The 59,800-nt window shown below is 41.3% G+C and overlaps 2 protein-coding genes across 6 annotated transcripts; one reads left to right on the forward strand and one right to left on the reverse strand.

The window, feature by feature from the left end:
- The first annotated feature begins 3,162 nt into the window (after positions 1–3,162).
- LOC310636826 (uncharacterized protein) lies at positions 3,163–23,568 on the forward strand. 4 transcript variants are annotated; one of them, XM_083356936.1, is made up of 6 exons: positions 3,753–3,921; positions 4,653–4,731; positions 18,283–18,378; positions 20,580–20,654; positions 21,748–21,867; positions 22,626–23,568. In XM_083356936.1, the coding sequence occupies exons 2-6, from the start codon at positions 4,726–4,728 to the stop codon at positions 22,716–22,718; spliced, it is 390 nt and encodes a 129-aa protein (XP_083213062.1). In that variant the 5' UTR covers positions 3,753–3,921; positions 4,653–4,725; the 3' UTR covers positions 22,719–23,568. The 4 variants fall into 4 exon arrangements, 1 of the variants encoding a protein (XP_083213062.1); XR_014491802.1 differs by lacking the exons at positions 3,753–3,921; positions 4,653–4,731 and adding an exon at positions 3,163–3,286; XR_014491803.1 differs by lacking the exon at positions 4,653–4,731.
- A 3,206-nt stretch (positions 23,569–26,774) lies between these two features.
- KIF3A (kinesin family member 3A) lies at positions 26,775–57,469 on the reverse strand. Of its 2 annotated transcripts, XM_083352319.1 has the most exons (18): positions 57,334–57,469; positions 55,357–55,639; positions 53,472–53,616; positions 48,300–48,384; positions 47,336–47,441; positions 46,754–46,893; positions 45,800–45,997; positions 43,569–43,743; positions 42,651–42,752; positions 40,892–40,963; positions 38,224–38,380; positions 37,456–37,636; positions 35,286–35,396; positions 34,240–34,365; positions 30,991–31,044; positions 30,534–30,602; positions 30,264–30,388; positions 26,775–29,516 (listed from the first exon to the last, which is right to left on the reverse strand). In XM_083352319.1, the coding sequence occupies exons 1-18, from the start codon at positions 57,337–57,339 to the stop codon at positions 29,468–29,470; spliced, it is 2,184 nt and encodes a 727-aa protein (XP_083208445.1). In that variant the 5' UTR covers positions 57,340–57,469; the 3' UTR covers positions 26,775–29,467. The 2 variants fall into 2 exon arrangements, with proteins under 2 accessions (XP_083208445.1, XP_083208444.1); XM_083352318.1 differs by lacking the exon at positions 40,892–40,963.
- Positions 57,470–59,800: the final 2,331 nt, after the last annotated feature.

Genomic DNA, 59,800 nt, shown 5'->3' on the forward strand with positions numbered 1-59,800 from the left:
CCAGAGTTTGACGTGTCACACCTAGAGAGGTGGAGCTTGTACGTTTCCCAAGTTGAGACCTTCCTAAGAGCGAACCAAGTTAGTGAACATGGCTTAAAGACTGCAACGCCTTTAAGCAGTGTGTGTGGCCAGGCAACATTCAATATAGCTGAAAACTTAGTCGCCCCAGCAACTCTAGAGTTGGTTGTCTACACTGAGCTCAAGAGAAAACTCAAAGAGCACTTTGAACCAAAGCTCTCTGTCATTGCATGTAGCCACGCATTCAAACTAAGGGAACAGTAAGCTGGAGAGTCAGCTGCCAAATTTGTGGCTGCACTATGACAGGCATCCAGGCTCTGTAACTTCCCAGACCTAGAAGATAGGCTCAGGGACCGACTGGTATGCGGTTTGAAGAACAGGGACCTTCAGCAGAAGCTGTTTGCGAAGGAGACCTTGACGTTCCAGGACGTGTTGAAAGAGGTAATGGCAGAAGAGGCTGCCAGAGGAGCCGTCAAAGCCTTACAGCCTTCCAAGAATGTTCCAAGCCCAATAACCATCCACCATGAAGACTCTGAAAGAGCCGACAACATAGACACAGACAATGAGATCGACCGGCAGCAGAAGCTACCAAAAAGAGGGCGGTGGTCACTTGACAAGGCAGTGCCCTTTCCTAGCTGTGCGATCTGTGGGGGCAAACATTGGCGGTCGGAGTGTAGATTCCATATGGCAGTGTGCCGAGCATGTGGCAAACAAGGCCACATCGCCACCATCTGTAAAGGTCACCAGAGGGACTCTACAAGAAGAATAAGGCAGCATTGGCAGACCCCTTACACAGGCTCTTGGACAAAAGGGCACCATGGCAGTGGACGAGCACCCATAAGAAAAGTTTCATGACAGTCAAATCACTGTTGTCATCACACTCTGTGTTGGCACATTTTAATGAAAAGCTGCCTAGCAGCATTGCATGTGATGCATCTCTGTATGGAATAGAAGCTGTGTTGAGCCATTTAATGGCTGACAGGAGGCAAGTTCCCATAGCTTATTATTCAAGGACACTGTCACCGGTGGAGCCCAACTACCTCCAGATAGATAAAGAGGCATTGGCCATCATGGCTGGCATCAAAAAATTTCATGATTTCCTTTATGGTCACCCATTCATGGTCTTTACTGACCATAAGCCACTTCTTGGTCTGTTCATGACAGACAAACAAACTCCTCAGATCCTATCTCCATGGATGCTGAGATGGTCCATCTTTCTTGCCACTTATAGTTACAGTCTAATTCACAAACCTGGGAGGTAAATGGGCTCAGCAGACTGCCTCTGCCAAACTCAGAGCCAGACCCTGCACCTGCTGCATGCATCCTGGCAATCCAGGACTTGCCAGAGTCTTCCCTTCACGCTGGGGATGTGGCTGCTGATACAGCCTCTGACAAAATGCTCAGTTGCGTTTTGCTCAAGGGGTGGCCAGAAGCTAGTCTGGGAGCAGACTTTCACAGCTTCAGTAGAAGGAAGGATGAGCTGTCAGCTCACAAAGGCTGCATTCTTTGGGGAAGTCGGGTCATAGTTCCAAACTCCTTGAGGACTAGGGTCTTAGAATCTCTGCATGAGGGACATCCTGGAATAGTCAGGATGAAGGCACTCACGAGAAGCTACCTATTGTGGCCAGGGTTGGATAAGAATATTGAGGTTCAACTACAAAGTTGCCATGTTTGCCAGCAATCTAGACCTGAAATGCCTCAAGCCCCAGTTTATCACTGGGAAACCACACAAACCCCATGGTCTAGAATCCACATAGACTTTGCGGGACCATTCCAGGGACAACTGTTCCTCATTGTCATGGACAGTCACTCTAAGTGGTTAGAGGTCGCACCTGTCCCTACTATGACTACTGTCAGGACCATCCAGGAACTGCGCAGAATCTTTGCTACACACGGGTTACCTGACGTAATAGTGTCAGACAATGGGGCTCAATTTACTTCTGCGGAATTTCAGTCCTTTTTGAGGGCTAACATGATCAGGCATGCCACATCAGCCCCCTTTCACCTGGCTTCAAACGGCCAAGCAGAATGCATGGTCTGAACGACCAAAGAGTCGTTAAACAGAATCGTGACCCATGATTGGCAGCATCGGCTGGAAGACTTTTTACTCTGCCAACATACGACACCCTGCACTTCTATGGGCAAAAGCCCAGCAGACCTCAGATGGGGATGGTGTTTAACCACCAAACAGGAACCATCTGCATCCAGACCAAGTTGCCTTGGACACAGCACAGCCAAAGCCCCCTCGGAACTTGCAAGTAGGCGACAGGGTTTGGGTGTGAAACTACAGTCTTATGAAGTGTTCCTGAAAGATGGTTGAGTGCTACGCCAGCATATTGACCAATTACACCGAAGGCTAGCGAACCAGTCGCTGGCTCATAACATAGTTGAGAGCCAGAATCAGGAATGGCACAAAAGCAGCCTTGCATCGGAGTCTCAAAGTGCTGGCGAGACTCCCAGAGGCATGGATGGTGTACTAGTGGAAAGCAAGTCACCCCTGCACATAGAGACTGTACCCACTGAGCAAAACTGGCAGACGGCCCCAACTTCCAGCTCAGCAGAAACTGTTCCACCAATGGACATTGGCTCAGGTCTACCCAGCCAGACCAGCCAAAGGGACACGGGTCTACCAGTAGCGAACAGATCCCAGAGTCCTGGTCCACCCAGCCAGGCAAGAGAGCTGGTATACCAGGAACCGCCAGCAGTTCTGAGACATTCGGAGTGGTGGCGGAAGCCACCAAAGTATTTGCAGGACTGTGTTCAATACTTGAAATTGTGAACTATCTAGGGCAGGGGTGTCAAACTGCCAGCCCGCGGGCCAGATGTGTCACGTGAAAGCCGTGCCCACCCCATTGCCGGCAATGGAGAAAAAGCTCCGATACATCGCGCAACATCATGTGATGTTGCGAGTTTGACATGTCTGATCTAGGGGGAAGAGGTGTTATGTATTGATGTGAATTACTTGAGAACAGTTATAAATAGGTAACTGCTGCATCTGTTTAAACTCCATACTGCCTGTCTGCAGAATTGTAAGTTTGTGTTTTGGGTAGGAATAACTGCTTTAATCCCATTGGTCGCCGCCTATTGGCAGTCCGTATAAATAGAAGTTAAGCAGCTGTTAGTGCTGCTTCTGTGTTAACCTAATAAACATTCTGTTACTTTCACCTTTGCCTCGTCAATGCCTCAAAGATCCCAGTACACAACAATTTGATTATTGCAGAATTGAAAAGCTCCTGACCCAGATGGCAATTCAGTAGAAGGATATAAGGTATTTGTAGATTTCTTGGCTCCTATGCTTTTGGAAATGTACCAAGAATCTTTTAAGGATGGTCAATTGCCATCATCATTCTATGAGAAATGTATCAGATGGATTTCAAAAACAGATAAGGATTCTAAATGTTGTGCTGTTATAGATCTAGTTCATTAATTAATGTGGATACTAAGATTTTAACTGCCAAACTGGCTAGATGTTTGCAAAAGATCTTACTAGGTATAACACATTTCTCCCAATCTGGGTTTATCAAGAATCTCAGGCATAAGATAATTGCTAATTGATACAATAGAAATAGCCCAGGATGGAATGGATTCTTCAATAATAATGACTTTAGATGCAAGAAAAGCCTTTGATTTAGTTTAGATTGCATTATTAAAGCAAGTGGGGATTGGATATGGCACTGCGAATGAGGATAAATACACGTGTCCCAGGATAATGTTGCAGGAGCCAATCTGAGTTGGACATCAAGACGAAAGGTTTACTCTTCCAAACTTTCGAGCAGGGAGCTCCTCTTGGATCCTACAAGATAGGGAGTTCCAAGATATCTTATCCAGTGGATCATTTGGGCCAGGGTTATAACAAATCGAATGATCTCAGATTCTTTTCTTGCACAGTGTGGTACATGACAGGTACACTTTATCCATTGCTATTTCTTTAATTTTTGGTCACCATGGTAAGGCAATCTTTACATATTAAGAGTATTATCTTGGAAGTATATGGCTATAAACTATTTCTGCATGGGGATGATATTTTGGCAGTTTTGGATCAATATTCTATTTTTTGCTCAATTTTAAAAAGGTTGTGAAGTAATTTGGAAAGTATTCTGTATATAAGATTAATTGAGATAAATCTTCTGTGCTTCTCCTGGGTGTCAATATACTTATGTAGGAGATGGGATTTGTAATTTCTACTGATTATATTAAATATTTGGAGATGTATATATGGAACATATACGTATGGATAAATAAATATTTTGTAACTTTTAGAATGGGTTGAAGTGGATGTTAATAGATGGTTTGAAATTCTCTTAGGCCTGTGGGTCAAAGTTAATGTTATGAAAATGAACATTATCCCTCATTTGATTTATGTCCCTAGAGCTATTAGTATATTAACACTGAATAAACATTGGGTTAATAAATTATTTAGAATATTTATTTCGGAAAATGGATCACTAAAGTTTTCCTTGGCTAAATTGAAATTACAGTTTAAGGGAGATGTTTTTAGTTTATCTGATCTATATACATATCCTCGAAGCAAAATTTAATTAGCCCTCTGATGGTAGAATGAAAACATAATGCAATACTATCTCTTATGGACTAAGATGGAAAGTTATTATTCATTTCCTTTACAATCATGACAGATGCTTGGAACAACATCAAACAGAAAAATGTCTTAATTCCAGAAGTACAAGTGGTGAGAAATTTTGGAGCCATATGGAGGTATAAATTGACTTTGATAATAAGGCTCATAAATATTTAACTCTTTGGATAAATTCTAGTTTGAAAATGACTGGTAAATCATTTGATTGGGAAACCTGGGCAGATAACTTTAAATCAGCTTCTACGTAATGACTATTTTAAGAATTTTTTCTCAACTTGAAATTAAATTAGTCTTTCCAGTTCAGATGAATGGAGGTATCTTCAGGTTAAGTCCATTCTAATGGATCAACATAGTTCAGATGCTTTGGCTGCTTCTGAGTTGAAAGCATCTGAGTTGCTTACTTGTCTGATGGAATCCATTACAGAAATAAAACCTATAATTTTTCTCTATCAAAAGCTTAATATATTTTTAAAGTGGACATTCCTGAGATACATATTTCAAACATGGACTAAAGAACTGGAATCTCCAATTCCATTAAAGCAGACATGTCAAACACAAGGCCCGGGGCCAGATCCGGCCCGCGAAGTGGTTTCATGCGGCCCGCGAAGCCATCCTGGAAACAGTGAGGGAACGGCCCCCACTGCCTTGGCCCTGGCCCAGAGACCCTCCTTCTGCCAGAGACCCTCAGATCTGTCCCACTCCTGCCCAGGCCCCCATAGGCACCCTTGATGCGAACGATGTAGAGCTGGCCACACCCACCCAGGCCACACCCACCCAGCCCCCTGAGGGCAACCGCAATGCTGATGAGGCCCTCAATGAAATTGAGTTTGACACCCCTGCATTAAAGCCTGTAAAATGGTATTTACAGAGTTGAGATTAAGGTTAATTCATTAAAAATGTATTTAGGGTATATTGGATTCATTGTATTAAATAATGTTTTTGAAAGGACATCAGATCTTTTTATGCTGGAGATGTAAGAAAGTGAAGTCTTGCAGACTCACATGAAATGGTTATGTGGTCTAGATTTTTAATGGACAAAGAACTTGAAAATAAAATCTGGGACCATGCTGTTATATATGTTGATAGCAGCAAGAATGCTTTATGCACAAAAGTGGAAAGATATTCTAATTCCCACAACGGATAAATGGGTGGAAAAACTGGTGGAACTAGCCTAGATGGCTAAATTAACTGCTCCAATCAAGGAAAACAACACATCCAACTTTGTTTCCATTTGGAAATTACTTTTGGATTTTGGCTTGAGGTGGGAAAAAAATAAAACTTTGACTTTAGGATTCGTTGATTAGATAAGTGTAGTTATAGAAATGGCTTGTACACGTTAAGCATATAAAACTAAAAGGTTGGGGATGTATTGTCATTATTTTGTTCTACTGTTTGGAAATCAATGCTTTTCTTTCTTTTTTCCCTTTTCCCTTACACTTCTTTCCCTTTTCCCTTTCCTTGCACCAACAAATTACAGGCAGCAGTTCTTACCTTACCTTACCTTTCAAAGCCCTCGCTAAGAGGATGTGTCTTTAAGACCACACTAAGAATGCATGTTTGCTTTCCTGAAAGTTATCATCTAAAAAAAAAGAAATTTAATGGAGAGAAAAGTATGGTTTTACACTTAGGCAAGAAAAACCCAATATACAGGTACAGATTAGGTGAAACGTGGTTCAATAGCAGTTACTGTGAGAGGGATCTTGGAGTCCTAGTGCAGTGGTCCCCAACCTTTCCACTTTCTGGACCAGCAGTAGTGATGGGCGGGGGAAGAGGGGAAGACTCCATGTGTGCAGTGGGTGAGCCAGCAGTGTGCAGCATCCACCAAAAAAGCCAACGCAATCCTAGGCTGCATTAACAGAGGGATAGAAACAAGATCAAGTGAAGTGTTAATACCACTTTATAATGCCAAAGTATGATCACGCTTGGAATACTGCATCCAGGTTTGATCACCGCAATATAAAAAAAAAGATGTTGAGACTCTAGAAAGAGTGCAGAGAAGAGCAACAAAGATGATTAAAGGTCTGGAGGCTAAAACATATTAAAGAACAGGAATTGGGTTGTAGGAATTGGGTACGTCAAGTCTAGTGAAAAGACCTATGGCTTTTGCTTTTACCCCTCTTTCTCAGAGTTCTTTAGAATTTATTTGGGCAAGGATTTTAAGTTTAGTTGTGTGGCAAAAAGGTCAGGGTTTTTTTGTTTGTTTTCCTTTCTTGTTACTGATGTATCTGTCATTGATGGGCAGCTTTCCTAGTCACCCACATGGAAGAAGTAACTTCATCATAAACCACATAATCTGTCTGCAAATCAGGCAGATTGCAGTCTATGTGGGAGGAGTGTGCATCATGAAAAATAGGACAGTCATTTGTAAAGAGAGGACGGCTCAGCCACTTCATAAGTAATAAAAGCACCACAACCCTCTTCTAGTTTTATCCAAATTTTCTTCCCTTTGAAAAAAAAGAAAAAGAAAACAATTTCTTTCTTGTCATCTTTGAAGAGAATAGAAACTACAAACTAACCAACCCACTCTAGGTGAAGATTTTTTTCAACATAACATTTTTTTAAAGAAAAAAAGCAGTTCTTCAGATCAGAAAGAATATGCCTGGGAAATAGTTTAATAGTGGAGCTTGGTTATTTTTAGAACTTTTTTAGAAGGCTCAACTTCACATCCCTCCAGTCGCAATATTAAGATGCCTTGCATACTGTTTCGAAAGGACATGCCCTGAGGGCATTGCCTTAATTTCATCCCCGGGCCATCTCTGAGGCAGTTTAGAACTATATTTAACTGGTCCAGTTTTAAAGCAGCACTTTTCTTCCTTTCCCAACAATGTGGCAACAGACTCATTCTATGACTTTCCTCAACCTGGTTGAGGATGCAGTCAACGGCTAGGCTCTGCTTAGTTCCCACTGGCCATTATAATCTCCTCAGACATGCTCTCACCCTCTGGTTGGTGGACATCATGCCCTCTGTGCTGTGCTGGAATTCAGCCAGTTTGTACCACTTCAGCAGAAGCGGTAGCTAATTTTTAGTTGCCCAGGCCCAGAATGGACTTCTGGAAGCGGCATCCACACAGAGAACCGGTTGTTCACATATTTGAATCCTACCACTCCCTCTGTGGCTGCTGTGGTCAGGGTGGCAAAAAAAGACCAGACACTTGCCTTTTCAAGCATTGGCCTGCAAAACGACTGAGAGGCATTTCAGAAAGCATCAGTCAAGCTTTACATTAGGCTTTACAGATCTTGTAATGTACTGGCCTTAAAAGCTGTAATTACTTGCTTTGTGTTTAAACTGTTTTGTTAATGGCTGACCTACTTGCATGTTTTGTAACAGTTGCGGGGCTGAACTAGATTGGCTGTCTCCAGCCAGTTAAATAGATTTTGGGTGGGAAATTGCTGCTTTAAATCTATTGGTCGCCGCCTAGAGGCCAACCATATAAATAGCTGTGCAGGAGCTATTAGTTTGCTTCTGTTATGTTCTCACTCTGAATAAAGCCTGTTGCTGTTGAACACCTCATCTCACTTAATGCCTGCAAGAACTGAATATATAACAGATCTGTCTCTATATCTTTATATCTCTGTAGAGGTAGCCCTCAATTGACAATGCTAATCAGGACAAGAATTTTTGTCATTAAGCACTGTGCTTTTAAAGTGTGATGTCACGTGATCATGCTACTTAGTCATGGAAATTCGTGCATTTTAGGATGCTGTCATTAAATGAATCTCTGTAGGTCAGTAAGCAAGGATGTCACATAGTTGCCATTTGCAACCTCCTGCCGGCTTCGCCTTTGACTTTGCTTTTAGGAAGTTGGCAAAGAAGACTCCAAATGGTGATCTCATGAGCGCAGGATGCTGTGATTGATGTACATTTGTGGACCAATCAATACTGTCATAAGTCTGAATGGTTGCTGGTCGTTAAACGAAGACTACCTGTATTTCTTTCTATATCTGAATTTAGCACTCTTTCGCAATAATGATAGATGTGGGCACAATGGTTCAGTGGTCAAAGACACTGAGCTTGTCAGCTGACAGCCTGGGTTTGAGACCCGAGTGCCACATGACAGGATGAGCTCCTGTTACTTGCCTCAGCTTCTGCCCACTTAGCAGTTCTAAAGCATGCAGATGCGAGTAGATAAATAGGTGGGAATGTAACAGTGTTCTGTGCACCTCGCTGTTTAGCTATGCTGGTCACATGACCACAGAAGTGTCTTCGGCTAAGAAATGGGGATGAGCACCACCCTCTAGACTCAGACACGATTAGACAGGGGAAACCTTTACCTTTAACTGGATTTAGCACTCTTTCACAATAACGATAGTTTTGAAAGAATGCTACATCTCTTCAGAGAATGCTAGACCTATGCTGTAGTGCAGAGTTCTCCAATCTTTCAGGGTTGGCGGCCAGGAGCAGGGGGAGGAGGGAAAGAAGGGATGGTTTTGTGTGTGTGAGGGGGGTGAACTCGCATGAATGGGGCCTGCTGCTCATCCATGGTGCCACAAACACCTGCAATACTCACAGTGACACTTGCACAAGCGGGCCACGAATGCCCACGATGTTCGTGGTGGCACTTGCATGAGTGGGGCCACAAACGCCCTCAACACTCACAGCAACACTCATGTGAGTGGGGCTGTGCGCAAACATGCACATGTGCATACTGGCCAGCCACTCACGTGGCCCAGTGACCAGCAGGCCACAGCCCACAGGTTGGGGACCTCTGCTGTAATGAACACAGATTTAAACCAGAAAAAACAGCCAGATTCTGCCAGCTGTATATTGCTGGTTTTGTTCCACATGTATAACATAAACCTTTATTGTCAAAGTACAACATGTGTACATTGAGATTAGCTGAGCCTCCCCCTGTGCTGTCTCCCCCCAACACACAGTGACAACAAACCCTCCATCCTACCACATCATGTGAACCAACTACACCACACACCAGTCTCCCAAGTCAATTCTGCATAAGTTCACAGAGATTATGTCCCATTTAAAACCCTAACAGCCCACGGATAAAAGCTATTTTTCAGCCCGTTGGTATGGCTGGCTATATTCCTATATCTCCTACCGGATGGTAGGAGAGTAAAGAGATACCGTCCAGGGTGTGAGTCATCCCTGAGAATCTTCCTCACTCTTCCAAGGCAACGAGCCCTGGCGATGTCATCCAGTGGTGTCAGGGAACAGCCCACAATGTCTTGTGCTGTGCTCACTACCCTCTGTAATACTTTTCTGTCCGCGGCTGTCAGACCAGCATACCAAACCACAATACCATACGAGAGGACGCTCTCTATAGTAGACCGGTAAAAGAGGGTCATTAGCTGTTGTTCTACCCTGTTCTTCCGCAAGACCCTAAGAAAGTGAAGCCTCTGTTGGGCCTTTCTAGCCACCTGGGTTGTGTTAACTTTCCAGGTCAGATCTTCACAGAGGTAGGCTTCCAGAAATTTAAAGGAGGAAACTCTCTCTACACAGTCCTCCCGGATGTAAAGTGGGGCAGGTTCCTCCTTTTTTCTCCAGAAGTCTAACACCATCTCTTTTGTCTTGCCAATGTTTAGGTGCAAGTTGGTGTTACTACACCATATGGATAGTTTTTGTACCTCTGCCCTATATGCTGTCTCATCCCCACCTGTAATAAGACCCACCACAGTTGTATCATCTGCGAACTTGATTATCGCAGTGGATGGGTCAGATGATACACAATCATAAGTGTATAAAGAGTACAGGTAGGGGCTAAGCACACAGCCCTGTGGTGTGCCGGTGCAAAGCTTCAGGTGGGTGGACAAAGCAGACCTGACCCTCACTGTTTGTAACCGATCCCTAAGAAAGTCTTGAATCCAATAGCAGATGGTGGGGGAGAATTTCAAGTCAGTCAGCTTCTTGATGAGAATGCTCGGCAAAATGGTGTTGAAAGCTGAGCTGTAGTCAACAAAAAGCATCCTGACATCTTCCAGGTCTCTCGAGATGACTTGCTACAGAGTGTAAAGCAGTAGCTATGGCATCATCTGTCGACCTATTTCCCCTGTAGGCAAATTGATGTTTATCAAAGTCCAGTGGGAGGCATGTCCTAAGATGTTGGAGAACCAATCTTTCGAAGCATTTCATGACTACAGACGTTAATGCAATAGGTCTGTAGTCATTCAGGCACTCAACTGCAGTTTTCTTGGGGACTGGGACAATGGTAGCTGCTTTCAAGCATGATGGTACACATGCCGTTTGCAAGGAGATGTTAAAAATCCTTGTCATGACCCCTGCTAATTGATCGGCACAATTCCTGACCTCTATCCCCAGTACCCCACCTGGGCCTGTGTCTTTGCTGGGATTCACAGCCTTCAATACAGCTCTCACTTGGTGTTCACACAGGGTGAGTGGCTGAGAGTCAGAAGGCCGGCCAGCAAAGGCTACGGGGTCTGGTCTTTTAACCTCATAGCAGGCAAAGAAAATATTCAGCTCCTCAGCCAACGAGGCATCGGTGTTTGCCATGCTCCTCCTGCTGCCCTTATAGTTGCCTCGGATCGTTATTCGCTAAGTGGTTCTCCACCTTTTGTTTACATTGTTGTTTTGCCATCCCAATGCCTCTTCTGAGTTTTGCCCTGGCCTCTCTGTATGCATCCCTGTCCCCTGCCTTAAAGACAGAATCCCGGGCTCTCAGGAGTGTTTGTATCTCTGCAGTCATCCAGGGTTTACAGTTCCCGTAAACTCTAATGCACATCCGTTGTTACACTATCAGTGCATGTTCTAATATAAGAGAGTATGGCATCTGTATATGAATTTAGATCTTGTTCTTCAAATACACTCCAGTCAGTGGTTTCAAACAGTCCTGCAACTGACTGAGAGCACCCACTGGCCGGGTTCTGACCCTTTTTGTGACTGCCTGAGTCCTTTTCCTGAGAGGAACATACTTTGGGCACAACAGGAGTGAAAGATGGTCAGATGTACCCAGGTGGGGAAGAGGAAAAGCTCTGTATGTCTGCTTAAGATTGGAATACACATGGTCCAAAGTGTTCTTCCCTCTGGTGGAAACTTGCACATACTGTACAAACTTAGGGAGAACTGTCTTCAGACAAGCTTGATTGAAGTCCCCAGCCACGACAAGAGCACCCGCTGGGTGAGTTTGCTGCTGCCTGGTGATGACGTCATACAGCTTAGAAAGTGCCATGTTGACATTGGCATCAGGTGGAACATAAACAGCTATAATAATTACCACAGTAATTTCTCTAGGCAGATAGAAAGGCCTACATATAACAGTCATCAGTTCCACATCTGGGGAGCAATACGTGTATACCAATCTGCTGTTAACACATCATTCACAGTGTATATACACACACAGTCCTCCTCCTTTACCCTTCCCGGAACATTTATCTCTGTCAGAGCGGTGAAAAACTCGGCCTATCAACTCCACAGCTTCATTCGGTATCTCTGAATGTAGCCAGGTCTCCAGTGACGACTATCACACAACATTCATGGAGAAGCCTGCTTTCTGCTAACTGCAGCTGTAATTCGTCAATTTTACGGACGAGGGATCTGGCATTGCTCAGAAAAAGACTCAGTAAAAAAAGTACAGTACAGAAAGTACAGAAAAAGTACAGTAAAAAGACTTTTACTGTACTATTATGCGAGGGAGGGGGGATTTTCCTAACATGATATCATTTTCTTTGTTCCCTCTTCATAATTGCCCTTCATGATCACTCACTGCCCACGAAGCCACTCACTGGTAGCAAACCATAGAGTAGAGATGTTCTGTTCAACATAGAGAATTTCAACTCTGCGTTTGGTTACCCATAAATAACCCTGTCAATGCTGATAACTATCAAATTACGGTGACTCTGTCCTTCTTTCCTGTCAGTGGGACAATCTTTTTTTAATGCAGATTCTCTCATTCATGTCTGTAAGTAGCCTGCAAGGTCAGATGTCTAGTCATTTCTGCAGCCCAAGCCAAAATGGTCATGGAGAACAGCACCTGGTGATTGCCCCCTCCCCTTCCTGCCCATTAATTTAATTTAATTTAATTTATTAATATTTCTATACCGCCCTTCTCCCGAAGGACTCAGGGCGGTGAACAGGGCAAGAATAAAAAACAGAATTACAAAAGTTAAAAAAATAATTAAATAAATGCCCACTAAAAAACAATTAATAAAAAGACCCCAATGAAATACAATAAAAACCCCACCAATCCCCCATTAGGCCAGGCCAGCTTGTTCGAACAAATATGTTTTTAGATCACGGCGAAAGGAGCGAAGATCGGGCGCCATCTGGAGCTCAACCGGTAACTGATTCCATAGCACCGGGGCGCCCACAGAGAAGGATCTCCCCCTGGGGGCCACCAATCGGCATTCTCTGACTGGTGGCACCCTGAGGAGGCCCTCTCTGTGGGAACGCACAGGGCGGAGGGAAGTTGATGCCGGCAGCAGGTGTTCCCTAAGGTACTCCGGACCCCTGCCATGTAGGGCTTTGAACACCATTACTAGTACCTTGAATATCACCCGGAAGACAACTGGTAACCAATGCAGCTCACGGAGCAGAGGTGTAACATGGGAGTATCGGGAGACTCCCAACACAACTCTCGCAGCTGCATTCTGTACCAGTTGGAGCCTCCGGGTGGTCCTCAAGGGAAGCCCCATGTAGAGAGCGTTGCAGTAGTCTAGACGAGAGGTCACGAGCGCGTGAGTGACTGTGCATAAATCATCCCGGCTTAGATAGGGCTGCAACTGGCGCACCAGGCGAACCTGGGCGAAAGCCCCCCTAGTCACAGCCACTATGTGATCTTCCAAGGTGAGCTGTGAATCTAGGAGGACTCCCAAGTTGCGAGCCCTATCTACGGGGGGTAATAGTTCACCCCCCATAGAAAGAGATGGAATATCCGAGTAAACCTGGGATGAAGGTATGCAGAGCCACTCAGTCTTGTCGGGGTTGAGTTGAAGTCTGTTCCTCCCCATCCAGACCCGAACTGCCTCCAGGCAACGGGACATCACGTTGAGGGCATCACTGGGGTGGTTTGGGGTCGAAAGAAAAAGAAGAATTAAGAAGAGCTACAGAGAAGAATTAAGAGAGGATGTTCTTGTTGCTGGGAAGGATGTTCTTGTTGCTGGCTAGTGATAGTTGCTGGGAGAGGACACATAGACAGGGGATTCCACTACTCCTGCTTCTTAATTTGTTGCACATTAAAACAGCACCACTTGCTGGATTTCTTCATGAAGTGGGGTGGGGGGGGAGGAAAGGTCAGCTATCATGGCAGCCCAATTTATTCTGGCATACTTTTCTTATGACTCAGGGTCTGAAGGCATGCATGCTAAGAGGGCCACACAGAAGCGGGACGATGAAGGGCAGTTGTTTTTCCTCTTATTTTTCCGTGTTTCTCTTATTCACCAGCTAAGCCCTATTTCAGATGTTATTGTTTTGGCATGCTGCCCACTTGAAACTGGCAGGAAACAAGGCAGCCAATACTTTGCAACCTTTTAAAGTTGCTTGTGGGATCCGGGAGCCACAAAACAAGAATCTGAGCAAAATTTGTGCTCCAGATACTTCAGTTTGCCCATTCCTGCTCTAAGGATATTGAAGGATACTAGTTTTGTAAAGGTAAGCAGGATTTGCTGGGTATTAGTGCTTGAAGGAACATGTCTTGGGAATCACATTGATGTGAGAAGCATGTCAACCCAGTGACAAAACCTAAATTCTTCCACTGTTCATTTAAGCATAGTTGCAGAATCTATAGGGCAGATTCTCAGAATACCACCCTAAGAGCTTTGACAACTTCTTCCATTCACATCACTGTAACCATTTCCTGACATAGGTCGTAGCAAATTTTTGTGTGATTTTTTTTTGTCAGCATTCTATTAGTGATAAAATCTCTTATCTTGCTTTGCCTGAAGCAACATATTTTCCCCCTAATCCTCTTCTTTGATAATATCAAAACCTATATTCACATTATAAGAAAATTACGACACGCTACTTCCCCCACTAGAATTTTTTAACTGCTATATTTTATCCTTGACCACTTTGATTTTGCTAATCTCTGCAAGCATTTAAAATATGATTCCACGTCGTTCATGCAAATAATTCTGTCCTTTCTTTTTAAGAGCTGAAGGTTAATGTAGATTATTTTTCCTCAAATTGTATTGACTGAAACATATGCATAAAATTATAAATTATTCTATGCCATGATTTCTCAACAAATAGTCCCTCTAAATGATTTGTAATTTAAATATTTAAAATGCCCACAATACAAGTAATCCTCTTTTAACAACGGTAATTGGGACCAGAAACTCCGTCACTTTTTTTTAAAAAAAATTATTAGTTTTTATAGGGTTAAGGAGAGGGGTAAGTGCATGGGAATTTGGGTTAGGGTACAGGAAGGGTTGGTGGTGAGGGCTGGGGTTTTGCCCAGTAACATTCAATATTTGGCAAAACAGCATATTGTCTGGGTAAATATATATAAATAAAGGTAATAAAGCTAATAATTGATAACAATGATAGGTATTAATACGTAGATTATCATAAACAATACTAAGTTTTCAATATATAGTATTTTTCTTACTCAAATACATTCAAAATTGCATATCACATTCCTTTCTCTCTAACTTGCTTATCTAGCCATTGATAGAATTTATTCCAAGTAAACTGAATGCTCTTTCTCTTTAATCTCTGAAGTTAATCTATCCATTTCTGCACAATCCAATATTTTCTTGATTAACACTTCTTCAGTTGGTAACTTTTCATTTTTCCAATATTGGGCATAGATAATTCTCGATGCTGCTGTCAGTACATGTAACATTAAGTATCCGCTCTCCTTGTCATAGTTGGGGCCTATCATTCCTAACAGAAACAATTCTGGTTTAAATTCTATTTGTTTGCAGTTGTAAATGACAATGTCACATGATTTTGCTGATTTACGACAGTAATTCCAGCATTTCCAGTTGCTGTCCTTAGGCGAATCCCATATATATATATATATATATTAATCCCATTTATATCCCGCCCTTCTCTGAAGACTCAGGGCGGCTTACAATCTTAGAAGCACAAAGCAATGTGCTTAGCAATAGCCTTCATTTTATGTATATGCCTGCTTATTAGGGCTTTTGCCCCCCCCCCCAGCGGCATTTTTACAAAGTCAGCTTATTGCCCCCAACAATCTGGGTCCTCATTTTACCTACCTCGGAAGGATGGAAGGCTGAGTCAACCTTTAGCCTGGTGGGACTCGAACCTGCACTAATTGCAGGCAGCTGGTGTTACTTAAGGAGGCATTAGCCCACTGCGCCACCGAGGCTCTTTGTTATGACCGTTAAGTGCAACGTCACATTGTCTCCATTTGTGATCTGCTGGTGTTCCCACTGATTTTGCTTGCCAGAAGCTGGCAGTGAAGATTGCAAAACATGACCACAAAATACTGCAATGTTATAATTGCAAGCTGGTTACCAACCACCCGAATCACGATTTATTTTCATTTGATTGATTTAAAAAATTCATATAGCCACCCATCCTTCAGACAACTCCAGGTCTCTCCCAATGAAATCATTTTTTAAAACTCAAAAACACATTCAATTAAAACATAAAACAGTAAAAACAAAATCCTAGCACCAGGAAAACATATCATTGTTTAATCTCCCAATGCTTGGAGAAAAATCTGTGACTTGAAGGCTTTACGGAAGGCTAAAAGGGTGGGGGCCAGTGAACTTCAAGGGGGCAAGATGTTCCATAGGGCAGGAGTTGCCACAGAAAAGGAGTTGTCATCCTTCCTAGCTCCCATTAGATGACAATATTTAATGAGGGAACCAGGAGTGTGTCACCCTATCTGACCTGGTAGGACAGGTAGATATCCTTAGGGAAAGGCAGTCCCACGGGTAGCCTGGCCTACAGGATCAAGATTTGACAATAGTAATGCTGTGACAGCTGCAGTTATCAGGATACATTGTAAATTACCAGGTTCAGCACATTGCTGAGCTGGTGGCTGCTGAACAAGGACTTACCTGTGTAATAAGAAACATGAAGCACTGGTACATTATAAGAACCAGGTTGATGTAGTGGTTAAAGCACTGGATTACAAACCGGGAGACTGTAAATTCTAATCCTGAGGCACAAAACCAGCAGGGTGACCTTGGGACTACCACTCTTTCTCAGCTTATCCTTCCTCACAGAGTTGTGTGAATAAAAGGCAGGGGCTATTTTATAGTCTAGCTTGTGTTCCTAGAGGTAAGTGAGTATATTTATGCACATGGATTGCTATGATGCAGGTGAATTTGTGAATGTTTAATGGTAATGTTGTGTAGTGGGTTCTGAAGAGTAGGAATGATGCCAGGCAGATGAGTACAGTCAGACAGCTCTTTATTTGGTGACCACATCTGTACTGAGGGGTTAGGGGGTACTTGCACTCTTTATATACCTTTCTGAGTACACAGCCAACCAATCAGATTGAACCTAAATCTCCCGCCATAATTGACTCCCGCCAAAACGGTCACAGTTCAAATGCATACTGGTAGTGACTGTTATACAAGTGCTTAGGTGTTTCTTTAAACCTTAATACACAACAGGTAAGATGGGAGATATTGAAATCCAGTTGGTTTGGAAGGACAGAAAAATCAGCCTAGAGAAACTGACGCAGGATTGCAAAGTGTAGTCACCTGAATTCCTACTAAACTGTCCTGATTGGTTAATGTTTTCTCTGTTGGTTGGTGAGGTGCTAAAAGGGGAAGGCAGCAAAGCTAGGGAAGAAAACCCATCATCTTGCCTAGAATGACAGGCACCCCAACCAATCAGGATCATATCATTTGCCAGCGACTTGGAATATATATACTAGAGGCAAGATGGGAAGAAGAAATGGGGTGTGATGACTTTCTGCCAGCACTGTGTTTGAAGTTCCAAAGATGGCTGGATAGTGCTTTAACTTAATCACGGAGAGAAATCTGTTGCTGGAAATACAGGGTTCAATGCTTCTATTTGATGCCTCCAAAAAGAAAAAAAAAGAAAAGAAGACCCAGATCTTGATTGGCACAATTGGTATCAAAGGAAACTTGAGGATGGCAGCAGAGACAGTGAAAGTTAATTAAGAGTGATTCATTGGTGGAGGACAATGGAGGTAGGGTTAGAGTTAATCCAATGCACTGGGACGAAATCTTAGCCAAGTGAGGCAGCAGAGAACTTGCCTTCAGATAGGATGAGGAAAGAAAGGAAAGAGGTTAAAAACGCTGGAAGAATGAACAAGGAGAAAAAAAGAAAGAGGTTGAGGAGACGGTGCATATTTATGTATTTTTAAAAAATGTCATTTGTAACATCTTTATACTTAGGTTTATACTTGCCTAGGTGCCTAAATGCTTATACTGTATGTCAGGCATGGTAGAAACGTAAACTTCCAGTGAAGTTTCTTGGATGCTGTGATTGCTGCTGAATCAATGCAACATCTACAGTTGTACTTTCCCATCTTATAAAGAGACCCAAAGAATTCTCAACACTCTTCATTGGAAATTATTTTAAATGGACATTTTTATGAAATTTCAGGTTACGCGTTTTTATCTTATCATTAGGAGATGTGGTTTCCATTTTCACAGTATGAAACTACATTGCATACGTCACATTATTTTTTTTCCTATATAAATAATTGGCTTTCGAATGCACTACATACAGAAGGGATCCTATCTATCTTTCAAAAATCACAGTCATGATTTTAAAAGCGATCTTTGCTGTCTGCTTCCTGATTCAGAGCACTTTGATGACTCCATTGGAACCAATGAATGTAATTAGAAGAGAGGCAGAATATTTGATGAGGACTTTGAATGAAACATGTAGCATGTTGAAGGTACATATTTATTTTGCCCATGTTGATATTACAAAGTACAGTTAATACATTCCTTGCTTAACAGATGTAGAAATTGGTTGTGTAACTGTGTAACTTTATTTAAGATGTGTTTTTGTCTTGTTTGAAAAGTTCTCATGTCTCTAAAATCTATAATATTGCATATAATAATATACATGTATTCACAAAAGTGGATATTATTTTTAATTTTGAATAAATTAAAAAAAGCTTTTAAAAATCATTGCAATGATTGTCAATAGGAAAAAAATGAATTGTTTACAAACTTGATTCTCTTTCAGGACGCTGCTATTTTTAATTCAAAGGTTAATTTTAAAGATTGTAGAATGAAAACAGTTTTTCCTCTCTGTTTTCTTGACCCTATAGCTACAGATTTAATTCTAGCAAAGTAGTAGAAGATTATAGTATTACTGGCAGACCAAGAGGCAACTTTTCAAGAAGGTTGCTTAACATATATGAAAAAGCAATTGATTTCTTGTTCTATAACTTAAGTAATCTTGGTAAAAGGAAAGAAAAGGAAGTGCAAAGAATGATAAATGATTAAATGATATCAGTTAAAGTTATCATTCTTAACAATATTTAATTTTCCCCAATACCTATTAGCCACAGAGAAATGAAACATGTTTTTTTAAATAGAACCATTTGAGGGAACATCTAAAGAAATTATAGGTATTATAATTAATTAATTGTGATTAATTTTTTAAAAAATGGATTTTGTTCCTGAGTACCTTTTGATTTCCCCTTTAAAAAGAAGTCTTTTTGTTTGTGGTATTGGGAAGAAATAGATGTCCAGAACTGATTTTGCTTTTCCCCTGTTCTATTTAATAGAATTCAAAATTGTCTTATTAATTTTGAATAGCCCTTCTAATGTCTTTCTCACTGCCATAGGTCCAGCCAAATGTTCTTCTTTACCATCTGCCTCAATCTTATCTTTCTGCAAATGGAGCAGAAGATTCCCCAAAATCTCTTGGTCCGTGAGAGGTCTCCCCAGAGGCTTTCAGTCATACATGGCTTTGTGGATAGCTAATTTGTGCAGAAATAAAGAAAATGATCATGAATAGTATTTTAAAAAGATGTAAATTGATAAGAATAGCTCCATTAAAATATTTTTTTAAAAAATTGTGAACACACTACAATCTGTTACATATAGAGTTATCATTTGGATTCAATTTTTTGTTTTCTTTCTGCTTCAAACAACAATCCCTGAATGGATAACTGATTTCTAATTTCATCAAATTGTTAAAACAGTTGAATCAAAAAGCATGAAACAGTCTTCTTATTACTGAAATCAGTGAGACTAATGTGAAGAGAAGTTGAATGCTAATGTGAAGAGAAAGTCAAATACTAATTTAAAAATAGTTAAAGAATCAAGTAATAAAAGGGAAGAGTTGATCTATGATTTTTAAAAAAAAATACAGAAGACTTTTTCTTATCCTCTCATCTACCATATGAATAATTTTTACAGAAATAGTTTTGACAGATTTGAAGCTATGGCTATTTACCATGAACACCTGGAGACTCTTGCACATCTGAACCCGAACAAGGATTATCACAATTACTGGCCAGAACAAGACTAAATGTTCCCCCTTAGTGCAGGAAAGACCACATTGTTCTGAATATGAGCCAAATCAAAATTTTAGCAATGTAAAGAATATTTAAATTTGATTAATTAGTGTTTATTCATGATTAAATTTTAATATGTAATTCTTGTAAAATTGTGTATTACTGAAAGCATTTTAACTAGCATAAAAATATTAAATATAGTAGAATGAAGGGTTTTTAAAATGTAATTCAGAAATTAGTTTCTTTTATAAAAAAATAATTAGAGATAGCATTATTACCTAAATTTATGGCTTATCAAGAAGTATTGAATCTAAATTCTTTTATGGCATTATATCTAGAATAATATATTAACCAACATTATATATATATATATATATATATATATATATATATATATATATATATATATATATATATATATATATATATATATATATATGTGTTCAATAAAAGAATCCCACAGATATAGAAGAATGAAAAGCAGTTATCCAAATCTTTGCTGTAATTATTCCAAGTAAAATAAATTATTTTAAAGATCTGAAAACTGTTTGATCAGATAGAGATATTTCATTGGGCTTCTCTCTTCTTCTTTCTTAATGATGTAACAATTTCTTTCTCCATAGAATACAACCTGCAAAAATCAAAAAGTTAGGGCGATCAAATTGGATTTCACTGTAGACCTGGACAAAAAAAAACTGGTGAGTGTATTACCTATTAGCAAAATACAGGGACAGCATGTATATAATGTCTACAATGCTCTATATAATTGATCTGAGAAACAAAATTGTTTTGATTTTGCCTTGAAGCTGGAGCTTTGAAATTGGAGATTTGAAAAAGCATTCAGTATTTACAACAATTGTTGGACCCTGTTTAGAGCTTTGTTGTTACTGTTATTGTTCAGTTGATAAGTTATGTCCAACACTTCATGTCCCCATGGACTATAGCATGCCAGGTCCCCCTGTCCTCCACTGTCTCCCAAAGTTTGCACGAAGTCATGTTCATTGCATCGATGACACTATTTAACCATCTCATCCTCTGCCATCCCCTTCTCCTTTTGCCTTCAATCTTTTCCCAACATCAAGGTCTTTTCCAAGGAGTCCCCTCTTCTCATTTGTTAGCCAAAGTATTTGAACTTCAGCTTCAGTATCTGTCCTATCAAAGAAGAGTCAGAGTTGAATTCCTTTAGCATTGACTGATTTGATCTCCTTATAGTCTGAGAGACTCTCAAGTCTTTTTCAAAAAGCATTTAGAGTATAGAACATTTTAAAAATGTTGGCATCAATGCTTCAACATTCAGTTTCTTGAAATCTAGTATTTCAACTCCCCAAATCAGAAGAGTTTAGATATTGCTGCAAATTATTGTTCAACAAGATGTACGTCTATGGAGTAGAGAATAAAGAGGGCCCATGTTTTCTAATCTAGGGAGTTCTGTGAGGATCCATCATGATTTGTCCCTTTTTCTACCCAGAGGACTTATTTGTGCTGTTGCTTTATCACTATATAGAACACGGGTGTCAAACTCACGTCGTCACGTGACATGTTGCGATGTAACACAACTTTTTTTCCATTGCTGGCAATGGGGTGGGCGCAACTTTGGCAGGATGCATCTGGCCCACGGGCCAGCAGTTTGACACCCCTGATCTAGAAAAACTGTGAGGTAGCACTGACTAAGAAAGAAAAACAAGGCTATTCATGCTTTAGTACAACTACGCCAGAATTAGAAGAAGTTGTGAAACTAAAAATAGTATGAATTTTACATTCAATATTCTTCTTAATTTCCATTTTTACCAGTGTGCCACTGTCCAAAATGTGTTCTGCCAAGTAGACAAATCTCTGGAGATGCTTGATCACGATATATGCAGAAATAACACGTTAGCACGTATTCAAGAATCACAATTCCTGAAACAGACTGTGAGTATTCCATTTAAAAGCTTGTATTTCCCATCTGTGAAAGTTTAGAAAACTACTATTCTTAGATGAACAGAGAATTATACTCTCTAACTACTATTGGATATTAGTCATACCTTATCTGCTTCTATTTTAAGAGAAATGTTTACTGATAATTGTACCATCTTAGCAGATTGATCTTGTCTGGGCTTGGAAACTAAAGGGCATTGGATCTACGTAGTTGTTGGGTGGGAAAGTTTCAAAGAACTCCACAATTGTAGAATGGATTGAGAAACTGAAAAAACGCAGGGCTTTTGCCAAGTCAAAAGACAGATCAGAAACTCCTTAAAGCAGTTGCGTCTTTTCTCACAATTGTACGGTTACCCTGGCCAGTTGCAGTAAGATCCTTGAAAAAGATGCAATTAGTTAAAGAAGGTGCTAGCAGGTAGTACATGTATATTCATGCTTACTGTGAATCCAAAATGCAGGGGTCCCCAACCCCCGGTCCGTGGACGGGATGCAGGCAGCACACAAAACCATGCCCCCTCCGGTCTGCGGAAAAATCTCTCTCCACATAACTGGTCCCTAGTGCCAAAAGATTGAGGACCTCTGCTGTACAGCCTTAGCACAATCTGGAAGAAGGCAATGACAAGCCATTTTTATATTATTTTTTTTAAAAAACCAGTGAGGGTGTGGCTATGAAATCATTAGGAGCCAAGTATACTTGGAAAAAAAATTAGAGGCATACAGTATAACTTCTTGTGTTTTTTTCTTTTCTATAGGGTAAATGTACTCTGCCAGTTAATCGCACTACTATGAAGGAATTCTGTCGCAAGCTTAAGGATTATGTTCAAAGATTATATAACAGATGTTAGAACAATAAAGATTTGGAAAGATACCAATCAAAGAAAATATAGCAACTAATCTACTTCTAAAACACCGAGACTTCTCATATTTGTTATTCATAAATAATGTGATTAAGAGGAAACATAGAAACTAATTTATTTAGAAATATATTCCGGTATAGTTTTTTCTATTTTAAAAACTTAATACCTAAATGCATATGAGTATGTGCCCATCTTCTCTATATACACTTTTGGATATTTGGAAAAATACAAAAAATACACACCCAGAAACCCATTATTTGCCCATTCAACTGTCATGATATGAATGCAATTTATTCAGCACTAATAATTTTAGTTCTGTGCAAATCTAATCTAAGATAGTCCTCAGAATTTTCCTTTGAATCACTTGTCTGCAGAGACTAAATGTAGAAGGTCCGTTATGAACAGGAAATGTATATAGTGATGGTGCGTGTGTATTTGCATATACACTACACTATCCAGATTGCACTGTATACTTTTTTTTAAAAAAAGTCATCTGTGTAAAATGATTTACAAATACATTTATAAGGGTGGAGAGATGTTGGAGATATATACTGTTTTATTACCCACTGACAACTCTTTGTTACTATGTAGCTGAAGTTTATTTCTGTAAGGTTTAAATGAAAATCAGTTTTGAAATTTCTGTTTTCTTGACATCAAGAGCCGTAAAATCCATACGGTTCATATTTAATATTTATAGGTTTAATGTATTCCATTTATATAGAAATTTATATAAATATTTAAAATGCATACAGCTGATATTTCTAATTATTGGCTTTTTATTAACTTTGATTTTGCTTCTTCACCTTGAAATGGGTTGTAAACCTCCATGGGGAAAGAGTGTGCCATTTTTAAAAATAAAATAAATTTTAAAAAATAAAACATTGAAGGTTTTTACAATGATGTTTTGCCTTATCACAGATGCACATCAGAGCGAGCTTTCTGTTCCAATATATGTCTAAGGTTCTGAAAATGTGACCAAAAGCAAAACAGAATTCCAGGGGTTTCCCCCTATTTTATTCAAAACATACAACAGTAAAAACAATTTCACCTCTTCATGTTTTGCAAATATAACTTAATAGTTTCTAATTGCTCTGCATGTGAATGCAAAGTTTCTTTTCCCACTTCCAGTTAAAATACATTTCAAAATATAAGTGTGATTTTTTTTCTGAACTTCAGCATTCCGTTCTAGTCAACTCTAAGCATGCAAATGTGCACAAATTATAATAAAAACTTAGCACAGACATGTCAAACACAAGGCCCAGGAGCCGGAGCCGGCCTGAGAAGTGGTTTCATGCGGCCCATGAAGCCATCCTGGAAACAGTGAGGGAACGGCCCCCACTGCCTTGGCCCTGGCCCAGAGACCCTCCTCCTGCCAGAGACCCTCAGATCTGTCCCACTCCTGCCCAGGCCCCCATAGGCACCCTCGATGCGAATGATGTAGAGCTGGCCACGCCCACCCAGTAGGCCATACACACTCTAACCATGCCCACCCAGTAGGCCACGCCCACCCAGCCCCCTGAGGGCAACCGCAATGCTGATGCGGCCCTCAATGAAATTGAGTTTGACACCCCTGCCTTAGCACATATGTGCGCTTTTCTTATTCTCTCCCTAACTATTCTTTCCAATTCTAGAGTTCAGAGAAGTGGCACTTTTCCTTTCTTTCGCTTCCAGTCAGACCAAGCGTCAAATACTTTCAATCTAGCCTGGTAATCTTTGACAAGTGAAACTTCTGATTTTCTTCTCATTCACTATCCTTGTTCCACTGAGATCTTCAGTAATGAAATGATCCCATAGCGATATTATCTTCAGTATGTTTTCCCCACGTTGTTGCCTAAAGCACTTTGGGGACTTCAGGCCATTCATGAACCGCTGAGCATATTGCTCAGTTTATATTTTAAAAGAATCACTAGTAACCTTTCTCCGATTCTTTGTTACAACTGCTTAAGCAGGACTTTTTGGTGTGTTTTAGTGTGTGTTTACATTTTTAAATAGACCTATTACGGTAACTCATAAATTTTGCAGACTCAGCAATCTCAGTTTTGCTCTTTTACAGATGCTGGATGCAATTACAACTTGATATGAAATAAACAAAACAGCATTTTAAAAACATGAAAAAAAATGAAACACACACACACACACACACACACACACACACACACACACACACACACAAATCTTGCTGTCTAATTCAAGTAGTTTGGCAAAACACTTGTAAGGTGATGAACATTTCCAGAACAAAACAATAAAACTTAAAATGCTTATAACTATGAACATTTAAAATAGATGTTATGCTTATGGACTTGATGCTTTAAGATGGCAAATATAGTGCTCTTCCTGTTTCCATTCAACAACCCTGTTTGGTAGATAAGATTGAGAAAGTAACTGGCATGAAGTCAACTGCGAGCTTCTATGACTAGACTAGCAGCTGGGTGCACCAGGCCCATTCTAACACCTTAAGCACAACATCCCACTAAGTTTTTTTCTGAAAAGAGAAGGTGGCATGGATGAAAGCGATGACATGGATCGGGATCTGGACAGCAAATATCTGAAAAATATTTTCAGAAATTAAACTGTTTACAGAATTTTTATGGGGTTCTTTACAGAAAACACAATTACCAATTAATGACAGAGGATTTGGCTTTCTGAATCTGGAGCTATATCATCAAGCTTACATAGTTAAATATTATATACTGGAAGCTAACAAGGGATGTTAATTTTCCAATTTGGACAACTTTCAATATCTATCTATCTATCTATCTATCTATCTATCTATCTATCTGTCTGTCTGTCTGTCTGTCTGTCTGTCTGTCTGTCTGTCTGTCTGTCTATCTATCTATCTATCTATCTATCTATCTATCTATCTATCTATCTATCTATCCATCCATCCATCCATCCATCCATCCATCCATCCATCTCCTTTGGTTGGATGAACAGTATAAGTATCTAAATACAATGGAACTCTACTATCTCCAGAAACAATTATATCAGTTAGAAAGCTATGGGATGAAATATCTAATAAAAATCCTTTTTCAACCCTTTTCCCCATGCTGAATTGACTTTATGGGGAAATCTGCTTTATTAAAGCACTTAAAACTTACGTAAGTCGTGTGGACCGCAAACCTAACTTTTTGCAGACCATATTTGGTAGCTGTAAAAACTATATACAACATTTTTTCTATATTCTCTGCATAGTCATCCGTCTCTTCAATATTACTACCTGTCTCTAATTGTCTTCCTGTGGGCAGTGTTTGTATCAGAGGACTGCTGTATACCCCTCGTTTCGGTGCTAATACTTTCAAGCTTGAGTTAAAGAAACAAATCTTAACAGAGCGGTTTGTCGTAAAGGACCTGTTAGAGTGGGTCCCTGACTTACGCCCACAATTGAGCCAAAAATTTATGTTGTTAAGTGAGAATTTGTCAAGTGAGTTTTACCCCATTTTATGACCTTTCTAGCTACAGTTGTTACATTAATCCCTGCGGTTGTTAAGGTAGTAACACAGCTGTCAAGTGAATCTGGCTTCCGCATTGATTTTTTTTTAAATCCCATTTATATCCCACCCTTCTCCGAAGACTCAGGGCGGCTTACAATTTAAAGCACAAATCAATGTGCTTAGCAATAGATTTTGCTTGTCAGAAGGTTGTAAAAAGGGATCAGATGACCTGGAGATACTGCAACTGTCATAAATATGAACCGGTTGCCAAGTGTCTGAATTCTGATCACATGACCACAAGGCTGCTGCAACGGTTGTGTGAAAAATGGTCACTTTTTTCAATGCTGTAATTTTGAACGGTCACTAAACGAACTGCTGCAAGTCGAGGACAACCTGTATTGTGTGCTCCTCTAAAAGAGGATCAACAAATCTGGCAAAATGATCTTTACTGACCCTAATGGAACAAAACCTACTGCCAAAGAGAGACCCCTCTCTTCAACATGCCTTCTGGATGCTCCAGAAATTTAGGGTGCAGGGAAAAGGAGAAATTGACACATGGGGTAGTTCGCTCATGTGGATAAGAAGAGATGAAAGAGATGGAAACAAGTTTAGGGGGATCCAAGACATTTATTTCTTGGCACCAATATGTTTAATTGTCAATATATTTTACTAGTATATACATTAACAAGAACACACCTTGCAAACAAGAAAACTACAACCGTGAAAAGTTAAAGAAGTTAGCAAAACAATAAATAGGGACAAATTGTACATCTTCCCCCCCCCCCAATATATGCAGTACTAGTTGCAAGAAACAGTAATCAATTGGTATTAATTTAAACTGGAAAGGTAACTAACTGCAATGAGACTCTGCCGTTTTTCTTGCTCAACTTGGAATGCAAGAACTAGATAAGAATTTAAAAAACAAAGGGAAACACTATACATACAAATGACTTTAAATGTTGCAGCAAAAAAAACACAACAGGACGAATAAAAGCTTTAGCCCAACTTGACTAATTAAATACGAGTCTCTTGAATTCTGATTTTTTACAGGGCTGTGCAAAGCCTTTGAAAGTGGCGATCCACAACACAGAGCATCTCTTTTTGAATTGTGAAGGCAAGAGGAGACATTTCGAAAGTTTTGGGATGCCTTGAAAGCCACTTTCAGCTAACTCCATCCTGCATCCCATGAAGCTGCTTCAGTGTGCTATGAAGAAAAGGAAGTAAAGAAGCAGAAGAGGAGCTTCATCAGTAGCCTGGCTCTAGAACAAAGGCTGTGTTAACAATCCAGACTCACCTCTTGCAAAGGCTTTTGCACAGACCTCATCTGCAAACAAGTGAGGGCAGATGCTGCACCTGGAAAGCTGCAAGATATTTACCTGTGATGCCATGCTCTTCTTTTGCCAAGAAAAGCCAGAGCCCCTTCCGTGCTCACTGATAGTCCCCATAATCCAGGGTCACTGGATATTTTAGGAACAGGTGTTCAACATCATCCAGCAGGTCACTAGTTCCCTGCATCAATGGAAGCAGCACTATATATTCTTTCCCCTTGCCACGGTAAACACCACTCCTAACTCTGTGCCAAATCTAGAATGTTGCTTTTGAAAAGAACTAGGATATTTTGGTTTTAAATCTAGTAAGCTACCAGCTATGTACTTATATCGCCTAAGTTAACTTTGTTTTGTAGTGTTCAAAAGTGAATAGCTTTTCTTTCAGAAGGTTCTTATTTTTCCCTCGTGTGTTCATTCTTTTTCCTGTACCCTACCCTTTGCTCCATGTGCCTCATCAATTGTGCCTTTGTTGACACTGAGGTAAGTTCAACTGAGATTAAAAAAGCAGAGGTCATCTATTGCAATCAGGTGCAATCTATGAGAATCCATAACAGCTACTGAAAATCCCGTTACCAAAGTATGATCTAAATTATTTTTGTTTAGAGCATTTACTATCATAGCTTTTAAAATGCAAATCACAATGTCAGATTAAAATTAAGACTTTTCAAATATACACAATTAACAGGTATCTCCAGGACTCTCAATGTGACATATAAATGTAAATAAAATACATTTGTGGATAGCAGCAGCATATCTTCATAAATAAAATATTGAATTGAAACTAGCTGGAATCAACCAAATATGATGAATGATGAAAAAGTATGATGCTTCAGTTCTTTAAAACCCCTGTTGAATTGTAATGACATTAGCATCAACATCATTAAAATAGCTCCTGAGTAACAGCCTGCAAGTGTGAACCAAATTCCCAAGATTTTCACCACAATTTAAGGCTGTTGTGTTTAATTTGGGAATTCTGTGGGTGCCACTTAATAGCGTCACGGGAGTAGGGCTCCTATGAACTTTATGTTATTGAGGTCTGATCTAGGAAGAGCAGATAAAAACACATTAAATTCCCAACACTACTGCATGCCAGTTTCTCAGTGCTCAGTTACTACAGCATCCCTTGGTTTGGCTGTTGTCGTTCTGAATCTGCACTATTCCTCCACAGAAATGTTTGTGCAACACCAAAGTTATTTCCTAAACTCTCTTACTCTCTTCAAATGTTAGTGTTGTAAATGGAAAAAGCATGTTCCTTTAGAGCCACACTGCCTTTAAAATTATCTCTGTGAGCTTCTTATAAATCAAACATTTATATTTGAAGTAGACTCTGTTACTTGCCACAGTGGAAATCTCAAGGATTCCTTTATTTCCGCCATCCACCCAAGAGAAATCCAACACCATTATTTTATAACAGTCCATCTTTTCATATCACCAAATATATGCATATATGCTAGAGAAAAGTGGAAATGCTCCCACAGATATGGTAGAAGATGCCTAAGAGGCATGAAGAATTTCCAGATTTTGTAACAATGGTTAACTACTATTTGTATGTAAGAAAACAGAAATCTGTAGCTGTGCAAACAGGGAGTAATGTCTATAGCAAATGGCAACAGACAAAGAAAAGATATATGTCAGGCTTTAGAAATCTGTTTTGTTTACTTATAATATGGCTAATATGTTTAAATTTTAGACACATATACCATCTTTTCCACTGAATACATACCAATCTAAAACACAAAGATATCCCCAACAGCTGTTTTTGCACAATGCCTAGTGGAATTCATAACAATGATAAGTTTCCCCACACTATTGAATCTGAATTAATACATTAGCATAACAGAAGATGTAAAAGTAACCCAACAGTAAGCAGAATTGTTTTCTTATGGTCTTGGGAAACAACAACCGCAGGCTGATAATATTGGGCCAGGTGTTAAACCTCACAAGCATTTTCTTTACTAAAATCTAAAACTGTTTTGGCCTATTGAAGCAGCGAATCAATCACAGCTCCCGATTTTGCAGAGCGTTTCCTGTTTGAAAAGAAGATGGTGCACATTAGTCAAATCAAGAAATATACAATGCATTCATTTATAGAAAAGAAACGGCCAAGGACAAAAAGCAATATGATCATGACAAAGCATTAAAAATGAATCTACATTCACAGAAGAGTCAACGATACCAATTTTACATATTATACAAAAGGAAAGTCATGACCAATGGCATGAGTGGACTTTGGGCAGCAGCGGTTGTGTGTGTGTGTGTGTGTGTGTGTGTGTGTGTGTGTGTGTGTGTGTGTGAAGTAGCGGAATGGGAGATATAAATCACTTTAATTGGAGGCCATAATAGGCAATAAATGAGTTGCAGGAGGGAGTCTCTGACCTAACTCTAGGCAAGACACCCATCACATACTCCTGATAGAAACTTCATGGGATCCTCTAGAAGCTTTATTTTTTTACTAATGACTTGTGCAAAGAGTAATAGGTTTGATTGTTAGGCACTGTTCTGCCCCCCAGTACTGATAGAAGTGTAGATCAATAAGTGCAAAATATCCCATTAAACTGATAAGTGATTCAGGGTTATTATGTAAGGATTTTGGCTCTACTGTGCAAAAAAATAGGACCACCCATATACATGTGTCCAGGGAGATATAGGTTTCTTAATATACCAATTAATTGGAGGGGGGAGGAAGTTCCTTTTGTTTGCATACAGCCTTAAATATCTCAACTCCTTTTAAATTTGAAGCTGGGCACAAAACAGTATTTCACAGCAGTTCTAACCTTCTGCCAGTTTTGGGCCTTGATCTTCCTTTTGATGTTCTTGGTCTTTCTAGTTTCATCAAAGACTGTCTCAAGCTCTCTTCAGTGTAAGCTAGATATACATGGGAAAGATCCACCTCGAAGGGCTGAGGGGAGGAAAAAGGGAACACGATGAGTAAACGTTCATGGGTCATGCCAGAGTATTCTTATCAAAATCAAAACATTTGTAAAAGATAGCTGCAAAGCTGAAAACCGGACTTCAACAACACACATCTGCAAAGGCGTACTTACATCTTTTTCTTTCTTATCTGCCACTGGAGTCTGTTTTCTCATGTTATTTCCGGTATATGCCACACATTTCTTAAAGACAAAAAAAAAAAGAAAAGTATTAGACATTTCAAAAGTAATTGAATTCTATTGTTGGCTTTTATCACAGTGAGGTGTGATCTCACCAATGTAAGGTGAGGGCATTTTGGTCTTTGCTTCAACCCATATTATGTTAGTAAAGTAAAGATGCAATGTAGCTCCAACAAATTTCAAAATAAACATGTAGATGATAATTGTATAAAAGAGAAAGACATTCCTTTTTAAAAAAATAGAGATAATATTTAAAATATATAATGAAACATCAACATTGGCAGTTGTACCAGCAACACACTAAGGGGAGGCTTGGTAAATTAATACAAGGAGCATAAGAGTCAGATTCTGCAGAATGTATTATTATGGTATCAAAAGTCAGCTCACATACCAGCTGCCATTCTCCAATGTCTTCATTCCAGTGAACATAGTTCTCAATCATTTCCTGGAGAGGAATTACGAAAAACAAAAAAAGAGAGGTCATTTTACCATCAAAGTAGATTCAGAAGCAAATAGGTACAGTATTGTCCCAGCAATGTTCTTCTAAATCACGGGTCGGCAACCCGCGGCTCCGGAGCCGCATGTGGCTCTTTAAGCCGTCTCATGCGGCTCCCAGGCCTCCTCTGCCGTTCTGCAAAAAAGTCCCATTGAGAGAATGGGGCGGCGGAGGTTTGGAGAGCTGATGCCTTTCGGGGCCAAAAGAAATGCAAACAAAGGCAGCAGCTCTCCAAACGGGGCGCGCGCAGCTCTCCTAACCTCCTCCGCCCCATTTCCAAGCCTGCCGGCTTCGTCCATGTTTGAGGAAGCCAGCAGATCTCCAAACGGCTGGCGGAGGTTTGGAGAGTTGCACGCACAGCTCTCCAAACCTCCTCCTCCCTGTTTGCAGGGCTGCTGGCTTCCTCAAACATGGACGAAGCCGGCAGATCTCCAAACGGGCGTAGCAGCTCCAAACCACGTTTCTTTCAAATGCGGACGAAGGCAGCAACTCTCCAAACGGGGCGCCGGAGGTTTGGAGAACTGCGCAGGTCTCCAAACCTCCGGCGCCCCGTTTGGAGAGCTGCTGCCTTCTTCCGCATTTCTTTCAAATGCGGACGAAGGCAGCAACTCTCCAAACGGGGTGCCGGAGGTTTGGAGACCTGCGCAGCTCTCCAACTCCGGCGCCCCGTTTGGAGAGCTGCTGCCTTCTTCCGCGTTTCTTTCAAATGTGGATGAAGGCAGCAACTCTCCAAACGGGGCGCCGGAGGTTTGGAGAGCTGCGCAGCTCTCTAAACCGCCACCGTCCCGTTTGCAGAGCTTCCGCCTTCGTCCATGTTTGACTGTGGCAGCAGATCTCCAAACAAGCAGCAGCGGTTTGGAGAGCTGCACGCGCAGCTCTCCAAACCTCAACCGTCCTGTTTGCAGAGTTTCCGCCTTCGTCAAACATGATCTCCAAACCGGCGGCAGCGGTTTGGAGGCCCTGGGGGGAGGGGCAGGGCGCTCTGGCGGCTCTGGCGGTGCCTGGGCTGAAAATGGCACCGCGACCCAGCACCCGTTGCCAGGGAGACTTGCCGCCGCTGCCGCGCAGGTGCCTCCCAAGGCTGCAAGCTTCGCATGGGAAGCCCAGCGTTTGGGGAAGCAGCAGCGAAAGGGCCGCCTCCCTTTCCCCCCACCCGGCTTCAGTTGGGAGTTCTGTGCTCTTGAAGTTGACAAGGACTTTTCGGGCTAGCTAGCAGAAGACAAGCCGGGCCCTTCCTCCTCGGGAGCCATGAGCAGGTGTGGGAAGTGGTGCAAGCGCGGCCTCGTGAAATTTGCCCACACCCTCTTCAAACTCGTCACGGGCAGGCTTAGCAAAGGTAAAGGCGAGGAGTAAAGATGACGTGGGAATGGCAGGCGGCAGAGGGAGGGAGGGAGGGAAAGGAGCGAGAAAACCAGCCGATGCCATTCGCCAATCGTTGGGTTTAGGGAGTGGAAGGGTTCCCGGTTCCCTTCGGAGAGGGCGTTTGCTGCGCTTGTGGCGTTTTGCAGGCCGAGAAAGGTGTGCTGTTTGTTGGGTCACTTCTGGGTGATCACGGGGGCCCTGGACGATGTGGGGTTTTGCAGCAAAGCCTGGTAGGAAAAGGCTTCATCGGGACATGCTTTCCTGCTTAGGGGGCTTCCGAAGCTACGAATCGCCCTTTCCAGTTTGCAGCAGTAGTGGCAGCAGCTGGAAGGTGGTGTGAAAACTGGTCTGCGAACCTCGTTTCCTGGGGGGAAGAGTTGGAGTCTGTTGTTTTGCGCATGTGCGCGCATGCGCACCCTTCTTTGCGGCTCCCAGTTTTTTCTTTTCTGAGGGAACCGGTTCCGAGTGGCTCTTTCACTGTTTCGGGTTGCCGGCCCTTGTTCTAAATGGACTGAGCTCTGATTTATATACTCCCGTTCCTGATAAATTATACCCAACTTCTCACTGCTAAAATATCATGCATCTGCCTTTTCCAGTCTGAACACCCATCAAATGTGCAGAGTTCAGTTCTCAGAATTCTCCAACTAGCATGATCCTCTGGAGGGATTCCAGGTTGAGAAGCTGTCTAATGTAATATAAATAAAGGAATTAAGAACATTAAAGGGCTTATTTAGCCCTGTATTTAGAATTTTATTGTGGAAGCTTACAAATGTGATAGCTTTAGACCTCGGTACCCATCTTCTGACCTTGGACAGCCAATTTGGTACAGTGGTTAAAAAAGTGGGAGATTATATGCCCCATCTTAGGCATGAGGTCATTAGGGTGATTTTGGGCCAGTCATTCTCTCAGCCAAGAAGAAGGCAAACACCTCTAGAAAATGTTGCCAGGAAAAATGCTGGGATTTGTCCAGGCCACACCAGGAGTCAAGAGTGACTTGAAGTCACATGCACTTTTTGGCCTCCAGCTACTGATATTCAGTGCAGTTTAAATTTGGATACTCAATATTGCCATCATAACGATCAGCCTAGGACTCGGTTTCATGCAATCAAAGTGTCAATTTACACTGGAGAAAATATGTGGGAAGTATCACACTGTCTGTGTTCCTTTATAAAATGTCTGGTCTTCAAATATGATAAGGGCAGCAAAGGAGTTGTTCCAGCTAACAGCTTTTTTAAAATAAGCATTTGTTCTGGCTCACCATTGAGAAGCAGATCCTAACTTACTAGCTATGATAGATGTCTCACGTTAGAGCTACTGTCAGGCACAGGAAATCAGGAATAGACAAGTGTTCTAAAGCACTACAAGTTTATTTCATGCTGCCTATTCATAAGAATCTTTTCCCCCCAGAAATTTTAGTTTATTCAAACTAAAATACAAATCACCAAATTATTTTTTAAAATCTGATCTACTAATGGTTAAGACAAATTGGCACCAGACAAGAATCAACAAACTTCAAAGGCTGGACTTAGCTCCCTTATGGGGGGGTGTATTGACTCCAAATTGATGATGCGCTTGATCCCACCCTCAAGCTCAGCTAGATCATTGCCAGATCTCTTTTTCCCCGTGTGTAAAGTCACACTGACTTCATGCTAGCATAAACAGCTGGAGGAAGAGATGTTTTTTTTTCTTTTGCCTGCCTCTATTCCAAAAATAAATTAAATTAACCATTGGACTTAAAAACTGCCACTGCTTAATCTCTCAAAACCATCAGAAATGTTTCACCTGGTAATCCTGAGGTATAAAGTTGTCGATTATAAGCATTTGAAGACGAAGCTCTCTGCTGAGCTGTCGAATGTTTTCCAGTAAACCTTCAATTTCTCTTTGATGCTCTTGTTGCAGATCTGCCATCTATAAATATAAACCAAACCATACCATCGTGAAGATTATGGAATATTTTTTTAAAATATTTAACAATATTTAAAAATTATATTCTTATATCACATTTTTAAACTATCAACATTACCCTGTTTTCATCTTTTTTGTTGTTCTTAAATTTGCTGTTTCTATAAAAAAAAAGCTACTTAAAGATAATCCATCAGGAAATATTTTTATTCTTGAACAATGGTTAATAAAACCAAACAAACCACTTGGTTGGGAAAATATGTGAATGACTTAAATTATCTTTATAGGGAAAATTAAGTTGTTATGAGCTGTCTAGAAGTATCAGCAATAAAGGGAAAGGGTGAATGAGATTTTAAAAAACACTGTTTCCTCCAAGATTTTTCCCCCAAAATACTTATTTTCAACCTTAGGCTACTAAAAATGCATGTAAGTAAACAGTCAGATGGGAATTCAAAGAACAATGTTCAAATCTATGTATCTTACAAGAAAATGTTTAGCAAATAAGTCATAAAGACGTATTCTGTTCTCTCTTTTTCCCCATGTGTAAGGCCATATTGACTTCATGCTAGCATAAATGGCTGGAGGAAGAGGTAATTTTTTCCCCTTTTGTTGCCTCTAATCCAAAAATAAATTAAATGAAAGATTGGACTTTAAATGGTCTTTTTACGTTCATGCTACCAAAAGTATAAATAATTCAAGCATACTTTGTTCCTGTATACAAATATATGCAACAGGTATGCTTGCTTCAGTAAGTAATCTTAAGTCTCCTGAAAAACCTCAGGGAACATTTACAATATCAACTAGCATTTTCCTCTTTAGCTTCTTCTTACTAAGCCACTGAGCCATGTTCAATTTCCCTTTACAAGAATAATTTCTGTATTACTACAAGCAGCACCTTTAGACCTTTCACTATTTATAATACTGACCTCTGACTTGGCTGCCATTAGCATGGTCCACACTTTTTTCAGCTTCTTAGTCTTCCCTTGAGCTTCCTCTTGGAGGCTGGTATATTTTTCTTCAATATCCAAACGCTCTTGCTATTTTTCAAATTAAAAAAAAAGCCACAGATTGGCCACCATTATCCAATTGATGGGCAAGTGCAAGAACATTATTTTACGTAAGAAGGATTCATAAAATAAGAGTACGGTCATATTTTGTCACCCATTTTTGCCATTTGGCATCTATTTCAGACACTCACCAAAGCTCACCAAAGGTTTTTTAAATCTGATTTGAATGCTTTAATTAGCAAAGTCTTAACAAATTAGGACATCAGGTATTTTCCATCTTCTAGTTATGCTGAAGCAGAAAGAGACTATCTGGGTTTTTATATGGTTGAGGTTTCCTATCAATTACATCATAAATATTTGGAGCTTCCATATGATGCTTTCCAATGAATATCAAGATATATTTCCTTAGAGTGTAAACATCTAGTTCTTTGAAAGAAGCTTACGATAAAGATGGACATATCTGTGAGAGGAAAAAGTCTATTTTTCCTTCCTTCTAGTCGCCATTTTATTTTTTTTCATCAGTTTGGTTTTCCTGAAGCTGAACCTGAAGCCTTGATTGGTTGGTTAGTTCAAGTGCATAACTCCTAGGACTATGGGACTACAACTCAAATGCAGACAAAATGAACTTTTGCCATAATCAATATATGGCTATTTCCCCTGCTTTCCTTTGAATTTACTTAAGATACTGAGGACAAGCTTTCTTCCTTTTCCTTTCGCTTCCTGGTATTCAGGATGCTGCTTATAAGCGCTATGTGCTTAGAGCTCAGAGCATTGTTTAGAGGCCCCACACGTCCACTTTACGGTCTGTTTATATTGCTCCTCTCTGGGAGGAGGTTTTGAAATATTTCTAGCAGGACCACTAGATTCTGTAACAGCTTTGTTCCCTATGCCATCCATCTGGTAAACTCGCAAGATTCTTTTTTCTCACCATGCACATGCATACATGATCAAAACTAGACTGTTCTTTTTCTGCGTCATATAATATATGTGGATATATGCATAATTCTGTATTTATTTATTTATGTCATATTTATGTAGTGTACATCAAAGGTGCTGACCCTTTGAGAGCTGTATGCAATGAAATTTTATTTTAATCTATGCTGATTAGTGTACATTCAAAGTGACAATAAAGTTCTATTCTATTCTATTCTATTCTATTCTATTCTATTCTATTCTATTCTATTCTATTCTATTCTAATTCTAATTCTAATTCTAATTCTAATTCTAATTCTATTTTTGGACAGAGTCTCCTGTTCAAAAAGGTATTACCCATTTACCGGTAATCCCCTTCACTGCTTCCTTGAGTTCTGAATTCAGAAGCATCGTTTGTCATGTCTGGGCTACAAAACTCTGGATGACCATTAGAGTAAGTATTATTGTTTCTCTTTGCTGTCTTCTAGTACTTGCCCAAATATATGCAGCTCAGACATGGCATCCTTGATCACCGCACATTTACATTTTGACTAGATGCTTCCTTCTCTGTTTCCTTTAGTACAGGGGGTCCCAACCGGGGTTGTTCGCACCCCCTGGGGATGTGAGATGATATTCCAGGGGGTGCGGAAACTTGGCTTTTCAAAATTGTAGTGTACATGCATAATTCATTGCTGTTATTTTGAACTTTCGTAAGGGGTGCAAGAATATATCAGAAACGTTCGAGGGATGTGCGGTATAGAAAAGGTAGGGAGCCACTGCTTTAGTGGATAAACCATACATTTCTTTTTATTATATTTTCTTCAGTTACATCTCATTGTCTAGAAAAGCTTCAATATTGGTTTCATTTCAAGGGTGCCATAAAGGAACTCTGCTTCTTTTTCAATTTATGCTGGTAAGTATGCTAGTTGATTACCCTGCTCTATTTTTAAAAAAATAGGGTTGTAGAAAGTAAAAGGGTTTCCCTGGACTATATTTCCCTCTTTCCGGTACTAAAGGACGTATCTCTAAACTTAGGGATACCATCATGTTCTATGTAGATATAGCTATTACTCCTTAATTATCCCTTAGCCTTGCCTGAACATATGGACACATAGATGAAGAATGGAGGCTGTTTAGAATAAAAGAAATCAATAGTTCAGCAAGAGAATAAATGGACCTCTTTCTCCTCCAGCTCTTTTCGGAGTTTCTCTGCTCTTCTCCTTCGTTCCTCCAACTCCATGTTAGATTCTTCCAGAAGTTTCTCTTGCTCCTCAGCTTTAGCCAACAAATCCACACCTCCCACAATCACTTTTTTTTCCAAAGCTGACAACTTCTCTAATAGTGATTGATGTTCTTGCCTAGAGAAACAGAAGAAAAAAAACCTCTGCATTCCTACAGCTAAAAATCCCAAGTATAATGGAGCAACTCATATTGCATATGCCAGAAGTCCTAAACAATTCCTTACATTCACTAAGTAAATTAAGACTATAGTAGAGGTATTTAGGATGATTTTAAGATTGGCATAATGTTTTCTCAACATCTACTTTTCAGCAATTAATCGGACGTATCAGGAACCCTAGTGCAGCTGTATTTACAACAAAGGAAACCTGGTTTTTTTTCCTCTCAGGATGTTCTAATGTAATGCTCTTGTGTCACCGGAATTGTAACAAATATTGTTACTTCTCTAATGTCTCTATAAGGATTTCACTAAACCTCAATAAATAGGGATGAAAGAAATAGTAATGCCAACTTTCCTTCTGAGTTGTTATAAGAGCTTCACAGCTTAGATAATGCATGTGAAGTGATTTGAATCTTTTTATTCAACCACTTTTATCCTCCTTCCAAGATATGTTGTGCTGATCAAAGCTGTACGCAAACAAATCAATAGGATCAGCCTGGAGAATACTCTGTTAGATGAATATTCTATGAATTTCAGAATGCTTACTGTGCTTTAAGCAAATCTTTCTCCCTTTTTTCAAGTTCTGCCCGGGCTTTGTTCCTTTCTTCCTCTTCCATATCAAGCTTTGTCTCAAGCGCTTTCCTTTCTTCATCAATTTTGGCCTGCATTTCTAACATCTTGTCAGGAGAAACTTTCTTTTTTCCTTTCACAGGATTTAAAAGCAAGGTTAATTAAGCAGATGCATTTTCTCATATTGTCATACCAATAAAATTTTGCATTGGATTTGTTCTTGTAACAAGCTTGTAATCGACATTGCAACGTAGAGATTTCTAAAAAGTATATCTATCATCCAAGAATCAAAGAAATAACCATTCTGTGGTCATGCCATTGTCTTGCATCAAATATATTTTTATTCGTTCCTATTGGGGATAAGTGCTTGATTTATAATGATCAGCTGGGTAAGATGTCCCAATATTATCACACCAAAAATATTTTCATTAATTTAGAATGACATAGATTTTGATTTTAAAAAACATAACACACCCTAGTGATGTTAACTTTTAAAACTAAAAGTGAGATACACGGTGTTGGAATAATATAATGCTGGAAGAAAAAAAAGAGCAAAATTATTAAGCTAAAGCAGAATTTGTCATTTGTTCATAGGGTAGAAACAGAAGCAGGAGGAAAAGAAGAATCTTTTTGTTGTTGTTGTTGTTTACTCTTTGCCCCTTCCTCCCCACAATGTGAAATAGTCAGAAGGACAATTTGAGCAAAGTAAAAACAAACAATAGTTGAGCTATTGCTATAGAAGGACAATCTCTGACTTGTCTCCCGTATCTTTATTTGGACAATATTACTCAAATTCTGTCGACCTGGTGAAACCTCCTCCCCTGATTTCAGTTTTAGCTGCACTGGATCCATTCACAAAACAGAATGAACAGAATTGCAGGCCCATTGTACCCACCAAGATTTTACTAGAGCACAAGAGCTAGGTTAAGTTTTGAAAAGTTATTTTAAATTCTATTAGATGCAGGGCAAATCAAACACACCAACCTGCTTGATCTTGCATTTAAGAGGAAGAGGCAAACAAATCGCAGAGAGGCAGCACAGGCGCAAAGAGGAAAGGGGTGGAGAGGGGAAAAAAAAAAGAAACATATTATTGCTTGATTTCTTTTTTAAAAAAAATACAAAAAATTAATTAAGGCATTCCAAAATTTGCATCCATCTACAGAAAAGGCAAACACCAAAATGCAAGATTAAAGGTCAACCCTATTGTTCCATTTTAAAACTGAAGTGGAGTAAGAATCTGAAGAATATAGTTACTCCTCAGTTTTCTTATTACAATATAACATGGCTTGTCTGAGCAGTAGTATGCTAATTCTGCTGTTCAAGCTCTAACCTTATCTCAGAGAACGTGCCCAGAGAAACATCCAGGAAAATAAGATGCCATCGAGACTAAGGCCGGGGAATTTGAAGTAGCCAATTGTCAGACATGCCCAGTCAAGCTTGCTTTGTGTTTGATCACAATTTCCAATCAACTCTCTGCATCGTTCATAGATTCTAATATGGTTGTAATGTTGATTTGAATAAAGACAGATTTCTTTCTAAAAACGCAGATGTAGTAGCACGTTTTAATGGGGATTAACAAAAAGGAGGAGGAAAAGAAGAGAAATAAGAGGAGGAAATGCCGTGAAACATGCAGCATGCAAAAAGGGGGGGGGGGGAAGCCATTATATGGGAAAGAAAGTTCTGATTTCAAAAACCAGCTGCCATCACTACCCCACTCATCATACCAAGCTGGAGAGTATTCAGTGGACTGTGATGTGTTTCCCCAATGAAAACATTCCATTGTGATTGAAAGCCAGCAGCGGGAGGGAAGAGGGGCGGGAAAAGACTGTTTGTTTCAAACTATTAATGAAAATATAAAATAAAGATCTACTGAACTTGTCTCATCGCGTCTGCTGCCAGGAACCATCCGATCACTATCAGCAAAACTCTGCTGAAGCACAGACTTCCCATTTACTCTGATAAGCAGGAAACAGCTGACATGCAAATATGCATGATTAAGATATGGGTGTTTTTCCCTCCAGAATTAGGTGTCTGGGGGTGTGGTCAAAGTAGTTAAGATGGTGCCTGCAATAATGCGATGGAAGCTGCCATTTTGAATTTTTTTTAAAAAACAAAAACAAACCACGACCTATTAACACCTCTGCTCCAGAAACTAATGGGAAGCTTCTAAATAAGCAGACTGTTAGGTGTCTAAAGTCATTTACTAGTGACACTGAATGTCAGTTGTATCAAAGATTATCTAACATAGTTCCCTTTCCAAAATTATATACCTACAGAAAAAAACCTGCCAAAAAGCTACCTGTGCTTAGGATTGTAGCAAATCGGACAGCGTCAACAATGCCTTTTTAAACATCGTCTTGGTTACCCGACATCCTGCCTTATATGAGCAATTCCAATATTTCTTTTTCCCTTTCTTAAACTATTTAGCTAAAGTATTTTTTTTTAAAAAAAAACAAAAAAAAATCAAGTTTGAAACAGCAAAAGAAAAAGCATGCTTTACTTTGTGCGGAGCAAATCCACATTTCACTCTGAGCAAAACTGATGTTATCAGGGACAGAGGAGCAAAATGCAGCATCAAAAGAATGAGTGCACGGATTATGGAGAGGCCAAAGCTTCACTGGATGACTTAAGAGCTCCCACTCACTAGTGAAGGTTTTATCCAGAGGTTTTTCTATGACAGAGCACGGAGACTCTGAACTACTGCTGCTGCTACTGCCTGGAAAATACAGAAGTGGGCGGGCCCCATGGAAATCCCAGGAAAGAAGAAGAAGAAGAAGAAACAAGAAATACATGCTGAACATTAGATCTAAAGGGCGAAAGACCAACCCCAAACTCCTCAGAGACAGACTGACTCTTTGATGCAGCCCTGCTGTGCAACTGCACGGGCTCAGAATTAATGCACTCCGATTGGCTGACAAATGCCATTTCTGAGGGTGAGCAGAGAAATCAACAACACAATCCCTTGGTCTCCCTAAAGAAGTGCAATTCTCACTTCTTCAGGCAATGTTTTAATAATATTATTAAACATCATTATTAAAGGTCTCGGGTTTAACTGTAACTAACACAATGCATCAATTAAAAACTCAAGAGGAGGAAGAAATCCATTAAGGGGGAAAAGAGCATCAGTCCTTCACATGTGGTTGCTTCAACCAAATTAGGACTTGTTTCGGATAAGCACAAAATGTTTGCTTAGAGCAAAGGTAGATTTTTTTAAAAAAAAATGGCATTTGAACTTGTTGTTCTGACCCAGGATTTCAAGGAATTTGACTGAGCTTTGAAGCAAAGTAGATGGGGCCAGGCAGAAATCCCCCAAATAAAAAGCAAACGGAACCAACTTCACAGCAGTCTAGAGGCCTTAAATATTGGTTGAGAAAACCATCATTAAAATATGGCAGAGGGAGCTCTGAAGTACACAAAATGTGCGCCTGGGGACTGATGGGCTTGTGAATTGCCCATCCCTGATTTAAACAACCTTTCCCAGCCTGGTGCTCTTCAGATATGTTGAGCTTGTCACTCCCATAATCCCCTGGCAAAGACATTTAATTTAGGAAAATTAAAACTCAACACCTCTGGAGGGCTCCAGGTTGGGGAAGGTTTGTTTAAATCAGTAATGCATTGACGGGTTTCGGGTCATGTGCTATCCAATTAATTATACATCGATGAGAATGCCTAAAAGAAGACATTTTGCAACCAAATAACAGTAGATTTTCCTTATCCAGAACACTGAAACTCAAATATACCTCCTTTGTCTCCATAGCACATTACTCAGCTTGAAAGTAGATTCTGAAATTCTGTCTCATGTTACTACCCTGACTTGATATATCCAATAGACTAAGTTGTCTTATGTGCAATTAAATTGCAGTATTATTCACAGCCATATTTTTATGACTAAATTTTAAAAAATTAAGTTAAACTGAATGAAAATCAACAGGAAACTTAAAGTCTTACAGATTTTTTTTTCTTTCCAGAAGGCCCCTGCAGCAAAGAAGGATAGCCTTTATTTTTAGAGGTAAAGCTTAATAGTGCCATCATTATTGTCCCCACCATCACCAAACAGGAGACAAAAATATTGTCTTTAGGAATGAATATGTCCAATGCATTCAGCCAAATTTCTATGTACAAACACCCCAAATTCCAAAACACATTAATATAAATGAAGTAGAAGCCAAAGTTCAGAAGACAATCCAGAACTTAACTTTTGTGCTGTCTAGGAAACGTCAAGACTAGCCTGAAGATATTTGAGAGTCATTACGCCCCACAATTATTTTATACTCAAACCCCTCCCCACTCCTTAATGGTCACAAGTTAACTAAATAGAACTTTTACAGAAGGACAAAGAACTTCCGTGGGCACTCAGGCAAAAAACACTAAAGATGACATCAAGTGATCTGAAAGCACCTTACCTCTCCGCTTCTTTCGTTTTTCTCCATCTTCACCAATTTCTCCGTCATCCTCTTCATCATCCTCTTCAGAGCCACTGGTCTCAGAACCAGAGATTTCTTCCCCTACAGTAGGTTGGCATTTTTAAAATAACAAACAAATGAGAACATAGAATAGAACAGAACAGAACAGAACAGAACAGAACAGAGTAACAGAGTTGGAAGGGACCTTGGAAGTCTTCTAGTCCAACCCCCTGCTCAGGCTTGAAACCCTATACCGTTTCAGACAAATGGTTGTCCAATCTCTTCTTATTTTAATGATTTTAAATTAATTTTTATCTACAGAATCCTGGTGTATTAATTTAAATCCCAATGTAATTTTACCCTTTAGTTTTACTAGTTTTGTTAGAAAATAGGACTGCAAAGAAACCAATCAAAATAATTAGCAGGTTATCAAGAAATGCTTAGCAACTGGTCTGGCTAGCAAAGGCTCTGTTTCTTACCAAATGTAATTGATTGTGCCTACTGTTTTGTATTTGTTGCAAACAAAACTACATTTAGTGAATAAGAGTAATTGATAATTGCAACACATATTTAACTACTGTCCAGTCAGTAGGTGTAATATTTCATTGAAACAAGTTAAAGCTATGAATGGAAGTTGAATTTTGGACTTAACTAAAGAAGACATTAAGCTGTTTAATTTGACAGGTAGGTTTAGGACACTCACTATCTCCCAGCCTATATTACAAGATGGTCAAAGACAAAAAAAGAGGGAAAACAAATCCATCTATCATCCTAACTTCTTGAAGCAAGCATAGGATAATCTGATATACATATTAAAATCTACATTCATCAGTCTCTATTTTATTGGAGAACTTGGAATGTATTTAAAATGGGACATTACAAGCAAGGTATATTAATAGGAGACAATGAACAAATCACCTTCTTCCAACTTTTTCTTAAGTTCTTCTATTTCTTTTTGAAATTGGCGAAGTAAGGCATCCTTTGGATCTTCGTTAATTCTAGCCTTATTCTTGATATTCTTAGCACGGTTAGCATATCGCAGAGTGCTGATAGTCTCATCATAATTGTAGTCTGCTGGACCAATGTTTGCACACTAAAAAGAAAGAAAAAAAATGTAAAGAAGCGTAAAAGCCCGCAGTTAAGTACACAGCAGTCCAATTCTCAATTTTCAGAAAATGCAACATTATGGTCAAATGTTAAGCTGAAGCTAGATTTCTAACATAGTTGGATTTTAAGTGCAAGAACATTTTGTATGCTTTTCAGAACTAAGCGGTATATAAATCAAAAGCGGTATATAAATATATAAGCGGTATATAAAAATAAATAAATAAATAAATAAATAAATAAATAAATAAATAAATAAATAAATAAATAAACAAGCAAGCAAGCAAGCAAGCAAGCAAGCAAGCATAAGGGGAAACCTATACCTCCCAACCCAGAAATGCTCAAAGCCAAAAACTGCATACCTCTCCAGCTATGCTTGGACAGTAGGCAGGTGATCAGCACCATCAAAGCCAAAACCACTGATCATCTTCCACTGCACTAGTCTTTACATTCCTGGCATGGAAAGCTTGGGGGAAAACCAATTGTTCATAACTTATCCTTATTCAACTGCAACGAATTGGGCAATCTAATAGAGAACCAACTGATACAGTTCTGATTGGCAAGCATCATTTCTAGGAATGGATGTTATGTCAAGAGGGAGAATTCAACAAGCTTGAGGAAAATCCAGTATTTGCAGAAGTATGAAAAAGCTTTAAGGGGGGGGGGGAAACCTTGAGAGGAAGAGGGCCCCAAAACAGCTCACTGAGGACTTTCCATGCTTCATGGAAACATGTTCCAAGAAGCAAACAGTGCCTGCTTATGATAACTTAATATTTTAAAAGGAACTAGAATGGAGTGCCTCAGATATAAATGTGGCTGGCCACCTGTACAGAAATACTTTGAAAAGCAACACTTTTTCTCTGGCTACTGCTTATGATTACCAGTACTTTGTGGCACCCATCATATTCTCCTCAAAGCACCTGGCTGATCTTGCTTAGAAGTTGAAGCTAAACAGCTAAACTGATTTTCAGGTATAATATCAGGAGACTTCAAAAGCTGAAAAATGAGGATTCATGGTTGCATACGGGAATTAACATTCTTTGCAAATAGCAAGAATTGTGGTGAGAAGAATCATTAAGGCGAACTAGGAGCTGAAGCTATTAAGGTTGTTTGCAGAATTTACAGTATAACACAGTTGTATATTGTACTGTATACAGAGCACAATAAAATCAGAATTATAAATTATCAATATAATGTATAATCCTTTTTTTCTAATTTTGGTACTAAAATAATAGCTACATTTTTAATTGGCATTTGATACGGCATTGCGGCTTATCGTTAGTCCCCAAGGCCTTCCAGAAGAACCATATGTAGACTTGCTTCCAGAAAGCTGTGAGGATGGGGGGAGGGCAGCATCCTTGGTTCAAAGCAGCAGTTGTTCAAAAAGAACAGAAAATGTTTGCTATCAGCCCCCCTTCCTTCTGTACCTCTTGGAGATGGCGTTCATTAGCAGGCACTCCCTAGTTATTGGCATGGGACAGGCAGAAACTATCATGGATTTTAAGATATTCAGACCCTGAGCCACATATGGCTTTAAAGATAGTGATTAGCACTTGAATTCCCTACTGGTAGCCGATGTAGCTCCTGCATCACAGGAGTACCACAGGTATACCACAGCAATAATGCAACTAACCACCGCTCTGTTCTGAACCAACTGAGATTATTGGGGAACTGCATTGGGCAAATTACAGTAATTTAATCTAGAGCTGATAAAGGCATGAGTAACTCTTTTCAGTGCCTCCTCTTCCAGATAAAGCACACCAGCCACAGATTGCAAAACCCCTTCTGGCCACAGTCTTTATCTGATCTTTGAGCAAGAGCTGTGAGTCCAGGGCCCTTGTCTGGGAGCATGTTCTTTCTGAGGGTAGAGCAATGCCATCAAGAGCCAAAGAGTTGTAGCGCTGCAATCAGTTCATCTCTGAATCGACAGTAACTCCATCTTGTTTGGACTGAGCTAGAACCTGCTTTCCCCATCCACACCTTGATAGCCTCTGGGCTGTCGTTTTCTTGCTCAAAATGAATCACTAATGTTCCCTTCTTATTACCATCATAGTTTTGGAGTTGCCACCAAGAGAATCCTGGAGTAGTCGAGTCAGTTTAGAATTACGGTAAGGCACATGAGTGCTCTTTCCATCAACCAGCGCCGAGATGACATTCCCAAGGGTGGAGAGAGAAAGATTAATTTTTGTTGCTTCTTTCAGTCGTTGCCCAGTAGCTCCGGTTTTCGCTTGCCTTTCTGAACCCTTTAGAAAGAGAGAAAGAGGCAGAGTGTTAGGGAGCAAAGGGCTCTTCCAGAAATAACTTTATTCAAAGAAGAGCATTGAATAAAGCAGCTGAAAACGGCTGTCCCCTTGATCTGAAACCACATGCAAGAGGGTAGTGTCAGCTGCTCGACTAGCAACCCAAAAAAAGGAATCTTCAAGGTGATTGAGTGCCATAGAAGATAGGCTTTATTGAATATGCATCTTGGAACTGAAGAAGCCAAACCAGCTCTGGTTTTCCTGGGTGAAAAACTGCCTAGTTAAACAACAGCTTCCCTTGCCCACCCCCACCCCCCAGTGTTCATACTGTCCAATCATAGAACTTTGGTTTGTTATGGGAACAGTCCACTTCTCCATCAAGCACCTGTGTTAGTGACCTTGGCATTCTTGCAGGCCCTCACGGTCCGTGAATGGCTTCTTGGAATCCCGTTTCCTCCCTGTGTTTTTTACCCCTCCCCCCTTTTCTATGGCAAGTTGATTAGTGATGTAAGCTAGCAGGGATCATAGTGATTCAATCCTGACAGGTAGGAACAAAAAGCCCAAACATATGGAGAAGGGGCGCTTAAAGAGGTAAGGTAGCATGGGTGTGGAAATGAAGGTTCCTTTAAGGACATGAAGACATTCCTCCATTTCAACTAGCAATTTCTAGCCGCTTCTCTAGAAGCACAGAGAAAATCCCTACAATGACTATAATACCCATGACAGACATGCTACAAATGTATGAAAAGAAAAACTTACTGCAAGATCCACTAGATGTAGCTTGCCCATACGCACATGTATATTCCCATCCACACCCTTCTCACTGCACTCAATTGTGATTGTGAAAATAGCATGGGAACGGGAGCTGTGCTCATTCATATTAGTGGCACCAACAGAACCTATTGACACAGAGAAGGGAAGCTAAAAGTTTAAAATAACAATAGTCTTTTTGATTTTTTGACACTGTTCCAGCAGGCCTCTTCTAACATGGGGGAGTGGGGAGGAGGGAAAGTAACAGAATGAATGAACAGGCACCAAAGCCCAATCTCCTCAAGCTGTCTTCAGCTTACCAGTATGCTTTATTATATTTATATAATTAATTATAAAAATGAGAAACTTAGGCAAGCATCAAAAACCAAATTAAATTCAAATTTGATCACTTTTTTATATCGAAGGCTGCATAACATGCAGAACCACACGTACACTGGAAAAGACGAAAGGAATCGCCATAAATATTATAGATGGCTTTTCTTGCGCTTTTATAATAAATGGTCACATTTAATGACACGGAGGACATTCCACAAAGAATACGAAACACTCAACTAGGGCTATGCAACTTACGGTTTTTATGGCCAAGAGTCATAATTCTATCCATGTCATCTGCATTGTTTACAACATAGGCTGAAAGATCTTTGATATAGACTCCTACATCGGGTCGTTCTTTAACCTATAAGACATTTTAGGTAATAATTTCTATGAGCGATGTGTATTTTAAAATAAGTAATATTCTTTATATTCAGTGGAGACCATACAAGTATTTATGTTCTTAGAATATTAAAGAGAGCTGATCTGGTGCAGTGAACAAGGTCTTGGTCTAGAAACCAGGAGACTGCAAGTTCTAGGCATCCTTTAGGCATGAAAGCTGGCTGAGTGACTTTGAGCCAGTTATTTTCCCTCAACCCAGTCTCCCTCACAGGATTGTTGTGGATAAAAAAGGCAGAAACATTAGTATATTCACTGTGTTTGTGTGTGTGTTTGTGTTTGTAATAACTAGCATGTACAAACACATAACACTCCAGACTTAATTACTGTTGATAAGAAAGACCCCAAAAATACGGATAGTGGACTTTTCAGTACCTGGAGGCAGCAGAAGAGAAGAGAAAGAACTGAAGAAATTCACAAAATATAAAGACCTACAAATAGAAGTAGAACGGCTGTGGCAAAAGAAAACAAAGATAACAGCAAAAGGACTAGGTGCCTTGGGTGCAATGCCAGAACACCCGGGGGACCATCAACGTTGACAAAATAACCACCAGTCAATTGCAAAAGGCAGTTTTTCTTGGAACAGCTTTCATCCTGTGATGATACCTTCAATACCATCAAACAACAACACCTGCCTATCCCAGGGATTTGGGAAGGATTTGATAGATGGATAAAAATGGTAGATCCAATCTAAACATTCTGGCTGACTGTGTGAAAAACCATAATAAATCAGAGGTGAGCACTCTAATTTAGTCATTTGTGTAAATGTTAAAGAGGGGATCGTGCAGCTAGTTTTCACAATGGTAAGAGTTTAAGTTTTTACCTCAAGCCTCTGTGTCTGGTCCTTTCCCAAGAGGTCACGTACTTCCTCATTGTAGATTTCTAAGTAAGAAACTCGAACCAAAAACCTGAAGTTTAAAAAAATACAATTACAGCAAAAACATTGCCAGAATTAATTTTAATGTATGAAAGAGTGAGGCAGAAAGAGAAAGGGGAAGATACACTAGAATGATTTTAAAAAATTAAGGGAACTTTTGAAAAGAGGCTTATAGCCTCTATTATTTGGGGGGGGAAAAGATTCCATTTGGGGCATTTCAAATTAACAAAAGAAATATATTTGAGACAGAAATGCAACACAAATGTCGAGCCCAGTATGATTTCCCCATAAAGCTATGAAGTAAAGACAAGGGAATGCAATCCAATCTTTTCTGAGCAGATTTCTACAGTAAGGCATCCCATTTCTTCTGGAAAACTACATAGGAATAGTGAATCCACCTTGATAAATGGTAATCTACTGCAAATTTTTGGAATCTCTATAGGAAATGCCCAAGAATTGGTTATTCTTAATTGTTTAATGACAGTTCAACCAAAATGATTTCCCTTTATTCTAAATTATACTAAAAACAAAAAAGCTTTGGATAGTCAAAAGTGTATGTGTAATAACCAGGTTACTTTAAGTTAGTGTGTTCAAAACAATTTTGGTACACAATATTTCTTTCAGATAAGGCTTGAGTTGGTGGATCTCAAGCTTTTTAAATGAAATAAGTACCTAATTAAATTGATAAATTTATTAAACCTATATGCCATCCATCTTACTATCAAGTGACTCTGGGTGGCAAGCAAGTTTCTAAGAAGCTGACTGCTGAGTGCTGTTAGAGGCAGTATGTACCAAAGTATATATTTTTTCATGAAACATCTAATCAGTTTAGAAATTCATTGCTACTGACAAATCAACAGGAGCATTAGATATTTTAAGGCAAATTTCAAAAGCTGTCTATCTTTGAATATGAAAAGAAAACTAAAAGTTGTTTAAATACATTAACTATGTATAATCAGACTTAATCAGACTAATTAATAAAACATATGTCAATCAGTATATCAATGCCAATATGTTGTTACTAACAAGCCATGCCAATCACTGCAACGATATACTGTAGTGATAATGCCTAATTTTAGGCTATATATGTGTGAATGGGCACGTATGAAAAATGCAGGATGCATTGTCCTCCACAGACATAAGACCCAAAAGTCAGAAAGGAGTTCAGTTCAAGGACAAGATGGATGACTCCGAAGAACAAGAATCATTCCTAAAACAACTGACAGTTCCCATTGTGAACTGGATGAGACAATGGCCTTCTGGAGCAAAAATGCCAAGTGGTATAAAAGAAATGCCACAACAGTACTGGTCAAACTTGTTGGGAAAGTATGTACCTGCCTCATTTCTGGGCATGGGTAGGGGCATGGGTAGGGGCTGGGCATGGGTAGGGGCCTCCGATATAAGCCAAATAGGAGGCCCCTGGTTAGTTTTTTGGTTAATTTTTTTAGGAGGTTAGGGAGGGGGGTGGGAACTTCTTTTGGTTGTTCAGATATGGGGGGCAGTCCAGCAACCACTGTTCAGGCCAGGGCCGGGATTGATCGCGGTGGGGAGGAGTGGGGGTCAGTCGCCCCTGCCTATTCCCACGACGTTAGGGAATGGCAGCGGGTGCAGGAACAGAGGGCCGTATCGATCTCAGGGAAGGCCTCTCCGCTACTTGCAAGCGGTGAGGCATTCCGACCCTCTTGTTCTACCCCGAGGTCCCGGGAGTGAGGATGTGCAGCCGCCTGAGCTCCGGCTGGTGTACCTGAATGCCAGGTCTGTCGTTAATAAAGCTCCTCTCATCCGTGACTTGGTCGAGGGTGAGCAGGTGGACCTGGCTTGCATCACGGAGACTTGGTTGGGCCCAGAGGGCGGTATTCCTCTGGCTGATCTTTGCCCACCAGGTTTCCGGGTGCTACACCGGCCTCGGGCTCAGGGTAGGGGTGGGGGAGTGGCTGTTGTTATGAGGGAGACCTTAGCTCCGCGGGAGGCCACCGTTCCGCAGATAGTCGGGTGTGAGTCTCTCTTCTTGAGATGCGGCCCTGGTGCGCAGTTGGGCTTGCTGCTGGTGTACCTTTCGCCTAGTCACGCAGCAGCAGCCCTGCCTGAGCTTCTTGATGTCCTCTCTGGGTTGGTGGTTGAGTTCCCGAAACTTATAGTTTTGGGGGACTTCAATCTACCATCTCTGGGAGGATCATCTGAGTTGGCTCGGGAGTTCATGGCTTCCATGACGGCCATGGACCTGACGCAAGTAATTTCAGGACCGACTCATGAGGGAGGCCACACCCTTGATCTAGTTTTCTTATCTGGTCGGTGGTTAGATGATCTTGGTGGGGGCTCTCCAATTATTATGCCCCTGTCATGGACCGATCATCATCTCCTGCGGCTGGTCTTCCGTTTTGCCACCCCCCGCCGTGGGTGTATGGAACCAGTTAGATGGTACCGCCCCAGACGCTTAATGGATTCCGCGAGATTCCAGGCAGCGCTGGGGTCCCCACCTGCCTCCCCCACTCACAGCTCGGCAGATGCCTTAGTGGAAGCTTGGGAAAGGGCAGCCACTGAGGCTCTTGACCGAGTTGTACCCTTGCGGCCCCTGACCCGATGCAGATCCCGTCGAGCTCCATGGTTCTCCGCGGAGCTCCGGGAGATGAAGCGCCGGAGACGGGGCCTAGAGAGCGGTTGGAGGTCCAGCCGATCCGAATCCGACCGATTGCGACTAAGAACCCATATTAGGTCTTATCTCGCTGCGATAAGGGTGGCGAGGTCTAATCACTTCGCTACCCTTGTCGCGTCCGCAGATAATCACCCGGCCGCTCTGTTTAGGGTGACTCGCTCCCTCCTTAATCAGGAGGTGAGGGAGGAACCCTTGCAGGGTCGTGCCGAGGAGTTTAACAATTATCTGTCGGACAAAATCACTCGGATTCGGACCGGTCTGGACTCTGACTGGGCAGAGTCTGGCGATCAGGACGCGGGTGGTCTTGTCGATATCACTTGGGAGGAGTTTGATTCTGTAACTCCGGAGGAAGTGGACAGGATTATGGGGAGACTGAGCTCCACCACATGTTTATTGGACCCGTGCCCTTCCTGGCTGGTTTATGCAGCCCGGGAGAGGACACGCAGCTGGTTCCAGGCAGTTATATCAGCTTCTTTGAGTGAGGGTAGCTTCCCTGCCGTCTTGAAGGAGGCGGTGGTGAGGCCCCTCCTCAAGAAGCCTGCCTTGGACCCAGCTGTATTGAACAACTTTCGTCCGGTCTCCAACCTTCGCTTTCTTGCGAAGGTTGTTGAGAGTGTGGTGGCGCATCAGCTCCCTTTGGTCCTGGATGAAGCGGATTATCTAGACCCGTACCAATCGGGTTTCAGGCCCGGGCACAGCACGGAGACGGCATTGGTCGCGCTGGTGAATGATCTCTGGAGGGCTCGGGACAGGGGTCATTCCTCTGTTCTAGTCCTATTAGACCTCTCAGCGGCTTTCGATACCATCGACCATGGTATCCTGCTGCGGCGTCTCAGGGGATTGGGAGTGGGAGGCACGGTTTTACAGTGGTTCTCCTCCTATCTCCAGGGATGCTTGCAGTCGGTGTTGACAGGAGGGCAGAGGTCGACCGCGAGGTCTCTCGTTTGTGGAGTTCCTCAGGGGTCGGTCCTCTCGCCTCTCCTGTTCAACATCTATATGAAACCGCTGGGTGAGATCATTCGTGGCTTTGGAGTTGGGTATCATCAGTACGCTGATGATACCCAGCTTTTTCTTTCTACCCCAAACCACCCCAGTGATGCCCTCAACGTGATGTCCCGTTGCCTGGAGGCGGTTCGGGTCTGGATGGGGAGGAACAGACTTCAACTCAACCCCGACAAGACCGAGTGGCTTTGCATACCTTCATCCCGGGTCTATTCGGATATTCCATCTCTTTCTATGGGGGGTGAATTATTACCCCCCGTAGATAGGGCTCGCAACTTGGGAGTCCTCCTAGATTCGCGGCTTACCTTGGAAGATCACATGGTGGCTGTGACTAGGGGGGCTTTCGCCCAGGTTCACCTGGTGCGCCAGTTGCGGCCCTATCTAAGCCGGGATGATTTATGCACGGTCACTCACGCGCTCGTGACCTCTCGTCTAGACTACTGCAACGCTCTCTACATGGGGCTTCCTTTGAGGACCACCCGGAGGCTCCAACTGGTACAGAATGCAGCCGCGAGAGTTGTGTTGGGAGTCTCCCGATACTCCCATGTGACACCTCTGCTCCTTGAGCTGCATTGGTTGCCAGTTGTCTTCCGGGTGAGATTCAAGGTGCTAGTAATGGTGTTCAAAGCCCTCCATGGCATGGGGCCGGAGTACCTCAGGGAACATCTGCTGCCGGCATCAAGCTCCCTGCGCCCTGTGCGTTCCCACAGAGAGGGCCTCCTCAGGGTGCCACCGGTCAGAGAATGCCGACTGGTGGCCCCCAGGGGGAGATCCTTCTCTGTGGGCGCCCCGGAGTTATGGAACCAGTTACCGGTTGAGCTCCGGACGGTGCCCGATCTGCGCTCCTTTCGCCGCGATCTGAAAACATACTTGTTCGAGCAAGCCGGCCTGGCCTGAGGGGGGATTGGTGGGGTTTTTTATCATTTGCATTGGGGTTTTTACTATGTATCAATTGTATTTTAATCGGGCATGTATTTAATCATCTTTTAGTTTTTGTAAATTTCTGTGTTTTATTCTTGCCCTGTACACCGCCCTGAGTCCTCCGGGAGAAGGGCGGTATAGAAATATTAATAAATTAAATTAAATTAAATTTCTTCTGGAATTCAAACCCAGCTTGGCCACCTAGACTTTGAGTCAGGCAAGCGTGCCTGGATGCATAAATGTGTGGATGAATAGAGCTTTTGGTTCACAAAGAGAGCAGGGAGCGTGCATTTGTTTCTAAGTTCTTGAAACTCTGGATAGAAAAGATCAAGTAGCACTGGCAGTGCTTTCCAGCTCTCAGTGTGACCACATCTGCTGTCTTCATGTCTTGCTTGTTCTTTGCCACCAGCACCTAATTTTCCACAGTCAGAAAATGAGTCCTGGACGAGATGGAGTTTCAGTCTGGTCCAGGAAAGCACTTCCGAAGTGGAGTTGACACTGGCAGGATAGGAATGTGAAGAAAGAACATGAATTATTTTTACCTTGTATCTCCTTCAGCCTTTGCAATGTGTCCAAATACATGAGCAAAGGAATTGGGAATGATTCCCCTGAGTTCCGGTACAGCCCGGACTCCTTCCATAGTAAAAGTCTTTCCTGTTCCAGTCTGTCCATAAGCAAAAATGGTACCTGTAATATAAATCCTTTCTTTAGCACTCCGAGTACCATGAGGGGACAGGCCGTGGTTGTGCATGCACACGCCGACAAGTAAGGATCCCTAATGAAACTTCCAAGCGTGAGGCAAAACCACAATTCTTTCCCTGGTCCATGCCACTTTCTCATATGTTCACTCAGGACGCTCTTTCACCCCATTTCTGAATCAAACTCTGATTACTTTTTGTTTAAAAATATACCTTCTCCAACCTACAACTGTTCGCTTAGTGACCCTTCGAAGCTACAACACTGAAAAAAAAATGACTTATGACCATTTTTCACACTTAATGACCATTGCAGCATCCCAATGGTTACATGAAAGTTCACATGCTTGGCAACTCTCAGGGTTATGACGGTCGCAATGACCTGGGATCATATGATCACCTTTTGCGACCTTCTGATAGGCAAAGTCAATGGGGAAACCAGATTCACTTAACAACCATCTTACTAATTTAACAACTTCAGTGATTTGTTTAACAACTATGGCATGAAAGGTCATAAAATGGGACAAAACTCAGTTAACAAATGTCTCGTTTAGCAACAGAAATTTTGGGCTCAGTTGTGATCATAAGTCAAGGACTGCCTATATACTTTTCTCCCAAGCCTAAAATACAATTTTCCATATACAGTGTATTTATTAAATGTTAGAAAATGTTTTCACAAAATGAACATATTAAGTGCATATTAATCCAGAATGTGCAAATCAGATTTAACAACAAAAAAATCAGGCATCTTTGAACACCCCCAACTCTCAACAATCAAAGAACTAACTTATCACATATGTCTCACCAGAAAAATACTTTGGAGTTGTACACACAAAGAGTATACAGGTAGTCCTCACTTACCAACAGTAATTGGGACCAGAAACTCAATCGCTAAGTGATGTGTTTATACAGTGTGATGTGGTGTGACTCCATCACCTTATAAGGGCAGTTCCAGCAATCCCAGTTGCCATTCTTAGATGAATCCCAAGCAGCATCCTGGCTAACATCTGTGTCTGTCTTCCCCATTGACCTGCTGTCTTCCCCACTGACTTTGCTTGTGAAAAGCCAGGAAAGAAGGTCTGAAATGGTGATTACACAACCAAAGCCTGCTGCAATGGCCACAACTATGAGGATCTGTTGCAAGTCCCCCTCACTCAATGTCGTTGCAACTTTGAATGGTTAATGAACAAAATGGACTATTTGTAATGTCCTTGTAACTGTTAGGGACAAACAAGTATCTATAGACTTGTATACGGTTTAGCTTTAACAGACCCGACTCTGATGCTATTTCCAAACACGGTGAGCATTGGATTGGCTGATCCTGGTTTAATAAGTCTAACCGGACTGTTATCTTGCATTACATATAGGTGAAGAAAGGCAGATGGTCATATGATTATTATTACAACCCTCCTCTAGCTTAGTGCACTTTGAAGGCATCTATTGAAGATTGCTTCTCTGTGGCTCAAAGTAGAGATGTTAAAAGAAACAAATCCATTCTGTTAGTAGGGGATTTTATAATGAAATAGAATAAAAGTTGTGCATGTGTGTGTCTATACATATCTATTCACTCACTCACTCACTCACACACACACACACACACACACACACACAGACATGCAAAGTAGTTCTAATGTTTAGGGAAGGCAACTGTGTTGTGTTGCAAAATAAAGTGTTTACAACTGGCTCTCCCTCCTCCCCTTTCTTCATCCCCTTAGAATGAAGAAGCACTTACCATTGTAACCTTCCAGAACAGAGTCGATAATTGGCCTTGCAGTCAAGTTATAGACATCAAGTTGCTTGCTCTCTGGCCCAAATACAGTATCAAAAGTAAACGTCTTAGGAGGTTCATTGGAAGAATCCGTTTTATGCACAGTAATAGTGCCTCTCATTTCATCAACATTGACAGCCATTTTATAACACATCGCCTTCTCCCGCTCATTGAGTGGCCGGCAACGAACCACAACTTTGACATTATCGGAATTGTCAGGTTTATCTGGCTTTTCAGATCTGTTGATCTACATGGAGAAAGAAATGCCTCATTATTATTTGGCAAACAGCAAGAAACAAAGCCAAATGCAAAAATATGATTACAGTCCGAACTCCCATAGGAAAAAATAAAACACTTTCTGAAGCAATTTGGCAATAACTATTTTTTGGAAAATATGAGATCCTCTATTTTTGGATTATAGTTAAGTGATCAGCGAAAAAATAGTAAGAAACACCAAAATGTTTTATGAAATATTCTCAATCTGATCTGGCATGATTTTCTTGGGGTTAGTAGGCTCAATAAAGGCACTTTAGAAGTTTTAGAACAAATATGTTTATTCCTTTTAAAATATAGTTTTAACGTAATACACAAATTTAAATAATCTGTAGAATTTACTGCCCTTGGACTTTTATCATCTTCTGACAAAGGGGTTGCAATGTCCCCGGGGAGGGGGGGGGCTTTTGATCATGTTGGTGGAGCAGTGGGCTAATGCCTCCTTAGGTAACACCAGCTGCCTGCAATTATTGCAGGTTCGCATCCCACCAGGCTCAAGGCTGACTCAGCCTTCCATCCTTCCGAGGTAGGTAAAATGAGGACCCAGATTGTTGGGGGCAGTAAGCTGACTTTGCAATAATGCCGCTTGGGGGGGGGGGCGAAAGCCCTAATAAGTAGGCATATACAGAGAATGAAGGCTATTGCTAAGCACAGTTGATTTGTGCTTAGATTGTAAGCCGCCCTGAGTCTTCGGAGAAGGGCGGGATATAAATGGGATTAAAATAAAAATAAATGTTTTGTGACCTTTTGGCAAGCAAAGTCAATGGGAAAGCCAGATTCACTTAACAACCATGTTACTAATAACTGCAGAGATTCACTTAACAACTCTGGCAAGAAAGGTCGTAAAATGGGCCAAAACTCACTGAACCACTGTCTTGCTGAGCCACGGAAATTTCGGGCTGAATTGTGATTGTAGGTCGAGAGGACTACCTGTATTGGCAGCCAGCGCTAGGTTAATGTGCGAGGGCAGTGAGGGGCGGGGTCGTCCATCACATGTGGATGAGGCGTGTGTGTGTGTGTGTGTGTGTGTTACCTTAAACCAGCGTTTCCCAACCTTAGGAACTTGAAGATGTGTGGACTTCAACTCCCAGAATTCCCCAGCCAGCTATGCTGGCTGGGGAATTCTGGGAGTTGAAGTCCACGCATCTTCAAGTTCCTAAGGTTGGGAAACGCTGCCTTAAACCAGGGGTCTTCAAACTTGGCCCTTTTATGACTTGTGGACTTCAACTCCCAGAATTCCTCAGCCAGCAAAGCTGGCTGAGGAATTCTGGGAGTTGAAGTCCACAAGTCATAAAAGGGCCAAGTTTGAAGACCCCTGCCTTAAACCGAGGCTCGGCATCGCACAGGCGCTGGCTGCGATTGCTACCTATGCTTTTTTATTTCGGATTCACAATCCTTGCGGCTCGTGGGATTGTACCGGGCAAGAGGTCTCCAGGTCCACCCCAGGACGATCCGCCTCGCCAGACACGTGAAAGCGCTTCCTCACGCTCTCTAAGGGCCCCCCGGACCAGCCCGGTGCAGACGCCCGCAGCCAGCCCGCCACCCTGCCACCACCTGGTGCCCAACCTGGCTTGGCTCTCCGGGCAGCGCCGCCCCTAGCAACGGGCCGCGGAGCGTAGGAGCCGGGGAGGAAAGGAGGAGAGGGAAGGCTGGGGGCGAGTCGCTCACCGGCATGCTGCTCCCGCCGCCGCCGCCCGCGATGAACTGAACGGGGCTGGAAGGCGTCGCTCGGAGGGAGACAGGAATCCCGGAGGGGGCGTTCACAGCTACAATGTACCCTTCGGCTCTGCTACAATTGTTAACAATAAACGGAGGCCAATGCGCTTGCGCCGTCCGAACGACACGGCGAGCGGCCCCTCCACTCCTCGGCGTCCTGCAGAGGCACCTCAGCCAATGGGCAAAAAGCTGGAGCCGGTGCTCCTCGGCACGGTAGCCAATGAAAGGACGAGGATTGCAGCGCCGGGGCAGCGGGAGAAGGACGAGAGGCGCCCGGGTGGAAGGAAGCGGACGGGTGAAAAGAGGGCTGGGATGCGAAGGGCGAGGCGAGAGCTCCCGTGCTCTTCGCTGCCATCTGGGGGTCGTCCGGATTTTGCAGCGTCCATCTGACCGCGCTCGTTTTTCGTTAGGCTGGGCCATTAGTCGTTTCTCCTGTAAGATGGAAAGAGAGCTCTGCTTCTCTGGGAGCCGATGGGGATGTGCCCTGTTGGATAGGTTTGACTATACCGGATGAATGTCTCGAATTAACTAATTGGGGGAAAAAAGTGGACGCTATTTGGATTATAATGTCTGCCAGCCTGCCCTCGGGGGGGGGGTGCGGGCGGGAATCTCCATTCCTTTGCTTCTTTTCTCTTTTATGAACCTTCGGCCTGAATGGGAAAACGTGGTTAAACAGCTATCACGGAGTCAACGTGGGACGCTCTGTAAAAAAAAAAGCTATTGAGTATTCTTCAGATCAAGACTAGACTTTTTTTTTAAAAAAAAAAAGTTGTCACTTAAATGTTCGTAAATATAGGCGATTCAAAATTAAAGAATGACCACTAAAATTGGTGGCTTTTTTATTAGTGTTGTATAATGCTATCATCCTGCCACACACCTAGTGTGTTTGTCTGTGTTGGGAGGGTTGTCTAGATATTATTGCCTTCAATTTTATTCCATTCTTGTATTTTGTTTTCTGCAAAAGCAATTAAGATGCTCTGTTTTTATTAGAGATGCTTGGTGCTGTCTGTATGGAATCAATATGAAGTGGTCTCCCAGTGGGATCTCTTATGTCAGATATGTCAAACACAAGGCCCGGGGGCCAGATCCGGCCCGTGAAGTGGTTTCATGTGGCCCGTGAAGCCATCCTGGAAACAGTGAGGGAACGGCCCCCTCTGCCTTGGCCCAGGCCCAGAGACCCTCTTTCTGCCAGAGACCCTCAGATCTGTCCCACTCCTGCCCAGGCCCCCATAGGCACCCTTGATGCAAACGATGTAGAGCTGGCCACGCCCACCCAGTAGGCCATACACATGCTAGCCACGCCCACCCAGTAGGCCATGCCCACCCAGGCCACACCCACCCGGCCCCCTGAGGGCAACCGCAATGCTGATGCGGCCCTCAATGAAATTGAGTTTGACACCCCTGTCTTATGTGTACACTTTGAGAGCAAGCAACTGAATTTCATTTTTAATGTGTGCCATTGTGCCCACAGTAAAAAAAAATGACAATAAAGGTCTGTCTGTCTATCTATCTATCTATCTATCTATCTATCTATTTATCTTATCTTATCTTATCTTATCTTATCTTATCTTAAATCTTTCTATCATATTGAGCACTGCTTCCCTAATTATCCATTTGGGACTGCACAAATGCAGAGGACCACCAGATGGCAGTAGTAATGAATTTTGTTTTATTTCTTTGCTGCTATGATCCATCACCATTGAGTATTCTTCCCTGGCTGTCTTAAAGAAGTGGGTTCTTTGTCTTGTCATGTTCCGGTTGACAGGTGCTGAGATGGTAGCTACCTAGTAGCTTATAAACAAGATTTTCCCAAACCTTATATGTAGCACTTTGCTTTCCCTATTAAGATCAATCAATCAGAAGAAACAGATGAACTTTGCCAACCAGTTAACAAATGTATGTAGCAAGCATACCACAATAGCAATGGGAAACTTCAATTATCCAGATATCAACTGGGAGACAATCTCTGCAGTGAGCAGGAGATCAAACAGATTCCTAAACAACCTAGCTGACAACTTTGTCATCCAAAAGGTGGAGGAGGGAACTAGACATAAAGCCATACTGGACTTAATTCTTACTAATAGAGAAGAAGTGATAGAGGGAGTTGAAGTTACCGGAACCTTGGGCTTTCGGTAACCACATCATACTGGAATTTAATATAATGTAAACACTAGCAACAGAAAACAATCCAACCAGGGTCTTAAACTTCAAAAGAGCTGACTTTAACAAACTCAGAGAGAACCTAGGAAAGATCCCATGGATGAAAATCCTAAAGGGGAAAACAACCCAAGAAGCATGGGAAGTCTGAAAAATGCGATCATAAAAGCCCATGCCAGTACAATACCACTGAAAAAGAAAAACAAGAAACTCAAGAAAAAACCAGCATGGCTGCCCAAAGATCTCTCTGACAAATTGAAGG

Source organism: Vipera ursinii, assembly GCF_947247035.1.
Source record: "Vipera ursinii genome assembly, chromosome: 2".
NCBI lineage: Eukaryota > Metazoa > Chordata > Lepidosauria > Squamata > Viperidae > Vipera > Vipera ursinii.

What these genes read in the sequence shown, in the direction of transcription:
- LOC310636826 (XM_083356936.1), top strand. An exon ending in AAACATGTAGCATGTTGAAG is followed by an intron (nt 18,379 to 20,579) that starts GTACATATTTAT and finishes CTTTCTCCATAG; the next exon opens with AATACAACCTGCAAAAATCA. An exon ending in CACAATTCCTGAAACAGACT is followed by an intron (nt 21,868 to 22,625) that starts GTGAGTATTCCA and finishes TCTTTTCTATAG; the next exon opens with GGTAAATGTACTCTGCCAGT.
- KIF3A (XM_083352319.1), bottom strand. An exon ending in AAAACGAAAGAAGCGGAGAG is followed by an intron (nt 40,964 to 42,650) that starts GTAAGGTGCTTT and finishes TGTATTTTCCAG; the next exon opens with GCAGTAGCAGCAGCAGTAGT. An exon ending in TCTGGATAAAACCTTCACTA is followed by an intron (nt 38,381 to 40,891) that starts GTGAGTGGGAGC and finishes ATCCTGTGAAAG; the next exon opens with GAAAAAAGAAAGTTTCTCCT.